Source organism: Equus caballus, chromosome 14 (assembly GCF_041296265.1).
Source record: "Equus caballus isolate H_3958 breed thoroughbred chromosome 14, TB-T2T, whole genome shotgun sequence".
NCBI lineage: Eukaryota > Metazoa > Chordata > Mammalia > Perissodactyla > Equidae > Equus > Equus caballus.
Window position 1 is genome coordinate 11,071,587 of NC_091697.1, and position 72,089 is coordinate 11,143,675.

General features: G+C 38.0%; 1 protein-coding gene and 2 pseudogenes across 1 annotated transcript; all 3 read left to right on the top strand.

The window, feature by feature from the left end:
* The first annotated feature begins 13,777 nt into the window (after nt 1-13,777).
* On the top strand, nt 13,778-39,520 carry LOC138917584 (olfactory receptor 5D13-like; annotated as a pseudogene).
* A 647-nt stretch (nt 39,521-40,167) lies between these two features.
* Nucleotides 40,168-47,139, top strand: LOC138917585 (olfactory receptor 5D14-like; annotated as a pseudogene).
* Nucleotides 47,140-52,474: 5,335 nt separating this feature from the next.
* On the top strand, nt 52,475-53,416 carry LOC138917534 (olfactory receptor 5D18-like). Its single transcript, XM_070234679.1, has one exon. The coding sequence runs from the start codon at nt 52,475-52,477 to the stop codon at nt 53,414-53,416; it is 942 nt and encodes a 313-aa protein (XP_070090780.1).
* Nucleotides 53,417-72,089: the final 18,673 nt, after the last annotated feature.

The window sequence follows — 72,089 nt, forward strand, 5'->3', positions numbered from 1 at the left end:
GATTTTTCCTGAGTACTTTCTGTTCTGAAGGTAAAAATCCTAGCCAACTCCTAATCTGAGCCCACCAAATAAAAATTTCTGTTTATCACAAACAGATTCAGTTTTCATGTATTTGTTTTGCCTGGAATGTGTCCCCTATCTCTTTACTACCCATTTTGTTGTCCTACATCAAAATATTAATTTTCCTTTCAATTCAATTGCCAGTTCCTCTTAAGTCTGTTCCACAATTAAACCATTCAAAATTTATTTATTATTCATCCATGTCCCTTTGACACTATGCTTGCAGCAGTATTGTGGTACCTATTTGCCTTTCAGTATAAATGAAAATGTTGCATGGCCCTGTTTCATAAAATGCTGCTTTTTCAGAATGGATTCAATGGCTTACATATCTTTAAGATTTGGAGCATCTTTACAATTTTCATATGGAAGGTGTTCAATAAATATTCTTTGAATAACAAAATGACCTTGTGCCCCAGTTAAAATTTATTTTATATTGCTGACTTTGCTAAGTTCCACATAATTTTGTAGGTTATAGAGGGAAAACATTAGACTAGAATATTATGGAGAGATCCAAGACAGGGAGAAGGGAACTATAAAGGCTCTATAAGAAAAATGTATAACTATATTACACTTATTTAAATAGTGTGTTAATCTAAATTATTTAGTTTTTCTGTAGATGTCTTGCTGTGCAGAAAGCACTATTTTAAAATACAGAAAAACTGTTCATAAATTATTAACTTGAATATTTTCATAAAAAGCATTGGGAAACAAGACACACATATCTAAGAATGATAAACACAGTCTGGATTTGCTTTTCTCTCTTCTCCATTGTTGGCATTTTGATGTTCCTCAGTGTTTGTGTTAGACTTGCTTTTCTTCACACCACACTTATGCTCTCTGGATGATTCCATTTTCTCCCATGGCATGAAAAGTTATCAATATTGATAAATTTCAAACATGTTTTTCAAAGCCAGTAACCTGCTAGTTGAATTAGCTAATACAGGATACTCTAAAGTTCAGTAGCTGTCCTACATATACCTAAAATTCAACTACATTTCCTGAAGCTCACCAAATCTTTCCTATGCTTCTGTATGTACTGTTCTAATTTGAAAAATGTGATCAGGTCTATACCTTTTCACACATATTACAATCTTTCATGTAGCTTTTTAGTCAACACCCTTCACTTGTAACCATTGTTCTGATTTCTACCACAATAAATTAGTGTTGCCTATTTTCAACCTTCATGTAATGAAATCTACTCTGTGTATTCTTTTAGGTATGGGTCCATTTGCTTCAGTTAATGTATCTTAGATGAAGCTGTTGAAATGCATCCATTTGGCTCCATGTATCAGTATCTCATTTTTAATACTTGTGCATTGTAAGTGTATGGAGATAACCACAGGTCATCTATTCCCATAGTCATGGTCATCCGGGTTGTTTCCAAAATTTGACAGGTTTGAATCCTTCATGGATTTTCCATATCATTAGATGAATTTTCCAAGAAAGAACCTTCCCCTCCTCATCACTGACATTATCCTCTCTTTAGTCCCACTTGTAATTGGTTATTAAACATTTAATTCTATCTCTTAAGATTACCTCCATATTTCTATTTTTACTAACAGTGTATTGCCTAAGAATAATAATTTTCAGCAGAAATATTTCAGTTGACTTTTTATTGTTCAAATTCTCATCCGATCACAATCTAATATAGGCATACTGTGGAGATATTGTGGATTCAATTCCAGACCACTGCAGTAGAGTGAACATTGCAGTAAAGTGAGTCACACAATTTTTTGTTTCCCAGTGCATATAAAATAAGATTCATAATAATTTGTAGTCTTTTAAGTGTGCAATAGCATTATGTCTAAAACAATGTATATACCTTAATTTAAAATGCTTTATTGCTAAAAAATGCTATCATCTGAGACCTAATTTAGTTTAGTCTTTTTGCTGAAGGGGAGTCTTGCCTCGATGTTGATGGCTGCTGACAGATCAAGCTGGTGGTTGCTGAAGGTTGACATGGCTGTAGCAATTAAGACAACAATAAAGTTTGCCATATTGATTGACTCCTCCTTTCATGAATGTTTCCTGTGTAGCAGGTGGTGCTGTTTGGTAGCATTTTACCCACAGTTGACATTCTTTCAAAATTGGAGTCAATCTTCTCAAACTTGGGCACCATTTTATCAACTAAGTTTACGTAATATTCTAAAATCTTGGCTGTCATTTCAACCATCTTCACAGAATGGTCACCAGGAGTAGATTCCATCTCAAGAAATGACTTTCTCTGCTCATCCATAAGAAGTAACTCCTCATCCATTGAGGTTTTATCATGAGATGGTAGGAATTCAGTCACATCTTCAGGCTCCACTTATAATTCTAGCTCCTGCTATTTCCACCACATTTCCAGGGGCTTCCTCCTCTTTAAGCTTGTAAACTCATCCATGAGGGTGGGAATCCGCTTCTTTCAAATACTAACAGTGTTGATATTTGGACCTCTTCCCTTTGAATCAAGAATGTTCTTAATGACTTCTAGAATAGTGAAACATTTCCATCATGTTTTCTATTTACTTTACACAGATCCATCAGAGGAATAAAAATCTATGGCAGCTATAGTTTAATGAAATGTATTTCTTAAGTAATAAGACTTGAAAGTCAAAATTATTCCTTGTTTCATGGGCTGTAGAATGGCCATTGTGTTAGACATGAAAACGGTCTTAATTTTGTTGTTTAGATTAATCACCAAAGCTCTTGAGTGACCAAGTGTATTGTCAATGAGCAGTAGTATTTTGAAAGGAATCTTTTTTTCTGAGCAGTGGATCTCAACAGTGGGCTTAAAATATCCAGCAAACCATGTTGTAAACAGATATGCTGTCATCCAGTCTTTGTAATTCCATTTATAGAGAACAGGAAAAATAGATTTAGTGTAATTTTTAAATCCCTGGAATTTTTGGAATAGTAAATGATCATTGGCTTCAACTTAAAGTCATCAGCTGTATTAGCCTTTAGTAAGTGAGTCAGTGTGTCCTTTGAATCTTTGAAGCCAGGCATTGACTTTTCCTCTATAGCCATGAAAGTTCTAGATGGTTTCTTCTTCCAATAAAAGGCTGTTTCATCTACATTGAAAATCTGCTGTTTAAGGTAGCCACCTTCCTTAATTGTCTTAGCTAGTTTTTCTGGATAACTTGATGCAGACTCTACACCAGCACCATAGCATTTTTATTTTTATATTGTGGAGGTGGCTTCTTTCCTTAAACTTTATGAAACAATGTCTGATAGCTTCAAAGATTTCTTCTGAAGCTTCTTCACCTCTCTCAGCCTTCATAGAATTAATGAGAGTTATGGCCTTCCTTGCTTTCAATTAGGTTTTAGCTTAGGGGAATTTTCTTCTTGGAGGTTATATCCAGATCAGCAAAACTTTTTCCATATTAGCAATAAGACTGTTTCACTTTCTTATCATTTGTGTGTTCACTGGAGTACCACTTGTAATTTTCTTAAAGAACTTGTCCTTTACATTCACAATTTGCCTAATTGGGGCAACAAGCCTAGCTTTCAGCTTATCTTGGCTTTTGACATGCCTTCCTCACTATGCTTAATCATGTCTAGTTTTTTATTTAAAGTGAGAGATGTGCAACTCTCCCTTTCACTTGAACACTTTGAGGCAATTGTATGGTTATTACTTGTCCTAATTTGAACATTGTTATGGCTCAGGAAATAGGAGACCCAAGTAGAAGAACACAGGAACACAGCTGGTCAGTGGAGCAGTCAGAACACACATTTATTAAGCTCACCATCTCATATGGGTGCACTTCATGATGCCCCAAAACAATTATGATATTAGCATCAAAGATCACTGATCACAGATCAACATAATATATATAACAACAATAATGACGTTTGAAGTATTGCAAGAATTGCCAAAAGATGACATAAAAACACAAAGTGAGCTATTTCTGTTGGAAAAATGGAACCTATAAACTTCCTCATTGCTAGGTTACCACAAGCCTTCAATCTATAAAAATTGTTTCTGTTCCATCTCCACTTCCTCCCTTTCCTTTCCCACTTGACCAGAAAGCATGGCATTCCTCAGTCCCTAGCTTTTTAGAACAGCACAAGAACCATGTAGACATGTGTGTCAGCCATGATCAATAGATTACCTTGGAAGTTTTTTTCTTTAATTTGAGGTGTACATCATTATATTGAGACTTCCGTAGAGACTAGATCGGTCGCCCCCACCCCAAAGTCTGGTTGCTGTCCTTCACCAACAAATGGGCTGGTTCACCACTTTTTCCCTTCCCCATGTCCTTCCCCTCTGGTAACCACCAATCTGTTCTCTGGATCTCTGTGTCTGTTTGTTATTATTTTTTTTATCTTCCACATATGAGTAAAATCATATAGCATTTGGCTTTCTCTATCTGATTTATTTCACTTAAGGGCAATCGCAATATTTCATCCTTTTCATGGTTGAGTAATATTCTGTTGTTTATGTGTGTATACCACATCTTCTTTATTCATTCATGGGCACTTAGGTCTTTTCCTAGTCTAGGCTGTTTCAAATATTGCTTCAATGAACATAGGGGTGTATGTATCATTTCAAATTAGTGTTTTCATGTTCTTTGGATAAATACTAAAAAGTAGAATAGCGGGATCATACGGTAGCTCTATTTTTAATTTTTTGAGGAATCTGCATACTGTTTTCCATAGTGGCTGCACCAATTTATATTCCCACCAGCAGGCTACAAGTGTTCCCTTTTTTCCACATCCTCTTCAACACTTATCCTTTGTCTTTTTAATCTTAGCCATTCTGATGGGCATGAGGTGATGTCTCATTGTGGTTTTGATTTGCATTCTTCTAATAATTATTGACATTCAACATTTTTTCATATGCCTGTTGGCCATCTGTATATCTTCTTTGCAAAAATGTCTGTTCAGATCCTCTGTCCATTTTTAATTGAATTCTTTAGTTTTTATCGTTGTATGAGTTCTTGATATATTTTGAATACTAAACTTTTATCAGACATGTGATTTGTAAATATCTTCCCCCAACCTGTAGGTGGTCTTTTCACTTTTTTAATGACTTGATTTGATGTGCAGAAGCCTTTTCCTTTGATGTAGTCCCATTTGTTTATTTTTGGTTGTTTCATTCCCTTGCCTGAGGAGATATTTCCAAAAAGATATTCCTAAGACCAAAGTAAAGGAGTGTATTGCCTTTGCTCTCTTAAAAGAATTTTATGGTTTCATGTCTTACATCCATCTTGAGTTAATTTTTTAACATGGTATAACATAGTGGCTTAATTTCATTCTTTTGCATATGGCTGTCCAGTTTTCCCAACTCCGTTTATTTCAGGGACATTTTTTTCTCCATTGTATGCTCTTCACATTTTTGTTTAAAAATAGCTGCCCATAAGCGTGTATGTTTATTTCTGTGCTCACAAAAATGTTCCACTGATCTCTGTGTATGTTTTTGTCCTGCTACTATGCTGTTTTGGTTACTCTGGCTTTGTTGTATGCTTTTAAACCAGGCAGTGTGTTGCCTCCAGCTTTGTTCTTTTTTCTCAGGACTGCTTTGCTTATTTGGGGTCTTTTGTTGTTCTATATAAATTTTTCTTTCTTTAGTTTCTGTGAAAATGTTCTTGGGACTTAGAAGGGATTTCAATGAATCTATATATTGCAGAATCTGTAGATGTGCAGAATCTGCAGAAAATTTTTCCTTTTCTTTTGGTCTTTTTTGATTTCTTTCAACAGTGTCTTTTAGTTTCAGTGGACAGGTCTTAACACCTTGGTTAAATTTATCCATATGTATTTCATTGTCTTTGTTACGATTGTAAATGGGATTGTACTCTTGATTTCTCTTTCTTCTATTTTGTTGTTAGTGTTTGGAAATAAAACTTATTTTTGTGCATTGACTTTTATGCCCTAGAACTTTATTCAGTCATTGTTTCTAATAATAAATAATACAAAAATATTAAAATATCTATGATAAGAAATAGAAAAGCTATTTCTAGTTGTTTTGATGAATTCTTAGTATTTTCTGTACATAAAATCATATCATCTTCACATAGTGACAGTTTGCTTCTTTTTCTCCGTTTTTGATCTTTTTTATTTCTTTTTCTTGCTGAATTGCTCTGAATAGATCTTCCAGCACTATGTTCAATAAGAGTAGTGAGAGTGGGCATGCTTGTGCAGTTCCTGTTCTTAGAGGATAGCTTCCAGTTTTTCAACATTGAATATGATGTTAGCTATGGGTTTGACATATATGGCCTTTATTATGTTGAGATTTGTGTATTCACTTTACTGAGAGTTTTTATCATAATTAGATGGTGAGTCTTATCAAATGGTTTCTCTGCACCTATGGAGAGGATCATGCGAGTTTTTTCCTTTCTTTTGCTAATACGATATATCGCATTGATTGATTTGACAATATTAAACCATTTCTGTATTCCTGGGATAAATCCCACTTCATCATGGTGTGTGATCCTTTTAATGTATTGTTGAATTTTGTTTCCTAATATTTTGCTGAGGACTTTTACATTAATGTTCAGAGATATTCGAATGTAATTTTCTTTTTTTGTCGTAAGCGTCTGGTTTCACTATTAAGGTAATTCTGACTTCAGAGAATGAATATGGAAGTGTTCCTTTTTCATCGATTTTTTTAGAATACTTTGATAATGATAGATATTAACTTTTCTGTAAGTGTTTTGTGCAATTCACCTGTGAAGCTGTCTGTTTCTGAACTTTCGTTTTTTGGCAGTTTTTTGATTACTCATTAAATTTTATTAGTAGTAATTGGTTTGTTCAAGATTTCTGTTTCTTACTAATTCAGTCTTGGAGAATTGTATGTTCCTAGGAATTTATTTATTTTTTAATGTTGTTCAATTTATTGCATATAATTGTTCATAGTAATCTCATGATCTTTTTTGTTTCTGTTGTATTGGTTGTAACATCTTCCCTTTTATTTCTGATTTTTTCTTGGTGTCCCCTCTCTTTTTTTAGGAGTCTACCTAAATTTTTATGTTTTTTAATCTTTTCAAAGAATCAGTTCATAGTTTCATTGATGTTTTCTATTAAGTTTTTGGGTGTCTATTTCATTTATTTCCACTCTCATTGTTATTATTTCATTCCTTCTACTAAATTTGGGCTTTGCCCTTTTTTCTCTAGTTCCTTTAGATGTAACTTTAGATCATTTGTTTCAGACTTGTCTTTTTTCCTGACGTAGGTAGGTATCACTATAAACTTTCCTCTTAGAACTGCTTTTGCTATGTCTCACCGATTTTGGAAATTTCTGTTTAACTTTTCATTTGTTTCAATGCTTTTTAAAAAATTTCTCTTTGATTTCTCTTTTGATCCATTAGTTGTTTACTAGCATGCTATTTAGCTTCTATATCTTTGTGTTTTTTCAAGTTTTCTCCTTGTAATCAACATACAGTTTCATACCGTTGTGGTCAGAAAAGATACTTGATATAATTTCAATATTCTTATATTTATTGAGACTTGCTTTATAGCCTAATAGGTGATCCATCCTGGAGAACTTTCCATATCCACTTGAAAATAATTATATCCTGCTCTCTTTGGGGGGGGCGGATGTTCTGTATGTATGTGTTAGTTCCATGTAGTCTAATGTGTCATTTAAGGCCTATGTTTTCTTATGGATTTTCTGTGTGAGTGATCTATTATTTGATGTTGATCAGGTGTTAAAGTTCTCTACTCTTAATTTTCCCTGAATCTTTTCCCTCTCTCTCTTCCTCTGAATCTGTCATTGTTTCTCCCTTTAAAATGAAACCTTCTTAAAATCCAAAGGTTAAACCTTAAATATACTATACTCCCCTGAATGAAGCTGAACCTTAAGGCTTTGTCAGAGATACTCCTTAACTACCCCCAAAGTCCTTACAAATTTTCTGAGGAATTTACTATAGTTATTCAAACTTATCAACCTGTTTTCTCTGATTTAAAGGAGATAATTCATATGCCTGTTGGTGAAGGTTAGGCCCAGTATTGGATAAAAACCATTCAATTGGGAAAATCTGGGAAGGTTTCTAGAATTAGAACCAGGAGACCAACCTGCTGACCTGTGGCATGATAAGGCTTGGGCAATCATTAGATGTCTTAATTAGGCAAGTCCTAGGACATGCGCAAAGTGCATTGATTGAAACAAAATTCACCCTGGTGCACAAAAACATGATGAACCTGTTCATGGCTACAATCGACTTCAGATAGTTTTAAAGAAAATTTGATTTTCCGTCAGATTTTGGTTCCACCCAGGTAGCTTTTAACTCTATGTTTATTAATGGGCTGAACTGGGAATTTTCCCTTCTACTGCAAAAACCAGAATGGAATGAGAAACTATGGCCACTCCAGACTGAGTTAATCTGATAAAACAATTTTCTTGCACCCTAAATGAGTAACCTGGAAGATATATCTTTTACATTCTTAATTTTCAACTGTAGCAAATGAAGTAGTCTGAATGAAATTTTAAAAAAAACCTCCTAGTTCCGGCTATTATTACAAACAGCCAGAACATTGGGTAATACATTGTTATAGATTTAACTGCTTCAAGTACCTTCAGCCCTCTCAATTGCCTTTCCTATGTTCTCCAAATCCTCAACGATTAGGCTCTGAGGAACTACAGGGGCTCTTCCCAATCCTACCTCTTAGCTTGAAGAAGCATTTCTCCAGATTGGAGATGAAGCTCTCTCTGCCCTAATTGATACTGGAGCCACACTCTTGGAGCTCAGCCTCAGGTCTCTAAAGCAGTCCCTGCCTTGGAGCAGTAAAACAGCTCAAATAGTGGGGCTACTAATAAATCTCAAAAAGGTCCTGTCTCTGAACATATTCCTTTTGTTTAGGCCCTGTGAGAGACATATACCCTTTTCTCTTTGTTTCCTCTGCCTCTGTGGATTTATTAAGCTGATACTTCTTGGAAAAGTATACTAAAATCCCTTTTTCCCAAAGGAGGAAATAATTCTGGAAGTTGAAAATAGTCATCAAAATAACCAGCCAAGTGAATTAAATGGCACTTTGATATCATCTATTTTCTCTGTCTCTAATTGTACTAGAGCTGATTCTGGAAACATTATTTGTTCCTATTGGATCAACAACAACTTTCCTTATTGGCGAAGTCTTCAACTTATATTGATAAAATTCACAGTGCACTTCCCATCAAGATTCAAATAGATTCTTCAAAATCTATCCCCAGACATTATCAATATCTTATAGGTAAAGGAGACATCAAGGTATAAAGCCCATAATAGAGAATTACAAAGCTCAAGGCTTTATTATCCCTTATACCAGTCCCTGTAATGCTTCTATTATACCTATGAGGAAACTCAAGATTCGGGTGTGGAGGTCTGTCCAGCACCTCCAAGCAATAAACAATATTGTTATCCATTGACGTCCTATTGTTTCTAATCCTCATACACTTACATCTATTCCCAATTGAAGCAAACTCTTTATGGTAATTGAATTATGTAGTGAATTCTTTAGCATTCCAGTTCACGAAGCTAGTCAATATGTTTTTGCTTTCTCTTGAGAAGAAAAACAATTCACCTAGACAGTAATGCTTCAGGGTTATACGGAGAGCCCTTCTTATTTATCACAAATCATAAAGGCTAATGTGGAAGATACAGGGGTTCTACTCTGTTGCAATATGTGGGTGATTTACTCCTTTCTTCTGTTTCCCAAATCTTCTCAGCAGAAGACAGAATGCAATTCTAAAGATTTTAGACTCAAAATTATCTAGGGTCAACAAGAAGAATTGCAGTTTACCCAAACCCAGGTTTGATATTTAGGACATCTGATGCCAGAGCAAGGGCTAAATCTAGATCCCCATAGGTTTCATGGTGTTTAATGTTTCCCCAAACCTAAACCTAAATGCCAACTGCAAGGTTTTCCTGGGCTAGTTAATTATTTCCAAAATTGGATTCCAATTTTTTTTCTATAATTGCCAACTCTCTATGTTTTACTGATGTATAACCACCTCAACTCAATTTTATGAGAAGATTGGACAACATGGCCTTTATGGCTTTAATGGAGAGTTTGATAAACCAACCTGCTCTTGGACATCCCAATTATCAGATTCTCTTTTCCATTTTTGTATATAAAGAGGAAGAGGATAGCCCCCAAAACAGGGGACCGCCATTGAATCATAGAATATTATAGCCAGCAGCTGGACCCTGTGGGGTAGGGATACCCCTGTTATAGACTTACTGCCACTGTCTTTTTGGTTAAGACCAGTGAGAAGATTATTGCAGGATTCGTTTAACCACTTTGGTATATCATGTAGTAAAAAAACTCATAAATTCTCATCACACTCAACAGGTTTCAATCAGCTGCCATGCCTTCTGTAAATTCCTTTTGTTAACTGCTCCTCACACGTTTTTTGTTGTTGTTGTAATAACCTTAACCCTGCTAGTATTCTCACCTCCATTACTGACAAAGTCTCTCAGAACCACTTAGTGCTGATAGATCACCTCCAAAACTCTTCACGGTGATCTTCAGGGAACTACTTTGGGTAATGCTGCCTTCTCATGGTTCAGTCATGGTTCTTATTTAATAGGTGATGATGCAAAACTCATATTGTTGAGGCAGAACCTTGACATATGGCTACTTTGACACAACAGGCTGAGTTGCACACAGTTACACAAGCTTGTACTTGGGCCAAGAGCAAACTACTGATATTTATACTGAGAGTAGACATGATTTTGGAGTAGCCCATGAATTTGGAATGTTGTGGAAGCAATGTGGCTTTCTTAATTCCAGTTAAAATAAAACTTAAATTGTTCCCTATGTTCAGCATTCATTAGATGCTGTACTGTTCCCTGCTGCTTTAGCTAATATGAAGATCAAGCATTGTAAACCTGACTCTCTGAAAACTAAGGGAAATTATCTTGCTGATATTTCTGCAAGAAATGCAGCCCTTAAAGGAACAAGCAGGAATGAAACATCTGTCATGAATCAAAGGCTATTTCCCCTACTGATAACTTAGAAAAACTGTCTAGAGATGCCTAACTATTGGCCTCACAAATGGGAAAATGAGAGTGGAAGTTCAATAATTGTAGGTTTAATACAAAGAGAAAGCCCTGCTTCAGACAAAATAACAAGCCAGTCCTACTAGAGACTCTAAAATTCCCACTCCTAACCACTGTACGTGCATTTGACTATTGGTCTACTGACAAAATGATGGCATTCACTAATTAAGATAGGTGAGGATATATTAACAAAGCTCCAAAAAGTACTGATCTCGCTTGTTCCATTTGTCCAAAATACGACAGGGAAGCCTGTCGGTACTGCTCATGGACTTTTTAAACATGAGTAATCAGTCATTCAAGGTTTGACAACTGGATTTCATACAACTTCTCCCACATCATGGATATCAATATCTTTTATTCATGGTTTGTTCCGGACAAAAACCTTCCCTTTCAGACACGCTACTGCATCTACGGTCACATAAGTCCTTTTGGGAAGGGTTATCTCTACCTGGGGAACACCTCTTAAACTTTATAGTGATCAAGGATTTTACTGGTCAGGCACTTCAAAAAGTCTGCACTATTTGGGTAGTTTTATAATACTGTGCTCTACATCCTCAACATTCTGGTCTAATTGAATGCACTGATGGCTTTATTAAGACCCAATTGGCAACATCTCTAGAGATTCTCCCAATACCCTGATGAAAAGCATTGACGTTGGTCCTCCAAAATCTCAGATCCACCCCCTTTGGAACTCATAAAGTCTCATCCTTTGAGATAGTCACTGGACACCCAATGAACTTGGCTCCTGTCTCTCTTGACCCACATGTAATAAAAGGAGATATACTCCAATATTACAAAGACTTAATAGCTTCTATTAAAAATAAGCATGTTTTTTGGGCTGGCCTTGTCTCACAGTGGTTAAGTTCTCACGTTCCTCCTTCGTGGCCCAGGGTTTGCCAGTTTGGATCCTTAGTGCAGACATGGTACTGCTTGTCAAGGCATGCTGTGGCAGGTGTCCCACATATAAAGTAGAGGAAGATTGACATGGATGTTAGCTCAGGGCCAGGCTTCCTCAGCAGGAAGTGGAGGATTGGCAGCAGACATTAGCTCAGGGCTAATCTTCCTGAAAAAAAAATAATCATGTTTCGGTAGAGCAATCTTCTGACAGTGTGCTCCAGGGAGACAGAGACTTCAAGCATTATGCCATATAAACAGGAGAATCTGCCTATTGGAAAAGACACTTCTGTAAGGAGTATCTTAAACCTCACTGGAAAGGCCTCTCATTGAAAAGATGCTGTTAACCGACACTTGTGCTGCCAAACTCCAGGGAATCGACTCTTGGATTCATGTGACACACTTACAACAGAAACACCAAATGCTAACTGGACCTGCACTGGTGCATCCGGTGACCTGAATGTAAAGATTTCTGAAATTGAATCAGAGGACATCTTATGAGACATCTCTCCCAAGAAGTCCAGACTGAGCCTTTGGAAGTTCATCTGCCAAACCTTTGATGATGACATAATGCTTCAGATGATTTCCAATGCCTATGATCTCGATAACATGGAATTTAGGAATAAATACGTGAAAATTCTCCTTTCTACCACCTTTTTCTTAGTCAAATATGGCCACAATAATTTCCAATCTGTGCACTTTCCCTCCAGAGTGGAACATGACACCCAGGAAAGTTCCTTCCTGGCATCTAGGGAGAAATGGTTGATGAAACTGGAAAAACATGACTCTTGATCAGTGATGCTTTCAGGGAAAAATCTTGATGAAAAGGGGAAATATGAAAATTAATAAACAGAATCTTAATTAAAGTGGAATAGGGAGACTAAAAGGGGGAACTCTCACATTTGACAATGATAGTGGAGCCCAACAGGATGAAGAAAGACTTCCTCTTCTTGACTGGAAAGAAGATCAGTCAATGAGACACTGCCACAAGCCAGACAATGAAAAGCCACTACACAGCAACCTCTCAATTCCTCCAATAGAGACATTAACAAATAGTTAATTGAAAGTTAATTAATTAACTTTAATTAATAAAATAATAAATGCTAATCAAAATGTCAATAAAAGATCCACAAAATTACCCCAAGAGGAAATGTGCCATTAATGGAGGTTTTGAAGGAGTACCCATGCTCTTTTCATGTATAAAATTCTGTAATGAATTCTTAAGCATTAGCGGTAAGGAACAAACCAGTTACATTTTAAGATTTATTTAAACTCATAAATTCTGTGAGTAATTAATTCTGTATTTTGTCTATAAAATGTCAAAAATATAAAAATAATACTAAGATTATTTGGCACTATTGGCAATGCCAGTTGATCCCCTGGCTCCTTAGCATAATCTTAGAACCGTAAACAGAGTACTCTGTGCTTCTGTTCTGCCTCTCTTGCTTCTGTATTTTTACAATTTCATTTCTGCTCTAAATTTATATTTCAGTGCTCTATTACTTATACTAACAAGGGCTTAATTTTAAACAATACCATGACTACTATGTACTTTCCATACCACTAGTTCTCATAATTTAGAAGGCATCACAATCGCCTGGAGGACTGATCAAATCACAAATTGTGGGTCCCCTCTGAGTGTTTCGTTCAGAAGTTGGTGATGTGGATAGAGAATTTGCATCCCTAACAAATTCTCAGGAGGTCCTGCTGCTGCTGGTTTGGGGGCCACACTTTGAGAATCACTGTTCTATATAGCAACTACACAGAGACATATGAAGCCACTTTCCTCTCTCTATTTCGACCTTCCATTCAGTTTTACTTTTCAGGAATAACCTTTAGTTTTTTATTTAACAAGAATCATGATGTTATCTGAAGGAATTCAAAGAATCATACCCACTTTTATTCCCCTGGGTTTTCCAGAATACCCAGAACTCCAGGTTTCACTTTTCCTGGTTTTCTTGTCTATCTACACAATTACTGCAAGGAGGGATTTGGGCTTGAAAATAATCATCAAGATCAACCCCCAAATCTACACAATCATGTACTTTTTCCTCAGTCACTTGTCCTTTGTAGACTTCTTTTATTCCACCATAGTAACACATAAATTGTTAGAGAACTTGATTGCGGAAGATAGAACCATCTCTTTCTCTAGTTGCAGTCTACAGTTTTTTTTTTTTTTTGCTTGTATATTTAGAGTAATAGAAACTTTCAAGTTAGCAGTGATGCCCTATGACCATTCTGTGGCAGTTTGTCATCCTTTGCTCTACACCACTGCTATGTCCCAGAAGCATGTGCTCTGCTGGTGGCTGGGTCTTACTCATGGTGTGTAGTGTGTTCCCTGACAGTCATATATTTTCTTCTAGCATTGAACTCTAGCATACACTATAGAAATAGCATAATTATTTCTGTCTCCTGCTTGGAAACTTACATCAGCCAAATGCTGTGGTTTATCATTGCCCTATTCAATGAGGTGAGCAGCCTGACAATTACTCTGATGTCTTATACAGTCATTTTTATTACTGTTGTGAGGATACCTGTTGGCGTCGCAATCCAATGTACACATCAGGATAGATGCAGAGAGGGCTGATGGCCACTCTGAGTTTCTTGTAACCAGCGTTTCAATATATACATAGCTTACATCTGTTACACATACACAGGTATTCTGGATGAAGCAATTAGCGAATGCAAACAATTCTTAGTGACTTCTCAAGGGGCCCACCCTCGGCCTCTGTTTTGATATTATCATGTTTTTGCTGTGCTCATATATTTTTTTTAAATATTTTATTTTTTTCATTTTTCTCCCCAAAGCCCCCCAGTACATAGTTGTATATTCTTCGTTGTGGATCCTTCTAGTTGTGGCATGTGGGATGCTGCCTCAGCATGGTTTGATGAGCAGTGCCATGTCCGAGCCCAGGATTCGAACCAATGAAACACTGGGCTGCCTGCAGTGGGGCACACAAACTTAACCACCTCACCACAGGGCCAGCCCCCTGTGCTCGTATATTTTTATCTTGGAGCAGGCAAGGCCTCCTAGGCAACAGCCCCTTATGCTCCCGATATTGATATTGTGTCTCCATCCATGCCCCCAGGTGACCACACCTGGCTTAGGTTGCCTCCCCCTGGAGGTCTTACCCATCATTGGCTGACTGGAATTCTCACCTCTGGGTCACAGTTTGTTGGCAAGCCTTTTCCAGTGATTATTAACCCTTCCTGCATCAGGGGCAGCTACAATACCTTCTGAGAGTGGGGGTCATAAAACCTTCTCCTCTTGTGCCTCTCACTGACAGCCATCACCATCTTCCATGGAACCAACATTTCCCTAAGTTGTATCCCTAGGCTTGAAACTTCTTGGCTCACAGTTAAAGTGGCATCTGTGTTTTACACAGTGGTGATTCCCATGCTGAATCCTTTGAGCAACAGCATTAGGGAAAAAGATGTGAAAGACACATTCAGAAAATTAGTTGTCCCAAAATTGCTTTGTCAAAACAATATAATATTGTTAGATTCAATTTTTCTTTCTAAAAAAATGATTTGCTATGCTCAGATTGTTTAACTCTTATAGTGCAGTTGATGATTCCATCTGTTTAATCAATAGGATATTAGTTAATATATTTATGGCAGTATAACATCTTATGATTATGGATTTTTGCATATATTAAATCTTTTGAAATTTCTCTAAGCAACACATGTAAACCAAAATTTTAGAAAATAAAATTCTTGGACCATATTTTGCAATTGTTTTGTGAGGAAAAGTAGCACTGAGCTAACCTCTTCCACCAATCCTGTTTTTTTCTGAGAAATACTGGCAGTGAGATAAGATCCAAGCCCATCTTCCTCTATTTTACATGTGTGACACCTGCCACAGCAAGGCTTGACAAGTGGTGCATAGTTCACACCTGGGATCTAAACCCACAAACCCCAGACCACTGAAGCAGAACGTGCAAACTTAACAGCTGCACCACTGGGCTGGCCCCATATTTTGCAATATTTGTAAATTATTTTTAAATACTTTATCATATAGTGTAATTTCGTATGTGTGTTTTCCAAAGTAAAACTAGTTCTCAGTTCAACAAATACATGCAGATCAAGAACAATTCCTTAGAATAGTAATTAGGCAGCTCATAATCCAGAACTGGATGTAACAAATGCTTAAGCTTACTATATCTTGTACAGCAACCAATCTTCTGCTCTTTATTGTATTGAATGGCAGAACTTGACTTTTATTTATGAAAATTATAGCCAACTGACTAGCAAACAAGATTGAACAAAGTATTGTTCTACTTTCTCTAAAATCATATCCTAGTGTATTCAACAAAAATTGTGTAATAAAGACAGTGGGACAGTAAAAAAGACCTGAAGTGAACTCAAGGATATCTTCTCATTTGAATTTGAACATTCAAATTCATTATAATTCAATGGAGAAAGGATGATTTTCAACAAATAAAGGTAAGATAACTGAATACACAAATGAATAAATAAGCCTTAAGTTTTATTTCACACCATACACATCTATTACCTTGAATTGAATGAAATGGGTCATATATCTAAACATAAAAATTAAAACCTCAGGAGTGATGTTAGCGTCATGGCAGAGTGAACTTGCCCAGGATTCTCTCCCGTACAACATACAATGAAAAAGGACATTCATACTCCAACAGAGGACATCTTAACACAACATAAAAACGTTGGAGAGACCCACACAGCCATACAATAGAGGGTGGAGAGGCTGGAGCCCCCTCGGAAGAGCTGGACCGGGATAAGAGAAAACTTAGCTCCCTCACCCAATAGACTGTGATCCACAATGGCAGGAGGCTCCGAGAAGGAACGAACAGGAGCAGGGACGCTCATTTGTGGGAACATTATGTAGCCCCAAAGGCCTGGCAGCCTACAAAGAAGACCTTTACTGAGGCAAGACCTTTTGCAAGAGGTGACCTCATCAAACAAACACCCCAGGAGAGCAGATAGCAAGAGCAAGAAAGACCAGAGAGCACACAGGAGAAAGCACTCCTCCCCCTACTCACCCTGTGCCTGCTCCACTGCCTGGGATGTCGGTTGAAGGCAGAGGACTCAGAATATGTGGTTCTTGACATCCACCCAGTGGTGACAGGTAGTAACCACAACCAAGTAATGTCAAGATGCATAAGATCCAATCCAGCTCCTCTAGCAATATTAAATACTATATCAAATCACTAGACTAGAGAGAAAATGACAAGTAACCAGAATTCATTCCTGAGGACACAGAAATATGTAATCTAAATGACAATGAATTCAAAATAGCTATCATCAAAAACTCAACAAGGTAAAGGAGAACATACAGAAACAACTCAACAAGCTCAGGAACTACATCACAAAAGAGATGGAAACTATAAAGAAGAACCAATCAGAAATATTATAGGTGAAAGACACAATGGAAGCAATAAAACAAAATACAGATTCCCTTAATGCTCAAGTGGACATCATAGAGGAGTATATCGCCATAATCGAAGATGGCCGTGTTGAAATGCTCCAGACAGAGGTTGAGAGAGAATTAAGACTAAGAAGAAATGAAGAAAGTCTCTGAGAAATACCCAACTCAATTAGGAAATACAACATAAGAATAATAGATATTCAAGAAGGTGAAGAGAAGGAGAAGGGAGCAGAAGCCTGTTCAAAAAAATAATACCAGAGAACTTCCCAAATCTGTGAAAGGAGGCAGAAATCTGTGTGGAAGAGGCTTCCAGATCTACACATATGTCAATGTAAAAAGACCTAGTGCAAGGCATATAGTAGTAAAACTGCCAAAAAATGAATGACAAAGAAAGAATACTAAGGGCAGCAAGGCAGAAGAAAATAACCTACAAAGGAATCCCTATCAGGCTTTCAATGTATTTTCCTGCAGAAACCTTACAAGCTGGGAAAGAATGGAATGGCATATTCAGATATTTGAAAGACAAAAATTTTCAGCCAAGAATAGTCTATCCAGCAAAAATATCCTTCAGATATGATGGAGAAACAAAAACTTTCCCATACAAACACAACCTAAAGGACTCCATAGCCACAAGACTCCCCGCCTCCACAAGAAATCTTCAACAAGGCTTCACTACCTGAAAAAAAAAGGGAGAGAGTGGTTACAAATCACGGAGTAAGGAGATAATAGGTAGACAGAATCAGAATAGGATATCAAATATTCATGTATAGCTTTAAATATAAAGGGAAGGAAAACACCAAAAACAAAGATAATCTTCTCATTTTAACCACAAACTCACAATACAAGGTGGAATAAGATGTGAGAAAAACAACTTAGGTGGGGAGGAGGAAAGAGACTGAATCGGTTTAGACTAAGGAAATAAGAGGCCATCAAAAAATGGACTATGTTATACATGAGAATCTGAATACAAACCTCATGGTACCCACTAAAGAAAAATAGCAGAAGGAGACAAAATAATATATAAGGAGAAAACAAAGAAACATCATTAAAAACTACATAATTCAGTGGTAAAGCAAAATACACAGGACAAGAAACAAAGGAAATAGAGTAGAACCAGAAAATGAGTGAAAAAATTAAAGATTAATCCCATGTGCATTGATAATAACCCTAAACATAAAATGGACTGAATTCCCCAATAAAAAGACACAGAGTAGCAAGATGGATTAAAGAACAAGATCCAAAAATATGCTGCCTCCGTAAAACATGTCTCAGCTCCAGTGACAAACACAGGCTCAGAGTGAAAGATGATGCTCCAAGCTAATGGCAAACAAAAGAAAACAGGTATCACAGTACTATCAGACAAAGTAGAATTCAAGATAAGACTGTCAAAGAGAGATAAAGAGGGGCAATATATAATGATCAAAGGGACACTGCATCAAGAACAAATAGCACTTATAAATATCCATAAACCCAACACAGGAGCACCAAAGTTCATAAAGCAACTATTAAAAAACCTAAGAGAAGATATTAATAATAACACAATAAAAGTAGCAGAACTCAACACTCCACTCGCATCAATGGATAGATCATCCAGACAGAAAATCAAAAAGGGAACAGTGGAATTAAATGAAAAGCTAAACTATTTGGACTTAATAGTCATATATATGATACTCTATCCAATAACAGCAGAATACATATTCTTCACAAGTGTCATGGATCATTCTCAAAGATAGACCATATGTTCAGAAGCTAGGCAAGCCTCAACAATTTTAAGAAAATTGACATAATAACAAGCATCTTTTCAGATAATAATGCTGTAAAGCTAGAAATTAATTACAGGAAAAAAGCTGAGGAAGGGAAAAAGAGGTGGAGACTAAACAACATGCTATTGAACAAGCAATGAATTATTGAAGGAATTAAAGTAGACATCAAAAAATATCTGGAGAGAAATGAAAATAACATACCATACCAACTCATATGGGATACAGCAAAAGCTGTATTAAGACAGAAATTCATCGCAATACAGGCACCCCTTAACAAAGAAGAAATATCCAAAATAAGTAATTTGAAATTATACCTAACTGAATTAGAAAAAGAAGAACAAACAAAGCCCAAAGTCCGCAGAAGGAGAGAAGTAATTAAAATCAGAGCAGAATTCAGTGCCATTGAAACGAAAAAGGCAGTAGAAAGAATCAATGAAACAAAGAGCTTTGTTTAAGATTCTTAATTATCTTTAAGAAGATAAATGAAATTGGCAAACCCCTAGCCATACTTCCAAAGAAAAGAAGACAGAAAGCTCAGATAAACAAAATTAGAAATGAAAGAGGAGAAATAACAATGGACACCACAGAAAAACAATGGAATACAAGAGAATATTAAGAAAAACTATATGCTAACAAAATGGATAATAGAAGAAATGGATAAACTCTTACAACCTCCCAAAGATGAATCAAGAAGAAACAGATAATCTGAATAGACCAATAACAATGAAAGAGATGAAAACTGTAATCAAAAGCATCCCAAAGAATAAAAACCCAGGACCAGATGACTTCCCTGGGAAAGTCTAGCAAACTTTTAGAGAATATTTAATACCTATTCTACCTCAGCTATTCCAAAAGCTTAGGGAAGATGGAACACTTCCTAACACATTCTACAAGGCCAACATCACTCTGATACCAAAGCCTGACAAGGACAGCACAAAAAAATAAAACTACAGGCTAATATTGCTGATGAACATAAATGCAAAAATCCTCAACAAAACTTTGGCAACCTGAATTCATCAATACACCAAAAGAATAATGCATCTTGATCAAGTGGGATGTATATGAGGGGCACAGACATGGTTCAAAATCTGTAAATCAATCATTGTGGTACACCACATCAAAAATCGAGGAATAAAATCCACACGATCATCTCAATAGATGTAGAGAAAGCACTTGACAAGATCCAACAACCATTTTTGATAAAACTCCTAACAAAATAGGGATAGAAGGAAATTACCTCAACACAATAAATGTCATATGTGACAAACGCACAGCCAACATCATACTCAATGGGCAAAACCTGAACACTATCCCTCTGAGAACAGGGACAAGACAAAAAGGCCCACTCTCACCACTCTTATTCAGTATAGCACTGGAGGTTTTGCCCAGAGCAATTAAGCAACAGAAAGGAATAAAAGGAATGCAAATAGTGGGTGAAGACTTGAAACTCTCGCTGTTTGCAGAAGGCATGATCTTATATATAGAAAACCCTAAAGAATCCATTGGAAAACTATTAGAAATAACAACTACAGTAAAATTTCAGGGTAGAAAATCAACTGACAAAAATCAGATGCTCCTATACTATAATAACAAACTTATAGAAGAAAGAGAACTCAATAATACAATTCCATTTACAATTGCAACAAAAGAGTAAAGTGTATACGAATAAATTTAACCAAGGTGGTGAAGGACTTATACAATGAAAACTATAAGACATTACTGAAAGAAATTGATAATGGCATAAAGAGATGGAAAGAGATTCCTTGCACATGGGTTGGACAAATAAACATAGTTAAAATGCCCATACTACCAAAAGCAGTCTACAGATTCAATGTAATCCCAATCAGAATCCCAAAGACACTCTTCATGGAAATAGAACAAAGAATGCTAAAATTCATATGGGGAAAACAAAGACTCCAGCTTGATAAGGCAATCCTGAGAAAAAAGAGCAAAGCTGGAGGCATCACAATCCCTGACTTCAAAGGGTACTACAAAGCCATAGTGATCCAAACGGCATGGTACAGGTACAAAAACAGGCACACAGATCAAGGGAATCAAACTGAAAGCCCAGAAATAAAACCGCACATCTACAGACAGCTAATCTTCAACAAAGGTGCCAGGAACATACAATGGAGAAAAGACAGTCTCTTCAATAAATGGTGTTGGGAAAACTGGAAAGCCAGAATGAAAAGAATGTAGGTAGACCATTATCTCATTCCATATACAGAAATAAACTCAAAATTAATCGAAGACTTGAATATAAGTCCTGAAACCATAAAACTCCTGGAAGATAATATAGGTAATACACTCTATGACATCAAACTTAAAAGGATCTTTTTGAATATCATGACTTCTCAGCCATGGGAAACAAAAGAAAGTAAACAAGTGGGAGTTCATCAGACTAAAGAGCTCCTGCAAGTCAAAAGAAACTTGGATCAAAACAAAAAACAACACACCACTTGGGAGAAAATATTTGCAAGTCATATACCTGCCATGGGGTTAATCTCCATAATATATAAGGAACTCACACAACTGAACAACAAAAAACAGCCAGATCAAAAAGTGGGCAGAGGATATGAATAGACATTTTTCTCCAGAATATACACAAATGGCCCATAAACACATGAAAAGATGTTCAACATCACTAATCATCAGGGAAATGCAAATCAAACTACACTAAGATACCACTTTATGCCTGTTAAAATCGCTATAACCGCTAAGACTAAAAATAACAAATGGTGGAGAGGTTTGGAGAAAATGGAACCCTCATACACTGGGACTGCAGACTGGTGCAGCCACTGTGGAAAACAGTATGGAGATTCCTCCAAAAACTAAAAATAGAACTACCATACAACCCAGCTATCCCACTACTGGGCATCTATCCAAACGACTTGAAATCAGCAACCCAAAGTAACATATGCACCCCTATATTTGTTGCAGCACTATTCACAATTTGCCATGACATGGAAACAACCCAAGTGCCCATGGACTGATGACTGGATAAAGAAGATGTGGTGTATATATATATATATACATACATATACAATGGGATACTACTCAGCTATAAAACAAGACAAAGTCTTCCCATTTGCAACAACATGGCAGGACGTGGAGGGAATTATACTAAGGGAAACAAGCCAGACTGAGAAAGACAAATACCAGATGATTTCACTCATATGTGGAATATAAACAAACACGTGGACAAAGAAAGAGTTCAGTGGTTACTAGGGGAAGGGAGGTGGTGAGTGAGCACAAGGAGTGAAAGGAAACACTAATGTGCTGATCATCAAGAAATAATATACAACTGAAATTTCACATTGATGTCAACTATTATGAAATCAATAAAAAAATAAAACCACAAAATTTTATTATAAAATGCTGGAAAATATTCAGAAATTTGAGGCAGATATTTTGTTAGATAAAACACAGAAGGGATAGATCATCAAAAAAAAATGATAGAAAGAACTTCGACTACTTAAAAAACTTTCTGGTAAAAATTCTCAAATGACGAAAGAAACCAAGAAGAAAATGAAAATGTTAAGCCACAGACTATGACTAAATATTTGCAATACATACATTTGACAAAGATTTTGTATATAGAACATTTAAAGAACTCTTTGTACTCAAAAGAAGAAGACAAAGCATCTAAAGAATTGGTGAAATATTTGAGCAGCTACTTGACAAAGCAAAGCATACACTTCATCTAAAAACACATGAAAATATACTAAACATCATTAGTCATCAGTGAAATTTTTATTAAAACCACTATCAGATACTACTGCACTCCAATTAGATTGCCTGAAATTAATACGACTGAAATACCAAGTATTTGTGAAAATTTGAGGCCAGGGGAATGCTCAGACATTTCAGATGGGAGTAATAGGTTTATGAAGTTACACAAACACTTCTCATATGACAACAATACCTTTCCTAGGTCTTCACCCATGAGAAAGGAAAATCTATATTTTAAATTAGGAGAAAATTATTATCTCTGTTATATGCCATGATACAGGGAGGGGAAAGGTAGGGAGAGTGATGTGTGCTGCTGCTTTTGTCCTTTTATGAACTTTTTTGACTTTGATCTTTTAAAAAGTGACTTTCCTAGAAGAGGTGGATTTTCCATGAAGTGCTGTTTCTACAGAGTTATCAAGGGTAAACAGGAGATGGCAGAAAATATTCGGAAAGATCTTGTCACTTTAAAGTAAAGAAATGTGTGTATGTGTATGTGTGTGTGTGTGTGTGTGTGTATAATAGTACAATATACATATACTTGTTAAAGTGTGTAAATCTTCTGCACTGGCCTTTGATGACCTTCTCATAATATCTATGTTATCAAGCCTTTGATAATTCTACAGATGAGGTATAATTGTCCTCTCATGTGAATTGTCCTTTTGACATTCAAGATGGGAATGTAGTTTGTTCATAAAAGAATGGCTTTCAAATTTCTATTAATTCTGAGAAAAGATAGGCCCTGCATATATGGCAATGTCTGCTCAGGACAAGAAAACAATTACTTTTGGTTTTTCCAGAGAGGGAAATTAGATTAGTGATGTGGCATAAATGTACTGGAAGGATTGTTGGTATAAAAGGGAGAAGAGAGGTCTTCCAGAGATGAATAAAGAAGCTATTAAAATCAGCAGGCTAGAGGGAAAAGTTTCCTTGACTCGGGCACTCTGTGGGCATCCCTGTCCCTGAGTGTGGCTGGGATCTTGACTGAGACCTGGCAGGGCTGATCTCCCTCAGATTTGAAAAGCTGATAATGGTTGAGCTCTACCCTCTGAAGTTTGTGCTTACTTCTTTCTCCTGCTGCCCAATGCAGCTTAACAGCAGACAGTGAGGTGGAGATGGTCAAGTTTTTGTGGAAGGCCTTAATTTTGTAGTCAGAGTTTTTCTCCTGAACACTATGACATTTCTGTAGGGTATTTCAATCTGCTTTTCTGGTTCAGATCCCCAACCCACTACACACCCTGGAACAATAGCAAATGCCCTGTGGGGAAAATTGGTCTTGAGTTTTGGGTTTCTTTAATTTTCAATTTATCAATAAATTCTTGGGTGTCCACAAAGCACTCCTGGATGCTTTCTGTTCTCTGCAAGTGCCAAAGCTAAACGTTAGTCTGTTTCCAGAATCAGAAAATGTGTTCAGTGAGGAAACAGCTGATGACTGCCAGCTCACCAAAGAATGGCTCTTCTCTCCGTGATACTTTAATTATCTAGTCCTAATTATTTCCATTTTTATTTTTAAAAACAGATTTGGAATTCACCTTTTTAAAAACGTTATTTCAGGTGAATTGTTATTTTCAGTGATCCTCTCTAACCTATCTGAATTGGAAGACCATGACTGAGCCTTTGATGAATGATGGAAGATAGAAGACAATGAGGGACATTGGTAAATTGGAAAAGAAAATAACTGTAGAGCTCTGATCTTACTCGTAATAAATCTTTAAAGATATAGGTGGAGGAAAGCCTTCTCATGCCAAAAAAGCTAACGGACTGTCTTCAGTGAATTTACCATATGAGGAACCATAAAGAGACCTTCAGGCAGAAGAAAACCGGATAGTTCTTGGAGAATGACTATAGACTGAAAAAATCAAATAGCCCTTGAGCAGATGAATATGGCTTAAGGCATATAGCATGCAATCATTGATTTGGCAGATGTATTATTTTCCCTTTTAATTTGAAAAAGAAATCAGGGACAACTCACATTCTCATGGGATGGATAAAATTATTTATGTAATGATTTGGTTAAGACCATTTTAACCCTGTAGCCCTCTGTCATTACATGCTTTGAAGAAATATCTATCACCTGAACATCCCACAGACCAGTACACCAGCCCGTTACACTGATAGCACCATACTAGCCACACAGTATAAAAAAGAGGTGGCTCTTATACTAAAAGCATTAGTGAGACACAAAGGGAAGAAGAGATTCATGGCCCTGCCAGGTCAGTGATATGTTCAGTGGTAAAAAAAAAAAAAAAACCCAGAAGCATCCCAGAGTATCCTCTCCAAAATAAAAGACAAATTGTTGTAGCTTGTGGCCCCTACCAGAAAAGAGAAAGCACATCTTTTACAAGACCTCTTTCAAGATTTTAGAGACAACACGTTCCACACCCAGAAACAGTGCTCTGAGTCTTATACAAGGTGTGATGCACAGCCCTTAAGGTAATTTATTATCACTTCCTGATGTATATACCTTTGAGTTATCTTCTTTCATTGTGTGTAGGGGTGACATGTGACTTGCTTCTAACAAGTAGGATGAGGCAAAGGTAATGGGATGCCAGTTTCTTTATTAGGTTATATTATATAGCAAGGTGAACAATTATGCATGTGTAATTATGGTCTAATATTTCTTAATATTGAGTTAATTGAATGAGAGTTTATCCTGCGTGACATTTTTTTAATCATTGGAAGCTCTTAAATGAAAGACTGGGACCTCCCTGAAGTTAGAAAGACTCTTTTCACTGTTGGCTTTGAAGAAGTAAGATGCCACATTGTGAGAGAGCCTACAGAGAGGCCCCTGTAACAAGGAAGTGCCGGTGGCTTCTAGGATCTGAAAGTAGCTGCTGATCAATGGCCAGAAAGAAAATGGGTACGTTAATCTTATATCTGCAAGCAGATGAATTCTGCCAACAACTCGAAGAGCTTGGAAGGGGATTTTTCCCCGCCTGAGCCTCATATGAAACCACAGCTCTGACTGGGACATACATTGCAGCCTCTTGACAACTTTGAGAGTCTAGAAAACCCAGCTAAGTATTGCCTGGACTGCTGCCCTGTAGAGACTCTGTTATTAAAATTTGTATTAGCTTAATCCACTGGGTAGGTCATAATTTGCTGTGCAGCATAGAAAACTCATACACCAGGTGACACAGAAAGTTACTAGTTTTGAGTGACTCTGTAGCAGAAATTATCTCCAGAGCTGGTCCAGAGTGCAGAGGTGTCAGTGGTGGTTGCAGATGCCATGTGGAAATCATGCCACTCCCAGTTCGAGAATATCAATGCAGACCCCTAGGATTCTGGCTCAAGGTCATGTCATCTACAACAAATAATTCTATGCCATGTGATAAATAGCTTCTGTTGTGTTAGGGGCTCCTAGTAGTATGTGGCAAGGGTTAGCCAGGTTGTTAGGTGCCCAGCAAAACATAAGTGGTTCTAATTGGTTTGGGTGTGGTGGAACCAATGTATTGATTGATATCCAATGATTTTAGAGTTAAACTTGCTTCCAAAATACATTTGTCATTTTTAAGAAGGTATGAGAGTATATTATTCAATTGTATCGATACAAGCTTGGAAGAGCAGATTGTCCATATTTGGAAGAAAATGTGCAGTAGTTTTACTGAAGTGAATCAATGTTTGCAATGACAATAATGACTTTTTTATTGTAGTCATGATATCTTATAACACAGTGAGATTTCCATTGGATATTATTGTTTGTCAGACATCATATAAGTAGGCCCCTTCACCCCTTGTGCCCACCCTCCATCCCCCTTCCCCTGGTAAGCACTAATTTATTCTCCTTTTCCATAAGTTTGTTTATATTTGACATGTATGTGAAATCATATTGTCTTTGTGTTTCTCTCTCTGGTTTATTTTGCTTAACCTGATGCCCACAAGGTTCATCCATGTGGTTGCAAATGGGATGATTTTGTCTTTTTCGTGGCTGAGTAGTATTCCATTGTGTGTGTGTGTGTGTGTGTGTGTGTGTGTGTGTGTGTGTGTATATATATATACCACATCTTCTTTATCCAATCTTCAGTCAATGGGCACTTGGGTTTCTTCCATGTCTTGGCTATTCTGAATAATGCTCCAACGAACATAGGGGTGCATAAGTCTCTTTGAATTGTTGACTTCTAGTTCTTTGGGTAAATACCCAGTAGGGAGATAGCTGGGTCATACGGTTTTTCTATTTTTAAGTTTTTGAGAAATATCCATTCTGTTTTCCACAGTAGCTACATCAGTTTTCATTCCCACCAGCAGTGGATGAGGGTTCCCTTTTCACCACAACCTCTCCAACATTTGTTATTTTTTTGTCTTGGTCATTATAGCCATTCTAATGGGTGTAAGATGGTATCTAAGTGTAGTTTTGACTTGCGTTTCCCTGATGATTACTGATGTTGAGCATCTTGTCATGTGCCTATTTGTCACCTGTATGTCTTCTTTGTAAAAATGTCTGCTCATGTCTTCTGCCCACTTTTTGATTGTTTTTTTGTAGTTCATTTATGTGAGCTCTTCATATGTTATGGAGATTAACCCCTTATCAGATATATGACTTGCAAATATTTTCTCCCAGTTGGTGGGTTGTTTTTTCCATTTTGTTCTTGATTTCCTTTGCCTCCCAGAAGCTCTTTAGTAGGATGAAGTCCCACTCGTTTACTTTTTCTTTTGTTTCCCTTGTCTGAATAGACATGGTATTCAAAAAGATCCTTTTAAGTCTGATATCAAAGAGTGTACTGTCTATATTCTTTTCTGGAAGTTTTATGGTTTCAGGTCTTACCATCAAGTCTTTGGTCCATTTTGAGTCTATTTTTGTGCATGGGGAAAAATAATGGTCTACTTTCATTCTTTTGTGTGTGGCTGTCCAGTTTTCCCAGCACCATTTATTAAAGAGGCTTTACTTACTCCAGTGTATGCTCTTACCTCCTTTGTGTAAGACTAGCTGTCCATAGATGTGCGGTTTTATTTCTTGGCTTTAAATTCTGTTCCATTGATCTGTGTGTCTGTTCTTGTACCAGTACCATGCTGTTTTGATTACTATAGCTTTGCAATATATTTTGAAGTCATGGATTGTGATGCCTCCAGCTTTGTTCTTGGTTTTCAGTCTTGCTTTGGCTATTTGAGGTCATTTGTTGCCAAAGATGCATTTTCATATTCTTTTTTCTATTTATGTGAAGAATGTCATTGGGATTCCAATTGGAATTGCATTGAATCTGCAGATTGCTTTAGGTAGTATGGACATTTTAACTACATTGATTCTTCCAATCCATGTACATGGAATATCTTTCTATTTGTCTAAGTCATTATCGATTTCTTTCAGTAATAGTTTATAGTTTTATTTTATCAGTCTTTCACCTCCTTGGTTAAATATATTCCTAGATATTTTATTCTTTTTGTTGTGATTGTACATGGAATTGTAGTCGTGAGTTCTTGTTCTGTTAGTTTGTAATTTGAGTATACAAATGCTACTGACTTTTGTAAGTTGACTTTGTACCTTGCATCTTTGTTGTAGTTGTTGATTATTTAAAATAGTTTTCTGATGGATTCCTTAGGGATTTCTATATACAAAATCATGTCATCTGCAAACAGCGAGAGTTTCACTTCTTCACTGCCTATTTGGACTCCTTTTCTTTTCTTGCCTAATTGCTTTGGTCAAAACCTCCAGTACTATGTTTAATAAGAGTCGTTAGAGTGGGCACCCTTGACTTGTCCCTGTTCTCAAAGATATGGCTTTCAGTTATTCCCCATTGAGCATGATATTCACTGTGGGTTTGCCACATATGGCTTTTATAATGTTGAGGTTACCTTCTATGCCCATTTTGCTGAAAGTTTTTGTCAAGAACGGATGTTGGATCTTCTCAAATGCCTTCCCTGCATCTATGGAGATTATCATGTGGTTTTGGTTCCTCATTTTGTTAACGTGGTGAATCACACTGATGGACTTGCTGAGGTTGAACCATCCTTATGTCCCTGGTATGAATCCCACTTGATCATGAAGTATGATCTTTTAAATGCACTGCTGTATTCTGTTTAACAATAATTTTTCAGGATTTGTATATCTATGTTCATCAGCAATACTGGCCTGTAATTTTCCTTCTTTGCATTGTCCATATCTGGCTTTGGTATCAGAGTGATGCTGGCCTCATAGAATATGTTAGGAAAATTTCCATCTTCCTAAATTTTTTTGGAATAATTTGAGAAGAATAAGTAATAAATCTTACTTGAATGTTAGAATTCTCCTGCGAAGCCCTCTGGTCCTGGACTTTTATTTTGGGGTAGGTTTTGGATAACTGTTTCAATCTCTCTACTTGAGATTGTTCTATTCATATTCTCTATTTCTTCTTCATTCAGTCTTGGTAGATTGTAAGAGTCTAAGAATTTGTCCATTTCTTCTAGATTGTCCTGTTTGTTGGCATAATGTTTTTCATAATATCCTCATATTCTTTCACATTTCTGTGTTACCCATTGTAATTTCTGCTCTTTCATTTCTAATTTATTTATTTGAGCCTTCTCTCTTTTTTTTCTTAGTGAGTCTGGCTAATGGTTTGTCAATTTTGTTTATCTTCTCAAAGAACCAGTTCCTTATTTCATTGATTCTTTTTACAGTCTTTTTTGTTTCAATTTCATTTATTTCTGCTCTAATTTTTATTATTTCCCTCCTTCTACTGAGTGTGGGCTTTTTTTTTTTGTTCTTCTTTTTCTAATTCTGTTCACTATAGCTTGAGATTGTTTCTTTGAGCTTTTTCCTGTTTGTTAACATGGGCCTGTATTGCTATTAATTGCCATCTTAGGACCACATTTGCTGCATCCCATATGAGTTGGTATGGTGCATTTTCGTTCTCACTTGTCTCTGAATATTTTTTGACTTCTCCTTGTATTTCTTCAATAACCCATTTATTGTTCAGTAGCATGTTGTTTAGTTCCTTTCCCTGCTTTTTTCTTGTAGTTGATTTCTAGTTTCACAGCATTATGGTCAGAAAAGACAGTAGATATGATTTCAATCTTCTTAAATTTATTAAGGTTTGCCATATTTCCCAGTATATGGTCTACCCTTGAGAATGGTCCATGAACACTTGAGAAGAATGTATGCTCTGCTGTTTTTGGATGGAGTACTCTCTATATATCTATTAAGTTCATCTGGCCTAGTTTTTCATTTAATTGCACTATATCCTTGTTGACTTTTTGTCTAGATGATCTATCCATTGAAGTATGTGAGGTATTGATGCCCCCTACTATTATTGTGTGTGTGTTGTTGGTAATATCTCCTTTTAGGTTTGTTAATAGTTGCTTTATGTATTTTGGTGCTCCTCTGTTGGGAGCATATATATTTAAAAATGTTATGTCTTCTTGCTGGAGTGTCCCTTTTATCATTATATATTGCCCCTCTTTCTCTTTTTACCTCTTTTATCTTGAAGTCTACTTTGTCTGATATAAGTATGGCAACACCTGCTTTCTTTTGTTGGCCATTAGCTTGGACTATTGTCTTCTATCCCTTCTCTCTGAGCCTATATTTGTCTTTAGAGCTAAGATGTGTTTCCTTGAGGCAGCATATTGCTGAATCTTATTCTTTATTCCATCCTGCCACTCTGTGTCTTTTGATTGGAGAATTCAGTCCATTTACATTTACTGTGATTATTGATCGATGAAGGCTTAACACTGCCATCTTATTGCACATTTTCTGGTTCTCCTGCATATTCTTTTTTTTTTTTTTGGTCCCATGTATATTGGGCTACCAATTTGATTAGGTAGTATTCTATGTGATTTTATTAATTTTCTCCTTTTTTATCATATATGTCTCTGTTGTAATTATTTGTTTAGTGGTTACCATTAGGTTTGTATAAAAAGTCTAGAAGATGAGATAGTCCATTTTCTGATAGCCTCTTATTTCCTTAGACTATCCTGATTCCATTCCTTTCCTCTTCCCCTTCTAATTTATTTTTTCATATCTTATTCCATCTTGTGTTGTGAGTTTGTGGTTAAGGTGATGATATAATTTTTATTTTGATGTTTTCCTTTTCTTTATCCTTGATGTAAGAGTTAAGTGTTTACCAACCTGATCTGATAAAGAGCTTCCAATTTCTGATTGTTACTTCCCTATTCATCTCCTTGCTCTTTGTAGCTCTTTTCCTGTTTCTTGTTTTTCCTTTTTGGTATGAGGGCCTTATTGAGGATTTCTTGTAGTGGGGGTCTTGTAGTGATGAATTCCCTTAGCTATTGTTTATCTGGGAAAGTTTTTATTTCTCCATTATATCTGGAGGAGATTTTTGCTGGATAGAGAATTCTCGGCTAGAAGTTTTTCTCTTTCAGGATTTTGAATATATCATTCCACTCTCTCGTAGCCAGTAAGGTTTCTGCTGAGAAATCTGCTGAAAGCCTGATTGAGGTTCCTTTGTAAGTTATTTTCTTCTTCCTTGCTGCTCAATATTTTTTCTTTCTCATTGACTTTTTCCAGCTTTACTACTATATTCCTTGTAGTAGGTCTTGTTATTTTAACATAGTTGGGAGTTCTGGTAGCCTTTTAAATAAATTTTTATCTCCTTTCCCAGGTTTGGGAAATTTTCCACTATTATTTCTTTGGAGAAGCTTTCTGCTCCATTCTCCTTCTCTTCCCCTTCTTGAATATTTATAATCCTTATGTTGCATTTCCTAATTGAGTCAGATATTTCTCAGAGAGCTTCTTCATTTCGTTTTACTCTTAGTTCTCTCTTCTCCACCTTCTGAAGCACTTCTATTGTATTGTCTTCTAAATTGCTAATTTAGTCTTCCATATTGTCAGTTTTGTTGTTTAGGGAGTCCAAATTTTTTTAATCTCATCCATTGTGTTTTTCATCTCCAACAATTCTGATTGGTTCTCTTTAAAGTTTCAATCTCTTTTGTGAATAAGCTCCTGAATTCATTAATTTGTCTTTCTGTGTTTTCTTGTAACTTGTTTAGTTGTATCATGATAGCTATTTTGAATTCTATGTCATTTAGGTTATGGATTTGTGTATCGTCTAAGTTGGCTTCCGGGTACTTGTCATATTCCTTCTCGTCTGTAGATTTAATATACTGTCTCATATTGATTGATGGTGTGGATTTTTGCCTCTTCATGGTTCTATTATCTAGTTGCTGCTGTAACGTGCCTCCGCTTAATGAGGATCAGTCTCTGTGTATTCTGGGTCAAACACAATGTGGGGGATCCCAAGTTCTGGCAAATTGCTTCTTTTCTCACTGTGAAATGCTCTGGCCAATGGCTGATCTGGAGTGCTGGGCAGGGGGAGCAATGCTCTCCTTCCCCTGTGCTTCTCTCAGCCTCTGCTTCTCACTCTGTGTGGAGCACTGGGTGATAGGAGGACTGGAGTGCCAGGCAGTGTAATGAGCAGTTTCATATATCTGCATGCCTACCTCAAGCAGTGCCTCTCTCTGTGTGTTGTTCTCTGGGCACTCAGAGGGTTCCACCTGCCACTGCTTCTCTTTCTGTGTGGTGCTTCTAGTGATTACGAGGCTGCAGCACAGGTTTGAGCACCAGGCAGGGGCAGACCACCTATCCCAAGCTGATCCGCTTCACTAGCCAGCCCCTCTCTCAATGTGTTGCTCTCCTGATGAACATGGGCCTGGAGTGCAGTGCTGGAGTGCCAGGCAGGAACAGATCACCCCTCCCCAGCTGACCTTCTCCTCTAACCAGCCGTTCCCTCACCATGCTGCTTTCCCAGTGAATGTGGGGCTGGAGCACGGGGCTGGAGTGCCAGGCAGGGACAGAGCACCTGTCCCCAATTGTGCCCTTCTTCTAGCTGTGAGTCTTCACTCTCCTCTGAACTCCTGCTGAGCATCTTCACATTCCTCCAGAGGATCCTGCCTCACCACCACCTTCAGGCATATGGCTGCATGGGTCTCCCACATATTTCCTTTGTTATGAGTGTGTCCTCTGTTGGTGTTTGAATCTCCCTCTCATTGTACTTTAGAAAGGAGGGCCTGATGGAAGAGCTCACTCCACCATGATGCTGACATCAGTCTCTCAATAACGGTTATTTTATGTTCAATGAAAAATGTAGAGTCAAAGTTATGTCACTTATATATCTCAAGACACATGCATTGTGCATAGAAAATATAGAAAAATCATGCAGAAAATGCTAACAACAGTTATCTCTGAATGGTTGCATTTAGATGATTTATCTTTCCCTTGGTTATTTTCTAAGTAGTCACCATGTTTTCTAAGTCAATTTGTATATTTTTCTAAAATTAAATATTTAAAAGAATGTCATAAGGTAGCTTGAGCAATCATTGTGCCCACCGATTTAGAAGAAATAACATTTTTGTAAAATGCCACATAGGAGAGCATTCAATCTAATTCCTGAGCTTGTGATATAAAAACAAATGGTTCATTAAAGATTCTCTAGGGTCTAAAAAGAAGTTATGAAGGCAAAAGAAATCCTGCATTTTGTTCCTATGAGTCATATTCAGCTTCCAAATCTCTCTCTCCCAATAGCTCAAGTTGCTGAGTTTTGATCTCTTCCTCCATCCCTGGGTTATCATCCTGATTTTTTCTTTGAGGACATCTACATTGTGCCTACATAGTACAATCACACCAAAAATTTTTAAGAGAATATTACAAAATCTGAGAATGTCCTCATATTTCAAAATTTTATAGAAATGACATAAGAATAATAAGTATAAAGTAATAGTGAACACATTATATCATGACATTGTGATTTCCTTATAGAAATGTCTGTAGGCATACCCGAAATGTGGAAAATGTTGTGGGAGTGAAAATCAAAACTTTCTTTGTGATAGTGATTTGGATTTAAAGGTTTATATATAGCAAGTGATGCATCAGTATGCCAGAAAAAGAGGATGTTCCAGTTGAAAGAAAAAGGAAATCACATAAGCCAAGGAATAAATGAGCAAATGTTCATTTAATTTGAGAATAGTGGCATGATTCACTAAGGTTGAAAACTAGGGGATAGCTAGCATAAGGCTTTAGGCAGAACTGAACAGAGAAATGATTTGCAATGCCAAAATATGAGTCAAGAGATTTGGATTTTGTGGTCTGATGTTTATTATTAAATAAACTTCCTAGGGTTGCTGCAGTAAATTATCAGAAAGTCAGTGGATTAAAACAGTGGAAATGTCTTCTTTCACAGTTCATGAAATCAGAAGCCTGAGGTCCAGGTGCTGGCAAGGTCATGCTCCCTCTGAAGATTCTAGGTGAGAATGTTTCCTTGCATCCTCCAGATTCCCATGGCTCCTGGAGCTCCCTGGTTGGTAGCAGCAAATGCCAGTCTCTGCCTCCATCTTCACAAAGCCTTCTTCCATGTATGTCTCTGTGTTTCCTTTTCTGTCTCTTATTAGGACACACTCATTGGATTTAGGGATCACCCTAATCCAGTATGATCTTATCTTGATCCTTACCTTTATTACCTCTGAAAAGACCCTATTTACAAAAAACATTCTCAGCTTCTTGGCGGGCATTGATATTTTGGAAAATGCTATTTGACCCACAGCATTTATGCTACTTCACATATGCTTCACAGCTATTGTAATAAACATTGAAGTGAGTAGAAATCAAATAATCAAATAACTGGTTTATTACAATAGATTTAAAAATCTGGTGAATTCAGTAAAGAATTTGAATCATCATTTCTAATAGAAGCATTGAATTATCCTCAATATAATAATCAAATTCCTTTAGAAATACAAATGTTCTACAAAATTATATTGAGTGATTCATCAATTTCCTGACATGCTCCTTCACATCTTTGTTTCCTGAGGCTATATATCAGAGGATTAAGAATGGGAACCAACACTGTATAAAATAAAGTTTGACTGTGAGCCATCAGCTTTTGGTGTTGGGTACACAATAATTGAATGAGAAGGTCCCATGGAAAATGATGATGGTGGCAAGGAGGGAGGCACACGTATTTATGAGAGTCATACAAGTACTCTTTTATTATCCTGAATATTTAAAATATGTGCTTGTTATTTGCTAACTTATTTATAAATTTATTTTCAAATGATTAAAGCTACTTCTGTGGTTATGAACAACTTGTAAATACAAGACACTTTTGCTTTCTCAAAATAACATACAAATATAACAAAGATTACATGACTCAAAACAAGATAATAACATATGTAGCTTTAATCAAAACCAATATTTCCATCACCAGAAGTTTTGAGGGTGATTATGTAGCCATTGGTGTTATTTATTCCAATATTCTGCAGATTTCTCTAGAGAATATGGAAGCCTTGAGCAAAATACTTTCCAGTTACTCTCCAATTCAGACAGTCTATGATTATTTAATATTATAATATGCTAGAAAAGTTATGAGATTAAAAAATAACAATAGAAATTTAAATGATAATGATCAAGGAATTTAGAGGAGTATGTTGACAGCATTGTTATCATTAAGTGAGAAAACAATCCAGTAGGAAAGAAAACACAAGAGGGAGAGAGCAACATGCCATAAATACAACGTCATCATTTTACCAGTTTGTTACAATATTTTTAGAGCAATAAGATGATTATTGCAGTATCATAATGGAATCAATGGAAAGCTTGAAGATATACAGGGCTCTAGTCCCTTTACTGACCACATGTTTTTTTCAAAATTAAAAAATTCTTGTGGTGACTCATAAATGTGAGCTGGTGTGTTATGCAGAGTTTCTTATGTGGTGATCTCAGATCAGTGTTTGAGAGACTGGAAGTAGAAGTGTCACTGACTGATCGCCTCGAGTAACTAAGAGGAGGAAGCACTTAACTGTTTCTCACAACCGTTTCTTCAGTTATAAAAGATGCAATCACCAACTGCCCTGAACCAGTCCAAACCACACTGCAGGAGGGATGCCCGTGCAGATTTCGCGTGAAGTGCCGAGAGATTACCTGTGCTTCATTTTAATGTTAAGATGACCCCAGGGGGAGCTTAGGCCTTGTTAACATAACATGCAATGTGTGTGAAAGCATGTTTTCAAACTGCATCTGTGTGAATATCCAGCTCTACATGTAAGGATGAAAATTCTCTTGTGAATACTCATTCCCCATCCAAAATAAAAGGCGCCGGCTTTCCCTTGTTTGGGCAGACATGCCTTTGGCAATAATTCCACTTATTGTGGGCTCCTTATTTGTTGCAAATAAATTGTACTTTGTGTGACAACTATTTCTGGTTAAGTCTTTGACTTCAACCAACCAAGAAGCAAACCCACTTTGGTTTGGTAAAAAAATTGGTGACCACAAAGGAACTTCTGTCTCTCTGAGATTCATGTCCTCCAGCCACCCAGTTTTCAATAGGGGGAGCAGTGGGCTATGGCAACACACTCAGGCTAGCCCATCCACACTACCAGGTACTGAAGATTGGACCTCATGAGGAGGGCATCCTTATTAGTGCGTGTGCTGCTGGCTTGACATCACTGCCCCATCGGGAGACCCAGTGGTTGAATTGAGAGCTTTGCTTGGAGGATCTCTTGATGGAGGCATGTGGTGCTGACTCCATGACATGTCTATAAGAGTTATTTTTTTAAGTTATCTTACAAAGTCTGGCTAAGCCAGGCTTAAGGACTTAAGGAATTGCACAACCCAGCCATTGGAGAAGCCCAGTGCTTTGGCTCTGGTGAAACAGGAGCAATCTGAACCTTGACTAGCTTCCTGTGAAGGTTCAAGCCCTGGAGTGATGTGGTGTGAGTTCAAGTCAAGTCTCCTCTGGAGTCACTGAGTCTGCACGTTCAAGTCCCCTGTTGAGTTTCTGAGTCTGTCTTGTGTGTGTTTGATGCCTCCCTGGAGTCAGTGAGTCTGTCTTTTGTGGGCTCAAGGCCCCTTTGGAGTTCCACAGTTTGTGTCTTTCTGTCAGGGACACCTGACATTGATCTTGTTACCTACAGTCCCTCTGCAATTATAGTTTTCTGGACTGCTAGATCTTCCTCTTCTCCTTGCCCTCTTTATTGGAGGGCCCTGGAATCCCAGTGTCTACCAGTTTTGTTTTCCCTTTCACTCTCTGCTAAAGGACTTCCACTGATCTCTGGGATCTTGTACTTCAGTCAAGTCATTCCAAGCTGTCTGCCCAGTCTATTTCCTTATTTATCTTGGGTCTGGTTTCAGGCTACTGTGGTGTTGAACCTCCTCTGAGCAAAATCTTGTGGCATCTGCATCATCAGTAATCATTATAAGTTGCCCCTGGACTGTTGGAAACAGACCATAAGAAAAAATCCCAGAATATGGGAGTGCAAGTTCCATCCCAGAGGAGAGCTTTTTGGGCTGTATGTTCCAGAATAGGAAGGCATTTGGTTATCCTCAATTAACCCAAGAGCAGATAATCTTTCTATGTAATATGTACCCTTTTCCACCTCTGATCTGTATAATTGAAAGGCACACACTAAAGGATTGAGCACTGACCCAGAAGAGTTCATAAACCCAACAAAGCAAATCTTCTCCACTCATGATCCAACATGGGAAGGAATTCAAAGCCTATTGACTACATTCCTGACTCCTGAGGAAAAGTCACCTGTTCTGTTCAAAGCTAGAGAACAAGCAGGTAAGGAAGATGACTCAGGGTCAGACATCCACAGGCCTAGTGAACAGGCTGTGTCAAGGATTTACCCTGGGTGGAATCACAATGATCTTGATAATCAAGAAAACTTTTACTTTTGGGGGGTCTGATTTTGAAAGGCATGTAAATGTTAAGGAAGTCAACCATTAACTGGTCTAAATTGAGAGGTCCAACAGGGTCGTGAGGAAAATCCATCCACCTTTTTACAGAAGTTGTGAGACTGCCTTGGGTGATATATAAATTTTGATCCTGAAGCCTAGAGCAGTTGAGTGGTTCTTAATACCTATTTCATATCTCAAAGTGCTCCAGACATCCATAGGAAACTCCAAAATTTGTCCATAGGTCCTGATACTAATTCTGCACAGCTAGCAGAGGCTGCCTGTGGGGTGTTCAACAATCAGGATGTAACTGAGGATGAAAAAGAAGACAAGACAATGAAAAGGCAATCTTCCCCTGTTATCTGTGGCCTTCCAGACAGCTCAAGGTAACCTGATGGAAAGGAAGAAGAAGCCACGGGTGGGTGACCCCAGCCCCCACCAAGGAACCAGAAGACCTTCAGCAAATTTGGGGACTAATCAGCAAAAGTACTGTAAACAGGAAAGGCATTGACAGTGGGACTGTTTGAACCATCCCTAGAGAGGGAAGGGATGAAACAAGACTGAGCTGTGGCAACTTCCCTTGACTACAGATGAGTCATGATGGGGCCATGGGCCTCCCCATTTGGCTCCAGGCAACCAAATCTTCCCAGAGGAGCCCTGGGTGACTTTGGCAGTGGAAAGAGAGCACGTTGAATTCCTGCTCAATATTGGAGCCACATTTTTGGTGTTGAACAATCAAAGGGGAGATCTGTCTAAAAAAAAAGTGTGACATAAAAGGAGTATCAGAAAAAGGAGAGACCAAAAGGTTTCTGGAGCCTGGACCTGTGAAATTGAATCAAAAGTGTTGAAACATTTTTTTCCTGTATCTACCAGAATTCCCTGTTACCCTTTCTAGTGAGGGACATACTATCTAAGTCAGGGGGCTCGAGAAGCTGGGAACAAGATAAAATAGATAACCAAGTCCTTAAATGATGGCGAGTTGAGTTCATGGCCCTATTACAAGATACACCAGCACTTAAGAAGGAAGAGAGTTCCCTAAATGTTTTAAGCCAAGTTAACTTTGAAGTATGGGCACAAGGACAGGTGGTACAAGTAGCCAATTCCATGCCATTAAGGTAAAATTGAAGCAGATACATCACTGGCCCCGTGTAAAACCATACCCATTGAAGCCAGAAGCCAGAAGCCAGAAGCCAGAAGTCAGAAGAGAAATCCTGACTGTAATAGATAGGCTTTTAGGACAGGGAATGATCAGGCCATGTAGATCCCTATAAACACTCCAATATTACCCATTAAAAAGCCAGTAACAGGGGAATATAGAATTGTCCAATACCTTAAGGCTATCAATGAAGCAGTCTGAGACATACAGTCTGTAGTACCTAATCCTTATACTGTGCTAGTTGATCTCCCTGGGGACAGCAGGTTGTATACAGTGCTGGGTTTAAAAGATGTTTTTTCCTGCATCCCACTGGATCTCAAGTCCCAGGAAATATTTGCCTTTGAATGGGAGAATCCAGACTCCTACCAAAAGCATCAGTATTTCTGGACTGACTTACTGCAAGGGTTCAAAAACTCCCCTATTATCTTCAGGGAAATCATGGACTGAGATTTAAGGGAACTAAAATTAGGAATTAGGACACAGTACTGGGTTAAACTATGTGGATGACATCTTAATAGCCAGGCCTATTAAGGAAATCTCTGATAAAAACACTTTAACTATATTAAACTTCTTAACCAGTAAGGGATATAAAGTGTGTAAAGGGAAGGCACAAATATCTAATTCAATTGTAAAGATTTTGGGGTTTATCATTTCAAGGGGACAACATAGACTTTCTCAAGAGAGAAAAATGGCACTATGTCAACTTCACCAATAACTCATAGGGAGCTATGAGGATTCTTGGGGTTGGCTGGCTTCTGCCACATTTGGATCCCTAATTTTGGATTGATTGCTAAGTCTCTCTATGTAAACTATAGGGACAGAATAGACCCCTTTGAGTGGAATAAGCTATGTGACCAAGCTTTCTATAAGCTTAAACACTTGCTAATGGAAGCACGTGCAGGGGCCTTACCAGACCCGAGCAAAACATTTGACCTATATGTTCTTGAAAGAGAATAGCTATAGGACTGGTAGCTCAAATGTTGGAACCCTTAAAAAGAGTGATAACCTATTTTTGAAGCAGCTAGACACTGTGGTGAAAAGATAGCCCCCATGCTTGAGAGTTTTAATTGCCACCTGCCTCTTAATCAAAGAAGAAGAAAAACTATGTGCCAACCCATGATGGTATAGACCCCCCCCATCAAGTCTCTAGCTTATTAGAGACTAAAGGACATCTATGGCTATCCCAGAATATAATGCTATTATATCAAGCTATGCTGCTAGATTACCTTCAGATTTCTTTAAAACCCTATTATACCATAAATCCTGCTACCCTTCTCCTTGATTAGAATGAGCCTATTACCCATGCTTGCCAGAAGTGACTGATCAGGTTTACTCTAGCCACAGAGGTCTCCAGAGAGAACCATCACTTAATGCAGAGGAAGTATGGTTTGTAGATAGGAGCAGCTTCATGAGTAATGGACAAGGAGGCGCAGGTTATGCAGTAGCGTCTCTGCATGCGACCATAGAAGCCAAGGGGCTAACGCCTGTCACCTCAGGTCAAAAGGCAGAAATAATTGCATCAATCAGAGCATTGGGATTTGGAAAAGAAAAAACAATAACAATATACACAGACTCTAAGTATGTTTCCTCTGTAATTCATGCTCATGGAGTCATTTCGAAAGAAAGAGGACTTCATAACAGCAGCAGTAAAAGAAATTAAACATGGGCCAGAGATCCTTAAACTTCTAGAAGTGGGACAAGGCCCCAAGGAAGTAGTTGTGGGCCATTTTAAGGCCATCAAAGTGAGGAATTAGAGGCCATAAAAGGGAATAATTTGGCAGACGTGGCTGCAAAAAGGGCTGCTATATCAGCAGAGTTTCTCCAGTTACCTTTAATTCCTTCTCTATCCTTCTATGAATTTACGCCAGAGTATTCACCGGATGAAGTAAGGGAAGCCACTATACAGGGTTACCAGTGGTCCCCAATAGCCAAGGGCTGGATGATAAACCAATGAGGGAAGATTCAAGTCCCCAAACAACTACTTAAGTGTGCTCATGATTCTACGCATAATGGGCAACAGACCTTGTATACCTCTCTCTGATGAAGGTCATAAGCACCCCAGGTATAAAATAACTTATTGAAAAAAATAACTGGACAATGTGTTTATTGCCAGAGGAATGATTAATGTACAAATCAGACCTCCTGTACCTCCCCTGGTGAAAGCAACTCAAATTTAGGCAACTTAACCGAGGGAAGACTGTCAAGTTGATTTTACTGATATGCCCATGGACCCTGGAGGGTTAAAATACCTCTTGGTGTTTGTGGATACATTTACTGGATGGATTGAAGCCTTCCCTTGCGGGTCAGAAATGGTAAAGGGGGTAAGAAAGGTGTTGTTAAAAGAGATGATTCACCATTTGGAGTTGTCTAGATCAATCCAGAGTGATAATGGGTCAGGCTTTATGTCAGAGATCACCTCTGAAATACTCAGAGTTTTAAAAATCAAATGGAGGCTACAGAGTGCCTGGAGACCACAATCGTCTGGAAAAACTGAGTGGGCCAAACTTTAAAAAAACACCTTGAATAACCTGTGCCAAGAGATGCAGGAAGATTGGCTAAAATTATTGCCAATAGCCTTCATTCAGATAAAGGCAGCCCCAAAAGGCAAACTGAAGTTTAGGCTCTTGGAAATGCCCTATGCCAGGCCTTCTAAAGACTCACATTCACTCACAAACCCAGACCCAGGCTATCAAACACGTAAATAATCTGAAGCAGGTGGCAGAAGCACTCAATAAATATGGAAATTTCCGTCTTTCCTTACCTACAGAGTTCAAGCTCCACTCATATGAGCCTGGATATTGGGTCTATCTTAAAACTTGGAAAAGTAGTTTGCCCCCTGATCAGCTAAATCCTAGTTGGGTAGTGTCTCACTTGGTGTTACTAACCACTCACTTTTACATAAAATTAGGAGTCACTGCTTGTATCCATCACACATGGGTAAAAAAGGCTCCCACAGCTGAACATCAAAAGACATCATTGCATAAGATTGATGACCTTGAGTTTTCCTGTGAACTACTCTCTGATTTGAAGCTCTTGTTTTGTTGACACCACAAAGTTAAGTAAATCCCAAGGACCTATGAATCTCTGAATGACTGTCTATCCATCCCAGTATCTGCCCTGGATCCTAACCCTCCCCATATCATTTCAGCATGGTAGGCTTACAAGGAGGCTGTATGTTCCTGGGCAGTAAGGCTAGGTCCAGCAGAGAAGTATGGGAAACCCTGTAACTAGATTATAAAAGGGATGGTGGAATCTGGACAGTGGGGTAAGTACATTCAGATCCTAAATATATACAGGTTCATAACTGTACCACCTTAGCACCTCCACAAATCAAAAGAGGAAAGAACAAGAGGGAAGCAGGGCTCCTTAGTGCTGGGGTAATCTCCCTGACTGAGTCACTAGTGGCTTCAGCAGGAGGCATCATTTATAATGCAGCCACTATCAAAGAAGTCACTGCCATGTTGGCCATGGTAGCCAATGAATCAAGCCTGGATTTGAAGGTGATAGAACTGCCTTCGATTATCTTTTAGCAGAAGAGAAATGAGTCTGGGCCTTAGCTAATGTGTCTTTCTCTCTCTGTGTTAATAGTAGTGGCGCTATAGAAGAGAGTAAAACTGGGTTATTGGAGAAATCCACATGGCTAACAGAAAGAAGCCAGCCAGACTTCCTTCTTTTATGCCCCTTAATAGCTATTCTTCTTTTCTTTCCCTTTGGACTCTGCATATTTAATTCTCATACAGTTTGTGGCTAAAAACATTGAAGCTATACAATTACAGAGGGTTGTTACGCAAGAATGCAAACAACTTGAGGCTATACCTGGTGAGGAATACTTCTGTCCTCTATCAGTCCGTGTGACAATGCCCATGCTCAGCAGGAAGCAGTCACAGAAGATGGACGTTTGCCTCATGCCTCTTAAGATGGAGGAACAGGATAAAACCAGAGGAGGGATGTTGTCACTGACTAACTGCTCCAAGTAACTCAAAGGAGGAAGTGCTTAATTGTTTCCAAAAATTGTTTCTTCAGTTATGTTAAGAGATACAATCACCTGCTCTGAATGGATCCAAACGTCTCTGCAAGAGTGACACCTGCACAGAGGGGCTGAGAAGTGCCCAAGTGTTACCCTGTTTAATTTTAATGTTAAGATCTCTACCTTAGGAGGCGCTTAAGCCTTATTACCATAACATGTGATGCATGTGGAATGATGTTTTCAAACTGCATCTGTGCAAGTGAATAACCACCTCTACATGTAATGGTGAAACTTCCCTTTTGGATATTCATCCTCCATCTGAAATAAAAGGCCCCTGCTTTCCCTTGCTCAGGGAGCCATGGCTTAGGAAAAAATTTCCTGTGGGCTCCTTATTTGCTGCAGATAAATTTTACTTTGTGTGACTACTTCTGGAGAAAGCTTTGATTTCAACTCACCAAGAAGCAGACCTGCTTTTGCTTGGTAACAGAAGTAGTAAGGCATCTTGGTGCCTCTATTCTGGAATCTATTTAACTCCCACCACGTTTTGTTTGTCAAACAAGTCACAATTCCACTTTAATGTATCTATCACTGTGTTCCTTATGGAAACATAAGCCTTCTAAACCACTAGAGCTCATAGTTTCACCTTCATAAAGCAGAGTTTTAGCTGGTAGATCACTAAGGATAATTGTAGAATAGCCACTCTTATTTCCACTTTGGACCCATAAATTACAGGAGAAACAGCAATGTATACTGGTTTCAGACCTACAGCATCTAACACATTGTGGAGGCAATCATTCCATCACTCTAAAATAATACCAACAGAGACTGTCCTATAACTGAGTTTTAAATAGGCTATTCCAATATTCCAGGCACACTTTTTGAATTTCTGAATACTAGATCTTTCACCACTGTTTTTCAGGAACCCCCCAAGGCAGTACTGTAGTGTTGCAAATGTCCACGTTGTGTGGTGCCAGCATATCACACAGAATCATCTGAGAATAAGGCCCTGGTGCTTTCTTCCACATTCAGGTTGTTCATAGGGAATACCTCACGACAAGTTCACGCTTTCACAGAGAAAGCCATGCAATCAAAGTATGGACCATGGACAACTGGATCACTTGCTCATGCAATTTACCTGTGTCTTCAGGAACAGGAGTACTGTTGACTGCAGTGCATGCCTCCCATTCTGGATTGGTGAGCTACACAATATGAAGTGTGTGATGGGAAGTGTAGGTTGCATAGTAACTTGGTAGCTTATTGTCACTCAGTCTCTGTTAGGGTCCATTAAAAAGTTAGAATCTGTTTCTCAAAAGGTGAATAGTTATCTGCAGAAGAAGTTATTGCTTTGCTTTAAAATTCAAAGGTCTGATCTGTAATTCACCACAGGGGCTTATCCAAAGTTCTGAAGAATCTTTATCTGCAAATACACTTCAAGGATGATCATATATGCTGTGTCATATGGCCCAAATAACACAGCAGCTGGCGTGACAGACTGGAATTCTTGGAATTTTCTCTTGTTTTGGGATCCACTAAAAATGGACAACTTTTGGGGTAACTTTGTAAATAGGTTGGAGTAACTTGCCTAAATGTGGTATACGCTGCCCACAAAATCAAAAAAGCCCCACTGAATTTTATGGTTGATGAGGCAGGATTGGAGAAACACTGCCTTGCCTCAGTTTTATTTTAATTCCAAATGGATTTTAATTAGGAGCAAATAAGTCCTGGTAGTCAATTTCAAGATGCAATTTTTTTGTGTAATTTCAAGGAAATTTGAGTCATTAAAAATGGTGTAGGAGACTTTGCATTGGCCTTAATTACTTGTTTTGATGCTTCTGAGGAGTAAGTTGGTAGTGACTTTGGGAGTTTGAGTCTCTAGGAGTACTGAGTTAGATGTAGAAGCCTTGGGGCTCCAGTTGCACTCAGTCTACAGAGAAGCAGGAGAGTGGTGGCCTGTATCTGTGGAGCAGGTGAGTTTAATCGAGTTTACTACAAAGCAGGTAAAATATTCTTTTCCTGATATGGTAACTCTCATGATCTTTTTTTTGTGTGTGTGTTGAGTCACTGTAAATGCTATCCAATTCTGAGTCCAATAATATTAAAGAAAGGAGTTAGTCATGGAAATATTTGGCTTCAAATCCATTGACAAACATTTCACAAGGAAAAGAATAAACTTCCACTTGAAAATGGATATTGTATTATCTTTATATGCACCTTAAATTAGTGTATAAACATTCACAAGAATTGTTACAGGCTCTTAACATCAGCCCTGATATCAGTTCCCCCACATTGAAGCCAGCATATATAGGGTTAAAACTAAAACCCACCACCCCCTTTCCTGCTTCTCTAGCTCCACTCACATGTAAATACCTGTTTCTTTAAACTTGGACTCCTTGAGCTTTACAACTAAATGGGAGTTACAAATTGTTAAAAGCCCAGGTGGCCTGGTGTTGGAGGCACACTAAAGTTCAGCTTATCATGTGTCCTTGAAGTTTGCCAGGAAAGCCCCTGTCTCAAGAATATCAAGGGGTGGAGGCTTCCCAGACCTCAACTCCTGGACTCCAGACTCCCAGCACTTGAACCTGCTTCAAACAGGAAGAGGAGACCAGAGACAACAGCAAAGGATGCCCACCTGCCATCCTCCTATCTCACCGCACCCCCCCCCAACTGCCTTGCTGCAAGCAGTCTCTCAAGGCCAAAGACAGGCTGGTGGAAAAGCACCCAGCTGCACAGGCTACATGTTCCCCCACCCCTACACAAAACCCCAAATAAAAATACCTACCCATTCCTCATAGGGGAGCTAGCAATTTTTGAGGCATGAGTCCTTTCTTAGCTCCCTGTGCCTGGCATAGTAAAAACCTTTCCTCTCCACTCAAGACTCTGTTCTCGTTATTTGGGTTGGCATCGGGTTCAGAGACCAAACTTTTGGTTACAGGATGAGAATTAATTATTTCTGACAGAATTCTTACCTTGTAAATCTTGATCCCTTTAAGAGATGTCCGTATGATGTCTGGGCTGTAATAGAAGTTAACCCACAGACCATAAACTCTAATAAAGTGCACACTACACTCTGGGGTACAGAGGAGCCGCTGGATTCCTCAGCCCTTCAGCAGCCAAGCTATTCAATGAAAGAAGTAAACTTTAGTGAACAAAAGGTGCTAAAATGGGATTGATATATTTTTTCTTGATTTTTCTAATATATTCTACTTTATCCTTAGAGTTTAAATATATCCTCTTGAAAATTTTAGTTGATTTGTGTATATGGGCAAAAAATAGTAACAATATATATTGTTCTCTTGGGCAAGTGTTTCACATTTTTTCACTGACTTTTACACTAGTTTAAGCATTTATGTGCAAGCATTCTCTATAAGTTATGTGAATGTTACACTACTAGCTAATGTGTGGATGTGCACACTATAATATGGTAAGTGTTTTTTATGAAAACACAAATTGCAATGGAAATGGAAAGACATTTCAGAGACTCAGCTTGGTTTGGTATATCCATAGCAGTTATCTGCATGGGGTATATTCTAGATGGAGGAAACTAAGACAAATAACTCAACTCATGTTATTTCGTCTACCACAGAAAGTCATAATGTCTTTGTCACTCCCATCCATGAATCTTCTCTTTAACAGAACAGCTCTCTTCCCCCACCCCCTCCCTTCAAAGGCATTGTGGTGATGTTTGCAAGAACTCTGAGTGTGGAGACAAACTTTCTCCTCTTGGGTTTCACAATTGCCCAGAACTTCAGATTCCTCTCTTCCTCGTGTTTCTGATCATGTACATTATCACTGCAGTAGGAAATTTTGGGATGATAGTACTCATCCAGATAAACCCAAACTTTCACACTCCCATGTATTTTTTCCTTAGTAACCTCTCTCTGGTAGATTTTTGTTACTCTTCCATCATTACTACCAAGCTGCTTGAGAACTTGGTCATGTCCAATAAAAGCATCTTCTACTCCAGCTGCATGTTGTAGTTTTTCCTGTCCTATGCTGTGGTGGTGACTGAGTCCGTCTTTCTGGCAGTGGTGGCCTGTGGCCACTTTGTGACCATCTATAATCCTCTGCTTTATACAGTGGCCATGTCACAGAGGTTCTGTGTCCTCCTGGTGGCTGGGTCATATTGCTGGGGTATGTTTTGCACCTTGGTACTCCTTTGCTATGCTCTCCAATTAAATTTTTCTGAATGTAGCATAAGCAACCACTTTTTCTGTGAGTATACTGCTCTCATCGCCGTCTTGAGCTCCAATATACACATTACTCAACTATTGCTCTTTGGCTTTTCCACCTTCAATGAAGTGAGTACACCACTGATCATCCTTGCTTCCTATGATTTTATTTTTATAAACTAAACATCCATTCTTCCAAGGGGTATCACAAAGCCTTCTCCCCCATGCCTCCCACCAGACCACCATCACCATCTTCCATGGGACCATCCTTTCCCTATATTTTGTCCAACTCCGAAAACTCTTGTCAAATTGTCAATGAGGCCTCTGTGTTATATACACTTCTCAATCCCATGCTGAATCTCCTGATCTACAGCCTGAGGAATAAAGATGTGAAAGATGCCTTCTGGAAATTAATAGACAGAAACATCCCCTTTCACTGAACCAAACTCAAAAGATGTTCCCAATCCCAAGAAAAACAGGAACAGAGACTTCTAAAGCCTATTCCATAGGTTGCATGAGGCCTTTATAGGAGGCTGTGATGTGAAGGTGTCATGAAGAGGTAAACTCAAATCCCTTGCAGCTGGTTGTGTCCTGTCCCTGAAGCCTCGTGTCTTTGTTGGGAGATGCAGATACATATGCCGTGTGATTAAAGGGATGGTTCTTTTCTTCATTCCTTGGTTGCTGTGAATTATATGAAAGCACAGTCTTGGGCTTTCACTCAGCTTATATTGAAAAACACACTGGGTGAGGACAGTTACACCTATTGTGTAGATGATGACACAGAGGTTCAAGGAACTAGCCTAGAAATGACTGAAATGATGATTTAAGACAGGAACTCAACTCTAGTGACTCTAAATCTAGAGCCCTTTCACTATAGCTCCTCTGAGGCTGTTAGTCCGAGAGGTCACAGGAATTAGCTGTAACCTTTGGAAAGGACAATCTCTGGAGTAATTTCAATATTCATAGATTATGCTTGAATATTATTACTCAGAAGGTTGCATCCCAATATTACCAGGTCTGGAAATCTCTACCAGAGTATTCTAGTCTGGTTCATATGTATCAGGACCAGGGTGAATGTAATATACATTTTATCTGGGAATATTGAGCAATCATATTTCAAGATTTCTCTTCCAATGTTTATATGGATGACTAAACAAGCACAGACGACCAATAACAAACACCCTAAAAATTAAAACAAGTTATAGTGGGAAGGGCAACCTTATAAAATTTAAAATAAATTTAAATTTCTTATTATTAAAACAGCGGCTTTTGGGACAAGTAGATAGTCATATGAGAAAGAAGACAAAATTAGTTCTCTTCCCTATGTCACACACCAAAAGAGAGTTCTAAAAGCAAGTTTAAAAGTTAGATTATACGAATATATAAAGCTTCCTGGAAAAAAAAACATGAAAAATTAAAAGACAAATGAAAAGCTGAGAAAAAGTCAATGCTAATGTCACATATAGTAGCAGAGAAAATGAAAATCCTATAGAAAAATACACATAAAATGCAATTAAATAGTCTATATAAAGGAATACAAATAGCCCTTAAACTTATGCAGAGTTGTTCATCTCGACTCAAAATAACAAAGATACAAATGAAAACTGCCCTGAGGTATTATTTCTCATCTGTGAAAATGACAGAAATACAAAAGTCTAATGATATATCCAGAAAGTGAATCTGCAGGGATACAGATATTTTTATACAATGGAGGTAGGAAAGCAACATGTTGCATGTGATTTGAACTACTAGCAAAATTACATGTGCATTTATCTCTTTCAAACAATTACAGTTCTAAGAATCTATCCCAAAGATATAGTAGCAAAAAATATATAAATCACTTATTCCCAAGCATTATTTGCAATAACAGTAGACTGGATTAAATCCAACGTGAAGGTTATTGATTAAATTACGAGTCACAATAGAGAAGTACACAGCTGTGAAAATGGAAAGAGAAAGGTTTGTATATTTTTCTACAGTGTGCTCTCCAGAGAATTTTCTTAAGTGACTAAAGACAAGATGCAGAAAGGTTTTCATAGTATGATAAGTTGTGTAATAGAAGAGGGAAAGGTAAAGCAAAAACTAATAAAGATGGAAGAGATGAAAGAAAACTTTAGGAGTGTGTATTATAGTTCTGATTTTGGAAAATGTAGTACTTTACATAGTTTAAAAAATATATTCGTATGTCAAAAAGTAAAACAAAATCTCTAAAATTTGAAAACAAAAACAAATGAATGGTATGTGCTGAAACAGCACCTCACTATGGTCTTGTCCAACCTCCCTATTTAAAATGGAACCTTCAATTGTATATTTTTTGCATTTATATTTACTGGAAAATAATTACATACTTATTTTTTTTTTGTATCCTCCATTAAATATAAATGTGCTGACAAAGAGACATTCTTAATCTTTCTCCCCAATATGCAAGGTTGTAACTAGCTCAGGGTAAACCTGTAATAAATATTGAATGAATGAATGAATAAGCGAGTAATTATGTATCCTCACTATACACTTGACCTTCTTTCCCTGGTTTCTGACTCAAGAGAGGACATTCAGCAGAGTAGGCATTTGTTTTGGTTTGTTTTATTATATTTTGATTGCTGAGTTTGAATAATCACTTCTAAAACATCCTTATCATTCTTTTTGATCTCTTTCCTCTCTGCATTCAAGTTCCTCATGGTTGTGGTAAGTTTGACTCTATTCCCAGTTCCTTGGAAGGTCATATTTTTCACTCAGTAAAGATTCATGGCACACCTACTTTATGCTGTTTACTGATCTCGGATCTTGGAATATATCAGTGAACAGAGCAATGAAAAACCTCTGCTTTCCTGGAACTTTTATTATAGCAAGGGAAACAAATAATGTATAATAAATGCAATAAATACAGACTAAAAATATATTTGAACCATGTTAAGTGCTTTAAACAGTAACTTGAGTAGTTGTGTAGCCCCTGTAGAGTATTAACATATTCATGGAAGTTTTCAGCAAAAAGGTACATTTGAACAAAAATTCAAGGGGAATAATTCCAGGGTAGAGAAAATACTAGTAGAAAAGACCATAAGGAAGGAGTGTGTGAGAATTTTTGAGAAACAAAGCAAAGAACAAAGTAAGGAGGTCAGACTAGCTGGACAAAGTAGAGGGGAGAAAGAGTAAAAGATAGGACATAGATTTAAAAGGGGACTAGATTGTTTTCTCAGGTTAATATTTAACTTTGTGAATCTTTCTGCTTTAAGTCTCAATGAATTGTGATGACCCAAAAGATGGATCTTCACACTTCTCCAATATGGTGAAAGTAGATAGTATGGAGGCAGACGGTTATTCCTGGCATATAGTAGTCACTCAATTAATATTTGATAGTGATGACTCTTATAAATGCATGATTTTGATAATTGTGAGAAAGTATGCAAGTGATAAGGGGGCTGAGGAAAGTGGTCTTAAAATATGAACTTTCATAAGAAATGTCCCACATACTGCTCCAGGTTTTCTAGTACACAAGAATTACATCAGAGAAAGGTGATTAATTTTAATTGTTTATTCCATGACCTCAAGAGAATGAGGCGATAACTGGTCTATAGGGTTCACGTCCCAAAGGTAGTGACTGTAGCTATAAGAACACGTGCATCACTCCCAATCCAGAGAGGCCCTCCCTTTGCCATCAGCAGGTTTGTTTTAAGATTCTAGACACAGATTGGTTTCAGTTTGAAAGTGGGGTATGTAGAAAACAACATGAAGGGGGAAGTGACCCTTTAGATCTAGACAGGTCTTGAAAAATATCTAATCCTTTCAAAAGTTACATATCTGAACATGCAAGGAAGAAGACAGGCACTTATTCTACAAAGCTCTGTGTTCCAGGACCTGGCTCAGCCGAGCTCCTCAGCAGCCCTGTGAACAACAGGTGCTGGGGAAGAGGAAGAGAAGAGCTCTAAGAATTTGGAGGAATGTGTGTTGTTCTGCTTCTATAAATTTTTGGAAGAGGAGTCAATGTAGAATGGACAAATAGATAAATCAAAAAACAAGCAGAGATTGAATAGACTCTCTAGTGAAAATAATTAAAAGGTACCAGCTTTAATTAAGATTATAAAACAGGAAACACGTGTCCTCTGAGAGCAAAAGTTACAACAAAATGAGGGAAAACTTGTAGGGAAGATTTCAGCTGCTGTCTTTCCATGGCTCAAAGATATTGAAATTTTTACCAGCAATTGAATAATAGCATTTGGTATATAAGGGCCTAGACATTAAACATAATATTAATTTAAAATTAATTCTTAAATGCCTTAGATAAATTAGAAATTGTATTGAAAAAACTGTGATAATTAGAATGTCTGGCTTTGCACTGGATTATCTTTTGAGCTTGCCTTTAACACTCAAATTTAGTAGTATAGGAACAGATAAGGTCCTCATGTCTCACTTTTGTGTATGGTCTGACACTCTTATTGATGAACCATCTGAAACACTTTTCTTGGGCTGTAGGACCAGAGATGGCCCCATCAGAAATCACAGAGAAAGAGTCTTCCAGTATGGTAGGATCTTAGAAGTGTGGACAAACAATTAGAAAAATATAATTTTTTGTATGACTATTTTCTTGCAAAATGTCTTCAGAGTGTGGTACTACCTCCAAATTACAGTCCTGCTCCCTCACAGGTAATATAGGAAAGAATGAATATCCTATGTATCTTGACGGGAGAGAGGAGAGAAAAAAGAGAGACAGAGACCTAGGAAATGCAAGTTTCTAGGTCAGAGTCTTCACTGTAATTACTTATTCCTGGGAGAGATAATTTCCCTAAATCTCATTCTTGTTTCATATTGATGCTGCTTTCTAGTATAACTATGTGGCGTGTGTGCTGTCATTGGGCTATTTCCCATAGATTTAGAGTCTCTAGTTTGTCAGCTAAAAGCATGATGATTAATAAAGTAAATAAGCTAGTATCTACACTACAGATGTAGGGTAGAAAAATGGATACAGGACTTGGAGTCTGGGGATCTAAGCTCTAGTCATAGACGTGTAGATTGGTCATTATTTGCATGTCACTGAGAAAGCCAATGTTCTTCAGCTTCTGCTTTGTCACCTCTAGAGTAAAGAAGTAGACTAGATTACCTTTGTCATCTGTTCCAATTTTATTACTCCTCAAGAAGTGAAGAAAGATTGACAACTAGAAGTCCATGAGCTGAGGAGTGTACTTTCTAAAAGAAATAAGATTAATTTTGATAACAGATTTATTGGGTCAGAGAGAAAAGCAAAGATTAAAGTGCTATATGGAATTAACAATAAAGGCACAAATGCATGGTGTTAGGAGTGTTCATTCTTGATGTCACAATGTGAACATATGATGCAAAAATTAATCTATTTAGAAATTTCTCATTTTATTAATGTTTGCAGGGCTGGCATAATCAGTTATCACATTATGTTAGGCTTACTTTTTTATGAACTTATAATGTTCAAGGAGAACTGAAAGTGTTATGGGGAGGATTTTATTTAAAATAACCATGAATCTCTTGATTTCATGCTTATTTGTAAATCTTAAAATTACAATTGAGAACTTAAAAATGAATTCAATATTCATATTATATTTACTTAAAATTTAAAAATGGTTATCACATTTTAGAAGTTTAGACATTTAGCATATCTTGCATAAAAAATACGTAGAGAAATTCTGAAAGAGATACTTTGCTTCATCTTCCAGTTTTGGTGATGGATAGTGAACCAAGTTTCTTATATCTTCACTCTCCTTTATATTTTGTTTTCAGGGCTGATTCAGATTTTGACAAACAGAGACCATGATACTATTGAAGAGAAACAAAAGTGGGGCCACATTCACTCTCTTGGGCTTCTCAGATTACCCAGAACTGCAAATCCCCCTCTTCTTGATTTTTCTGGCCATCTACAGTGTCACTGTTGTAGGGAATATTGGGATGATTGCAATAATCAAAATTAACCCCAAACTGCACACCCCCATGTACTTTTTCCTCAGCCACCTCTCATTTGTGGATTTCTGCTATTCCTCCATCATTGCTCCCAAGACCCAGGTGAACCTAGTTGTAGAAGACAGAACCATTTCATTCATAGGATGTTTAGCACAATTCTTTTTCTTTTGTATCTTTGTCATAACTGAATCCTTTTTATTAGCTGTGATGGTGTATGATCGCTTTGTGGCCATTTGCAACCCTCTGCTCTACACAGTTGCCATGCCCCAGAAACTCTGCGTCATGCTAGTTGTCGGATCATATGCATGGGGAGTAACATGTTCCCTGATACTCACATGTTTTGCTATAAAATTATCATTTCAGGGTTTCAACACAATCAATCACTTCTTCTGTGAGTTCTCCTCATTGCTGTCCCTCTCTTGCTCTGACACTTATCTCAACCAGTTGCTGCTTTTCGTTTTTGCCACATTTAATGAGGTCAGCACATTACTCATCATTCTCATGTCTTATGTACTTATCATTGTCATCATCCTCAAGATGCACTCAGCCAGTGGGAGCTGCAAAGCCTTTTCCACCTGTGCCTCCCACCTGACCGCCATCACCATCTTCCACAGCACCAACCTCTTCCTCTATTGTGTGCCCCACTCCCAAAACTCCAGGCACACAGTCAAAGTGGCCTCTGTGTTTTACACAGTGGTGATCCCCATGTTGAATCCTCTGATCTACAGTCTGAGAAATAAGGATGTCAAGGATACATTAGGCAAAATAATGGACACTAAAATCTTTTCTTATTGAGCATATTATTTTAGTGGAGTTTGTCCCTGGCACATAAATGAACTCTGTCCATAAAGGTTGATTTTAAAGATACAATTAAAATTAATGAAGAGTTAAGGTTGTGCAATGGAAAAGACATGGATTTTGGTTCAAAGAGATTAAATTTCACTCTTTCTCTCACTGGGAAAAAAAGTCATCTCTCATCTTTAATTTTTCATCTACAAAATTGAGATAACATAAACTAGCTCCTAATCATATTGTTCAAATTAAAAGACTATATAACTAACATATGTAATAACTTATATAACCTCAACAATCATTAATTTTATCCTCTTTCTTATGACATATTTGGAGTAGACTAGGCTTTCACAAACACATGAATTTCTCCTAAAAATGTACAAATAGCAGTTCAAATAAGACATAGTCTTCATCCTTCAAGGAATGCAAAATCTAGTGTTGAAAGTAGGTTTGTGAACAAATTGACCATTGAATAAGGTAGAAATACTAATTATCATAGAGTGTTTAAGAGAAAAAATGTCCAAATCCATTTGGGCACTTCAGGGAAGTCCTTCATAAAATAGGTATTGTTTGAACTTGTCCTTGGATAACAGGATGGACAGAATGTTAGGGGCACATTTCAACAAAGAGTTGTATGCAGGAGACAAAAGCATGACAAATTCATGGAGGTCAGAATGTAATACCGAGTCAATGATCCAACAACCTTCTTATTGAGCTAATACCCTATAATGTGCATGTGTGTGTTGTATAAACAGGTTACTTGACATGAATGGAAAGTTGATAAGACATGGTTTATCTTCTGAATGCATTTCAAAGCAACTCCAGAGTGGCAGTATGAAAAGCGGACTCCAACAAAAGCTGAGAAATGGTAGACTGGATATCAGAAAATCTTATATGCAAAGAGTAAGCATGATATGTGCCTACGCAACCTGTACTTCATGCTATCATTCTGCCTGTGAAGACATCAAAAGTATGATAAATTCTTTATGATTTTTTTTTTTCTGAATGGGAGCATAATCTCTGAGTGCTTCTCAACACAACTCTCACCTAAAAAAATTGTCTGGAGTTGTATTAAGCATTGAAAACTAATTACCTATACAAGTTTATTAAAAATAAAATAAAATCTAGACAGTCATTAGCATTAAGACCTATTTAATCTGGCAAATTAAATATAGTAGATCTTTCCAACAGTAACTCATTTTTCCTTGAATAACTGGTACACCCTTCTCCTTCTGTTTACTCAATATGGCTATATAAATTCTAAACACATCATCAACATAATGGAAGAAATACATTTATAGGTGTTTGGTAGTGGCAAAAAACGGGTAACAATTTTATGTGGGCTCAATAAAGTTATTTGAAATGTTCATATTATTTTGAACTCATAATCATTATTAAAATGTTTCATTTATGTGCATTATTTGATAAGGAACCAAATAACCATTGCATAAAAATAGATAAAATATATAAGAAACAGTGTTTTAGATACAGGATGTCTGATGAGGGAATGCTTTTCTCTTTTACTGAGATCTGTGTCTCTGGGTATTTACAAATTGATCTTTTAGTACACATCTGGCAGTTATACAATTTATAATTTTCTTTGAAATTAGGAAATTATTTTTATTAATCTTAAACTGAATCAGTGATGGGTAATGCCTCTTTATAGAGAATTTTATTTTATTTCTGTCCTTCTTTGTCCAAAAATGATCACATTTTTGGCAGAAGTGACATAACTCACTTAGCTTTTACTTTGAGGAAACCAAGGCCCAGAAGGCTTAAGTGACCTGGCCAACATTGTAAAGCAGTTGTTGACAGAATTAAAGCAATCGTTCTAGATTCCAGACACATCAGAAGCACATTTTCCACTAAACGCTGGCAGACAACCATATCTTTTTCATTTTTAAGTTGTGACATTTCAGATTCTTTATTCTAGTTTCTGCTGCTTCTATGTAGAACATGACTTATATGAGTAGTCTTCACATTTTTTTGTAATGTGCCTCTCAATTAGTTTTGAAAAGGTATATACCCCTAAAATTTAATTTTACATATAAATATACCATCATAAGCTTAAATAGCAGCAAAAAGTGTAATTTCTGTTTCATAGCATATTCATTTAAAATACATAAATAGCAACATCTCAGTCAGATTTGTGTGTTCCCTTCTCCTGAACTCATATTCAATTCTACTCTCCCCTTTAACAGTATAATTTAATTACAGATTCCTACTTTTTATTTCTTGTGATCATAATGATTTTCACAATTTCAAAAGTTTTTATTTATGGATTAAGTTAAACTTTTAATGATACAATAATAATTACACCACTAGTTACAAATATATTTGCCTTGCAAATTTGGATAAAATATAATTATTAAAAATCTAACAATGATTTTGGGAATACTTCATTTTATGAAAAATATTATGAATATGTGTTTGAACTTTTATTCCAATTAATTAATGTATCTGTGGAAAGACATCACTTAGTGTTAGAAAGCAATAGGTTTAAGCATCATTCTTATTTCTGCTTTTTAATAGGTGAAAATACTGAGACTACTTGGTCATATTAAAGGTAAATGGGAATAGAAACTCTGTCAGGGATTGTACTGTAATAATATTGTCACTCAACTCTTTCAACTCCATCCAAGTTATATGTCAATTTCTCACAATTATCTTTTGTCAAAATTTTTTAAAATAATGAATTAAATGAAATTAGATTGCTTTCCAATTTTGTTGAAGGCCAAAATTTTGAAATTATATCTTTCAAAAGGATCCGTTGCCCAGTGTGGCAGATTGCAAACATCGTCCAAATTCTCCAGTCCTCGCCATATCTATGCCCTTTGGAACTTTTCTGATCAAATGATGAAACCAATTTCTCCACTTCTAGAGTGTAGGTTGCTTCTGTGACCAACTTTGGCTAACAGAAGGTAGTTGAAGTGATATTGTGTCAATTTCAAACCTCTGAAAATACCTGTGGCCTTTTCACAATCTTTTGGAATTTTCGCAGTCTCTTAGAAAAGCTGTTATGTGAGCAAGCACAGACTACCATATTGGATAATGAGAAATATAATCCACACCCCATCGCATGAGAGGGCATCTAGCTAATGACCAGACTTGTGTGTGAAGCCTCTTAGGTCATCTAACCTGCCAAGCTGATAAGGCATAGCTAGCCAAGTCAAGCTAAGCCATGTCAGGATCAGAGAATCAGAAGTAACTTACTGACTCATGCCATAGAGATCAGTGCAATAAGGAGTTGTTGTTTCTGACAAATATGTTTTGGGGTGGTTTGTTATGCAATCATTAGAACCATTCACTTCCTAATTTCTGAGAAGGTAACCAAAAAGACCTTCCAAGTCTTATCATATAACAATTAAGCATACCTGTTATTCTTCCATTTAGAGGCACCTTGATTAAAACAATGCAAGTAAAAAGTTTAGGAAATTTAATGTATTATTGATTTCATTGAATCTCGCCAATGCAATATTTTACTAAAATGGTACTATTGTATGTGTTTTAAATACATTTCATCAAAAACTTAAAGCTTCATGTATAGATCAATTTATGTATAATGACCATGAAATCAATTTCAATAACATGTTTATATTTAAATCAATTTTTCAAAACACCTGCCATGTCTTTAAGTCAAAGACACATAGAAAGGCACAGCAGCTTTCCTGTAAGTGGGAGGCTCAGATGATATAAAACATCACTACCAAGGATGCTCTTTATAGATGCTCTTTTAGTTTTTCTGTCATGAGACTCTCTCCTTCAGGAGGATGCATTTTGTGACAGTAGTTTCAGGGAGTGATAAGAACAGATGTTAAAAAGATAAGATATTAAAGAGTAGATGTTAAAAAACAGATGTTAAAAAGTGTTATCATTAATCTACTGTGTGTATGATTTCAAAACATCATTGAATTGGCTAAAACACACGTCTAATGCCATTATTTTCCAGTAAAATAAATATGCATTATACGCCAGAGAGAAACAAGAAGTCCTAACATGGGTTTGAAGTGTCTTGATTAAAGAAAACTTCAGGTTTCATGGAAAACAATATTTCAAATTGTTCTTATGTTTTAGGTATTGGAAGTTTGCTTTTGTTTTCCTAATCTGAGTAATTCACATAGTAATAAGTAAATGGTTAGAGGAATCTTTGCTTTTGAAAAATTAGAGAAAAGGAACTGTGAGAGTGCTAGGGGGAAAGGAGACCCATTAACACTCCTTAAACTCAGGAAATTATCAGATGGATCAATTTTAGTAAAACACATTCAGGTTCTTGACAATTTGGAAACTGATGAAACTGATTACCTGTAACTAATTACATCTGTGGAATTCTTGCAACGTTTGGTATACCCAAGGACACAAACCAAAGAGAGTGGTTTGAACACTATTGGTTTAGGGAGACATCCTATAGTCATAAAATGAGCAGACCTGGGAGAGATCCTTGAGGCCATTTCGCTTAATGGCCTCTGGCTTTAAGTAGAGATTATGACAACTCACGATCCTTCAGGAGCTCTGCTCTTTCTCACACAGTTGTATGGGTGCAACAAACCAAAAGCAGCATATGGTCTCATTCTATCAGTGATTCTGTGTATGACTTTGGGCAAGTTACATCTGTGTTTGCCTCTGGCACCTCGTTTGTGAAGGTGCATAACTGTACTGATCTCATTTGTTTTTATAAAGACGAAATGCACTAATAGTTGTATTCTGAACAGTACTTAGCACATAGGAAGTGGTCAGTAAATGTGAGCAATTATTATTACTCTCAGTAAAGGATCTTCATTATTTCCACTTGTTTCTGGTATTGGTGGAGCTCTGGTGTGACTTCAGACTCTTTGCCTTCCAGGAAGGAGCTTCTGAGTACAAGACAAGCAAAATTTAAAAGACTTATTTGTATATTTCACTATGCTAACGCCAACCCTGGCTCATGGCACAGTGATTGGATACAGCATTCAATGCTCTGCAATTGTTCATGAATCCTGGAAGGGATCATGTTGACTTTTAATAATATGTCCCCAGGTGAGATAGTTTTTCTCCCTGTTTGTATCTCACAGAAGCTATTAATTGTTTGAGTCCCATGGTGGTATTGTTTTCTGATATCTTGTTGATCTCCCACAGAGATCAATGATTATTTTGGGAAGATTAAGTAACATGGGCCCCAGGGATACTCACACACAAGAACATAAAGCCTACATCATTTCCCATCATGGCATCTTCAGAAACAGGGAGAGCAATGTCTAACACAAAGGTTGGTTGGTTGGACTACACTCTGTTTTCTTGGTAACACATAAATGATATTTTCTGGGATCCAGAGCCTTGTTCTTTTTTTGCTGATGGTAGTAATTTATTACAGCCTTGTGTAAGAGAACAATGAACTGTAAAAGAGGACAGCAGTGTTAGACATATTAACAATCTGTATTTAAAAGCCTTCTCTTAATTAGAAAGTGTTGTAAGGAATGCCATGTTTTGAGCACTCCTTTATGAAAATACTTTCCCTTTGTGTACTCAGAAACAATTTCAATGGGAAAGGGGGACAAGTTTATCTGCAGAACCAAATATCTTGTAACAACTGTTAGTGTAGGAGGGAATAGAGTGTAAACAAATTGGGAAGAATACTTGGTTTCTCTCTTCTTCCCTCTTCTTCCTCTCTTACACTAACTCCATCCATGGAACCTGGTAAATACTGCATGGAGATTCTCCTGACAGTCACTCCTGTGATAAGTATGGCAATAATGAGCCCTCGCGACTGCTCACAGGGGAATACAGACATGTTAATCACACCTGAAGCAGAAAGAGGAGGAATTATTTTGGCTATATGCAAAATGCTTTGAAATATTTCTCTATAGCAGGTTGTCAAACCTTAGTACTATTGACATTTTGGGCCAGATAACAGTTTGCTCTTTGCATGTGGTGTTGGTATATATGTGTGTTCGGGGGAAGACTGCTATATGCATCAAAGAGAGTTTAGCAGCATTCCTAGTCTCTATTTACTTGATGTCAGTAACATCCCTCCCTTTTGTGACAACCAAAAATGTCTCCAAATATTACCAAATGTCCCATGGGGATCAAAATAACTCCTGGCTAAGAACTATTGCTCTTTAAGTAGCCAACAAGGTAATTTTTCCTGTTTAGATTTGAAAACAGTAAAAGGTTTTCAGAATTGTGTATTAGTTTGAACTCAGAAAAAGACAAATAACTCACTTTTACAAGCTATTGAAGAGAGAAAACCATATCATAAGAATAATTATTTGTTTCAAACTAGGATTTCTTAATGCACATATCCTTCACCTCTTTGAAATCATTTGAGGAATGAGTAAATACCTGGCTTTGTTGGGATTTAGCCCAGATTCTCTTCCTCTATCAATAACAAACCAGTGCCTCTATAGTCATATGCATATCTAGCAAGGGTCAGGAGGGAAAGAATAAACAAGAGTGTACTCATCCTCTGTTGGCATTTTCTATAGGTCAAAGAATTTGAATATATAAGTATTTTATTTTTTTTATTTTTTTTATTAATGTTATGATAGATTACAACCTTGTGAGATTTCAGTTGTACATTTTTGTTAGTCATGTTGTGGGTACACCACTTCCCCCTCCGTACCCTCCCCCCACCCCCCCTTTTCCCTGGTAACCACCAATCAGATCTCCTTCTCAATATACTAAATTCCACCTATGAGTGGAGTCATATAGAGTTTGTCTTTCTCTGACTGACTTATTTCGCTTAACATAATGCCCTCGAGGTCCATCCACGTTGTTGTGAATGGGCCAATTTCGTCTTTTTTTATGGCTGAGTAGTATTCCATTGTGTATATATACCACATCTTCTTTATCCAATCATCAGTTTCTGGGCATGTAGGCTGGTTCCACGTCTTGGCTATTGTAAATTATGCTGCGATGAACATAGGGGTGCAACGGACTCGTGAGATATGTGATATCAGGTTCTTAGGATAGATACCCAATAATGGGATGGCTGGGTCATAGGGTATTTCTATTTTTAACTTTTTGAGAAATCTCCATACTGTTTTCCATAGTGGCTGTACCAGTTTGCATTCCCACCAACAGTGTATGAGGGTTCCTCTTTCTCCACAACCTCTCCAACATTTGTCGTTCTTGGTTTTGGATGTTTTTGCCAATCTAACGGGGGTAAGGTGATATCTTAGTGTAGTTTTGATTTGCATTTCGCTGATGATTAGCGATGATGAACATCTTTTCATGTGTCTATTGGCCATATTCATATCTTCTTTTGAGAAATGTCTGTTCATGTCCTCTGCCCATTTTTTGATCGGGTTGTTTCTTTTTTTGTTGTTAAGCAGTGTGAGTTCTTTGTATATTATGGAGATTAACCCTTTGTCGGATAAGTGGCTTGTAAATATTTTTTCCCAATTAGTGAGCTGTTTTTTTGTTTCAATCCTGTTTTCCCTTGCCTTGAAGAAGCTCTTTAGTCTGATGAAGTCCCATTTGTTTATTCTTTCTATTGTTTCCCTCAACTGAGGAGTTATAGTGTCCAAAAAGATTCTTTTGAAACTGATGTCAAAGAGTGTACTGCCTATATTCTCTTCCAAAAGACTTATTGTCTCAGGCCTAATCTTTAGGTCTTTGATCCATTTTGAGTTTATTTTGGTGTGTGGTGAAAAAGAATGGTCAATTTTCAATCTTTTGCATGTGGCTGTCCAGTTTTCCCAGCACCATTTGTTGAAGAGACTTTCTTTTCTCCATTGTAGGCCCTCTGCTCCTTTGTTGAAGATTAGCTGTCCATAGATGTGTGGTTTTATCTCTGGGCTTTCAATTCTGTTCCATTGATCTGTGGACCTGTTTTTGTACCAGTACCATGCTGTTTTGATCACTGTAGCTTTGTAGTATGTTTTGAAATCGGGGATTGTGATTCCGCCAGCTTTGTTTTTCTTGCTCAGGATTGCTTTAGCAATTCGCGGTCTTTTGTTCCCCCATATGAATTTTAGGATTGTTTGTTCAATTTCTGTGAAGAATGTTCTTGGGATTCTGATTGGGATAGCATTGAATCTGTATATTGCTTTAGGTAGTATGGACATTTTAACTATGTTTATTCTTCCAATCCATGTGCAAGGAATGTTTTTCCATCTCTTTATGTCATTGCCTATTTCTTTCAAGAAAGTCTTGTAGTTTTCATTGTATAGATCCTTCACTTCCTTGGCTATGTTTATCCCAAGGTATTTTATTCTTTTCGTTGCGATTGTGAATGGGATAGAGTTCTTGAGTTCTTTTTCTGTTAGTTTATTGTTAGTGTATAGAAATGCTACTGATTTATGCACGTTAATTTTATACCCTGCTACTTTGCTGTAGTTGCTGATTATTTCTAATAGTTTTTCTGTGGATTCTTTGGGGTTTTCTATGTATAAGATCATGTCGTCTGCAAACAACGAGAGTTTTACTTCTTCGTTACCTATTTGGATTCCTTTTATTTCTTTTTCCTGCTGAATTGCTCTGGCCAGCACCTCCAGTACTAGGTTGAATAGGAGTGGTGAAAGTGGGCACCCTTGTCTTGTTCCTGTCCTCAGAGGGATGGCTTTCAGTTTTTGTCCATTGAGTATGATGTTGGCTGTGGGTCTATCATATATGGCCTTTATTATGTTGAGGTACTTTCCTTCTATACCCATTTTCCTGAGGGTTTTTATCATAAATGGGTGTTGGATCTTGTCGAATGCTTTCTCTGCATCTATTGAGATGATCATGTGGTTTTTGTTTTTCATTTTGTTGATGTAGTGTATCATGTTGATTGACTTGCGGATGTTGAACCATCCCTGTGTCCCTGGTATAAATCCCACTTGATCATGGTGTATAACCTTTTTGATGTATTGCTGTAATCGGTTTGCCAAAATTTTGTTGAGGATTTTTGCATCTATGTTCATCAGTGCTATCGGCCTGTAGTTCTCCTTCTTTGTGTTGTCCTTGTCAGGTTTGGGGATCAGAGTGATGTTGGCTTCTTAGAATGTGTTACGGAGTTCTCCATCTTTCTCAATTTTCTGGAACAGTTTGAGGAGAATAGGTATTAAGTCTTCTTTGAATGTTTGGTAGATTTCTCCAGAGAAGCCGTCTGTTCCTGGACTCTTGTTTTTGGGGAGGTTTTTGATTACCGTTTCTATTTCCTTATTTGTGATTGGCCTATTCAGATTCTCCATTTCTTCCTGATTCAGTTTGGGGAGATTGTAGGAGTCTAGGAATTTGTCCATTTCTTCCAGGTTGTTCAATTTGTTGGCATATAGTTTTTCATAGTATTCTCTTATGATCTCTTGTATTTCATTGGTATCTGTTGTGATTTCTCCTCTGTCATTCCTGATTTTATTAATTTGCGATTTCTCTCTTCTTTTCTTGGTGAGTCTGGCTAGGGGTTTGTCAATTTTGTTAATTCTTTCGAAGAACCAACTCTTTGTTTCATTGATCCTTTCTATTGTCTTTTTTGTTTCAATATCGTTTATTTCTGCTCTTATTTTTATTATTTCCCTCCTTCTACTGACTCTGGGCTTTGTTTGTTCTTCTTTTTCTAGTTCTGTTAGGTGTCGTTTGAGGTTGCTTATGTGAGCTTTTTCTTGTTTAGTGAGGTGAGCCTGTATTGCGATGAATTTCCCTCTTAGGACTGCTTTTGTTGCCTCCCAAATGATTGGGTATGTCGTGTTCTCATTTTCATTTGTCTCCAGATAATATTTGATTTCTTCTTTAATTTCTTCAATGATCCATTGTTTGTTGAGAAGCGTGTTGTTTAGTCTCCACATTTTTGCACCTTTCTCTGCTTTTTTCTTGTAGTTGATTTCTAGTTTAATAGCGTTATGATCAGAAAAGATGCTTGATATTATTTCAACTCTCTTGTATTTATTGATGTTTGCTTTGTTTCCCAAAATATGGTCAATCCTTGAGAATGTTCCATGTGCACTTGAGAAGAATGTGTAACCTGCAGTTTTTGGATGAAGTGTTCTATATATATCTATTAAGTCCATCTGGTCTAATTTTTCATTTAATTCTATTATTTCCTTGTTGATTTTCTGTCTGGATGTTCTGTCCATTGGTGTTAATGGTGTGTTGAGGTCCCCTACTATTATTGTATTGTTGTTGATGTCTTCACTTAGTTCTATTAAGAGTTTCTTTACAAATTTTGGTGCTCCTGTGTTGGGTGCGTATATATTTATAAGTGTTATGTCTTCTTGGTGGAGAGTCCCTTTTATCATTATATACTGTCCCTCTTTATCTTTCTTTATCAGTTTTGCTTTGAAATCTACCTTGTCTGATATTAGTATACCGACACCTGCTTTCTTTTGTTCATTATTAGCTTGGAGTATTGTTCTCCATCCCTTCACTCTGAGTCTGTGTTTGTCTTTGGGGCTGAGGTGTGTTTCTTGGAGGCAGCATATTGTTGGATCTGGTTCTTTGATCCATCCTGCCACTCTGTGTCTTTTGATTGGGGAGTTCAATCCATTTACATTTAGAGTGATTATTGAGACGTGGGGGCCTACCACTACCATTTTGTGTCTTGTTTTCCGGTTTTCTTCAGTTTCCTTTGTTTCTCGTCCCATGGTTTAATCTGTTCTGATGTAGAGCTGCTACTCTCTGTTGTTGTCCTTCTACTTATCTCCTCTGCTCTTGGTTTTGTAGCCCCTTTCCTTTTTTGGATTTTTCAGGAATGAGGGTTTTCCTGAGGATTTCCTGAAGAGGAGGTTTTGTGGCAATGAACTCCCTTAATTTTTGTTTATCTGGGAAAGTTTTTATTTCTCCATCGTATTTGAAGGATATTTTCGCTGGGTAGAGAATTCTTGGCTGTAGATTTTTGTCCTTCAGATTTTTGAATATATCATTCCACTCTCTTCTAGCCTGTAAAGTTTCTGCTGAGAAATCTGCTGATAGCCTGATGGGGGTTCCTTTGTAGGTTAGTTTCTTTTGCCTGGCTCTCCTTAATATTTTCTCCTTGTCATTGACTTTTGCTAGCTTCACTACTATATGCCGTGGAGTTGGTCTTCTTGCATTGATAAAGTTTGGAGATCTATTGTCTTCTGTCACCTGAAGATCCATCTCCCTCACCAGATTTGGGAAGTTCTCAGCCATTATTTCTTTGAATAGGCTTTCTGCCCCTTTCTCCTTCTCTTCTCCCTCTGGTATACCTATAATCCTTACGTTGCATCTCCTAATTGTGTCTGATAATTCTCGGAGAGTTTCTTCATTTCTTTTAAGTCTTGCTTCTCTCTCCTCCGCTGCCTGCAACAATTCTATATTTCCATCTTCCAAATTGCTAATTCTTTCCTCCATATTATCGGCCCTACTGTTCAGAGCATCTAGATTTTTCTTAATCTCCTCTATTGTGTTCTTCATTTCCAATATTTCTGTTTGGTTCTTCTTTATCGTATCAAACTCTTTTGTGACATAGCTCCTGAACTCGTTGAGTTGTCGGTCAGAAATCTCTCTTAACTCATTGAGAATCTTAATGATGGCTGTTTTGAAGTCATCATAATTTAGGTTATATATCTCATTTTCTTTGGGATTGTTTTCTGTGTATTTGTTACTTTCTTTCTGTTCTGGAGATTTAATGTATTTTTTCATATTGCTTGATGTTGATTTGTGCCTCCGCATGGAGATAGAGTTTAGTTGCTCCTTTCACTTGTTTCAGCTGCTGCGGTGGGGGGAGCAGCTGTTTATACTTCACCAACCAGGAACCCTGTTCGTACTTGCTAACTGGGCCTGGGCCCCTCTTCGTAGCCACAGTGGCCCTTTGGATTCCCTCCTCTGCCGTGGGGGCCATCACAAGGGGGCTTCAGGCTGCAGGTGCCTACTGTTGCAGCCCACCTAGATGTGCTCTCTCCTTGGGGTCTGCAATGGTGTTATGGGCTTTTCCAGCGGCCAGGGGTGGGATCACTTATATTTGTCACTCCGTTGCTGTTGGCACCCACCGAATCTCACTTGTCCTCTATGGGTCGCAGGAGAGCTATTGGCATCTTCTACAGTCTGTGGTTAGTACACCTAGCTATGCTGCTTTTGCCCTGGGGTCTTCCAGCTTTGTGGCTGGTGGCTGGGTGCCTTCTACTGGTGCTGTGCAGAGGCTTTCCCTAAGGCTGCTGTGAGCCTGTAGGGTTTCCCCCTAGGCTACTAAGCTGGGTCTCTGGAACTCTCTCCATCCCCAGTCCTCTCCGAGATCTCCGGCAATCCCTAGTCTCATGGGGCGGGCAATGGCAGCTGGGGGTCGCCCCGCCCTCTGGGCTTCTCTCCAGGCCTCTCCCGGGAACCCTGAATGCTGGGCGTGGCCCCTCTGCTAATGGCAGACAGAGTGTTTTGTCTGCTGCCTGGCGGAACTCTGGCGCTTCCCCTCCGTGTCGCAGAACCGGCCTTTGAAAGTTCCCCCAGCCCCGGTCCTCTACAAGATCTCCGGCAATCCCTAGACCCACGGGGGCGGGCAATGGCAGCTGGGGGTCGCCCTGCCCTCTGGGCTTCTCTCCGGGCCTCTCCCGGGAGCCCTGAATGCTGGGCGTGGCCCCTCTGCTAATGGCAGACAGAGAGTTTTGTCTGCTGCCCGGGCGGAGCTCCGGCACTTCCCCTCCGGGTCGCAGAGCCGGCCTTTGAAAGTTCCCCCAGCCCCGGTCCTCTGCGAGATCTCCGGCAATCCCTAGTCCCACGGGGTGGGCAATGGCAGCTGGGGGTCGCCCCGCCCTCTGGGCTTCTCTCCGGGCCTCTCCCGGGAGCCCTGAATGCTGGGCGTGGCCCCTCTGCTAATGGCTGACAGAGAGTTTTGTCTGCTGCCTGGCGGAACTCCGGCGCTTCCCCTCCGGGTCGCAGAACTGGCCTTTGAAAGTTCCCCCCGCCCAGGTCCTCTCCGAGCTCTCGGGCAGAGCTCTCTGGCAATCCCTAGCCCCACGGGGTGGGCAACGGCAGCTGGGGGTCGCCCAACCCTCTGGGATTCTCTCCGGGCCTCTCCTGGAGCCGTGAATGCTCAGCGTGGCCCCTCTGCTACTGGCAGACAGAGAGTTTTGTCTGCTGCCCGGGCGGAGCTCCGGCGCTTCCCCTCTGGGTCACAGAACTGGCCTTTGAAAGTTCCCCCAGCCCCAGTCCTCTCCAAGATCTCCGGCAATCCCTAGTCCCACGGGGTGGGCAACGGCAGCTGGGAGACCTCCGTACCCTCCGTGACTCTCTCTGGGACCCTCCGGGCGCCCCGAGCACCAGCCTGGGTCTCCCCGCCAATGGCGGGGAGAGACTCTCCCCGCGGGCTCAGGTGTGCAACTCCAAAGTTTCCCTCTGCGTTTAGGAGTAATTGTGGGGGTTTTAGGTAGGGTTCTGGTCACCTGTTTCCACCGTCGCTCCTCTGTTGTGTTCTCGCTCCTGCCCTAGATGTGTGTGGATCCTCTGGGGGCGTCCGTTGGAAGAAAGCCGCTTGCGGGTACTAGGCTGCCCGTCGGGGTCGGAGAGTTTTCACCTATTTCCACATCCTCCCGGAGGAAAGTCCGTCTGCCTTCCGATGTATAGTCGCGTCGGTGTCTCAGACATCCTGAGATGCTGTCTGGATATCCTTTGTCAAGTGATGTGTCCAAATAATTGTAGACTCGAAGGGCGAGAGACAAAGAGGACTACTCACGGCGCCATCTTCTGTCTCTGAAGTAAATGGGTTTTAATATGAAAAAGTAAAGTGGTACAGAAATTAAAATTTGGTATTCTCTCAAAGGATAATTGTCTTGAACTTTTGGTCTGCTCTTGATAAAGAGGTTATAAAAGGTGTTCCTTTGAGTAAGTCTACCTAAAAGACAAATCCGTTTTATTAGTATAATGACTGAGGTCACTCTTAAGACTTTTGATCGTTTCTGCTGTCACTTTAAATGGATACCTGAGCATTGTCTGACAGTGAGCGTTGTTTGAACAAGTGTTTTCAAATCTTTTGATATTTTTGACAAGCTTCTCCCTCAAGAATATGCAAGTCCTGAATGAATGAAGGCTGTCTTTTAACCTGGTAGAAGGGGGAGGATTTCTCTGGGGATTTTCAGACGGCCCCTGGGACTTCGGAGAGACATTTGCTCTCCCTTCCTGCTATTTCCATCAATCGCTGTGCCCACAGAGCAGTCTCGTGACTCAAGTATTTTATTTTTAAAAAACTCACACAGTCCTTTCTTACTCTACAGCATTACACGTTTGTGAAAATACAAGCAAGTTTCTAAATTGCTTTTTCTAAAAAAAATGATTGAAATAAAATATTTATGTTTCATTGATGTTGTGAGGGTTAAATATACAATACAAATTATGTAAACATATACAATATTCTGTCTGTGCAATCTGGATTGCTATTTTTTCTAACATGCCATTTTGCCATAGTAATTCTGCATGTCATTAAAATTTCTTCAAAAATATCATTAATTACATGATTTTACTCATACATGGAACATAAACAAGCAAACACATAGATATCGAGACCAGATTGGTGGTTACCAGAGTGGGTGTGGGAGAGGTGAAAGGGGTAAAATATCATGTATGTACAGTGATGGATGGTATCTAGACTTCTGGTGGTCTACACAGAAGTCAAAATATAATGTATACCTAAAATGTATATAATGTTGAAAAACAATGTGAAAAAACCTATAATTTTAATGGCTGTATAGTTTTCCATAATATATATGTACCATAACTTTGACCATTTTCCTCTTGTGTAACACTTTATTTCTAAGTTTTACTATCATAAACAATGCTTCAATGCAGCAGGAAGCATTTGCATTAATAATTCATATTCACGTCTTCAATTAGTTTTTTATGTAGATGTAAAGTATTGACTTCATTTGTCTAATAGGTGATTGTAAGGCTTCAGAGTCATAGTTCCAGGAAGTTTGAACCCAAGTACCAATTCCATGAAGAATAGCTGTCACTGAATTGCATAATTAACAAAATCACAGCTAATTTTATAGACAAAAATGCTAATACAGATTACAAAAGCCACTTTCTCCATCTATACTATACTGATAAATAATGAACACTGTGGGTTAACAGTATGAATAAGCATACTTTTCATTGTTTCAGTGGAAAACAGAGAAGAGTGCTATATATTTTGACAAATTATTTCCTGGCATCTAAATATTTCCAGTATTAAAGAAATGGCCAGAAAAAAGGAATTTGAATTTCATAAAACAATATGGCTAATTAAATAATATTTGATGTCTTTCTAAATGATTCAGTTCCACACTCTAAATTATATATGACTAGTTTAAGGGATCATATAGGCTATGTGGTTCTGAATGCTTTTACATGATCTGCAAATTAAATTGTGAACTCTATGCATTTGTATGTTACAGTTTCTGAAATTTCCCTAAAGTTTATGAAAACAATGACCTAATTTTTGCTGAAAAAAATTAACCATTTTAATTATTCCCATGTCTTCTTTAGAAGACAGACAAAACTTAATTTGAGATCATAAAATGGAGAATAACAATTAATGTTTTTCTGCAACCCCAGTAAAGTAAGGACATGGGCAAGGAGAAGTGTACTGATGTGACAGAAGCCATTCTCTTTGGATTAGCAGATGCCCCAGATTTGAGGGTTTTCCTCTGCTTGTTGTTTCTTGCCTACTATGGAATCATGATTTTGGGCAATCTGGGCATGATTGCACTGATTTGAGTCAGCTCTAAAGTTCACAGCACCGTGTACTTTTTCCTCAGCCACTTGTCCTTTTGGATCTTTGTTACTCTGTGATCTTCATGCCAAAGATGCTAGGTAATATATTAAATGAAGACACAGCCATATTCATCCTGGGATGTTCTGTGCAAGTCTACTTGTTTTGCAGGTGTGGCAACTGAAGTTTTCCTGCTGGCTGTGATGACCTCTGACTATTTTGTGGCTCACTGGTGTACATGGTCACCAGGCCCTGGAATCTCTGTGTGGAGCTGGTGTCTTGTTGATACCTCTGTGGGACTGTTTTTTCTCCATCAGACTTATGTTTAGCTCTCGAAATCTCATCCTATATGCCAAATGTGATTAACTGAAGTGATGCCAGCATTGTGACAGAGAGAATCAATCCTTTTGTCTCTCCCTTCTAAGCTACACCTAAACAGACATCCATTAACCAACAGAGGATTCCATGTACAACACAGCAGGATGCCTGAGAGACCCATGCAGTTATACATCTGGAAGTGGATATACTGGACCCCTGCAAAGCAGTAGAACTAAGGGAGTGGACCACCTCCCTCACTGGTGGCAGTCATCCAGGACATGGATCCTCACACAGTGGTGGGCATGACTGTGAGAAGATGTGGAGACAGCCTGGCCCATGTGAAAATGCTTTCAGAGTGTTAACCTGGGTTCTGGAAGTGTCCATCATGCCAGAGTGGCCCTACCCTTGCAAATACTCCCCATCAAGCAGCAGCAGGTCAGCCCCTGCAATGGTTCACCACCTAGCCCACTCAAAGAACCCCACCTCTGTGAGTATGATGTACTGGATGCAGAGGTCCACCCACATGTGTGAAACCCACCCACGTGCCAAGCACAATGGCCCCATACACATAAGAGTGACCCACCAAGTGGATAAGGCCTGCCTGCACAAGTACAGAGCATCCAACTGGCACAAGTACGAGCAAATGGGTTGTAAAGAGAAAACATAGACGTTGTCTCTCCCCAAGCATTGGCAGATGGAATCTGAAACCATATACTACCACACATGTGCTGGCAGAGGATCAATTCATGAAAAAACATGAAGAATTACAGCAGCATTGCAGAACTGAAGGAAAACAACATGTCTGAAAACCAATCCTGAAGTCACAGAAGATTGGAATCTAAATTACAGAGAATTCAAAATAGTCGTTATGAAACTCAGTGAGTTACAAGCAAACACAGAAAGATAGTTCAATGAGCTCAGGAATAAAATTAATAAACGGAAGGAATACCTCACCAAAGAGATTGAAGCCCTTAAAGACATTACGCAGAAATTCTGGATATGAAGAACACAATTAATGAGATTAAAAAAATAATGTAGAAACCATAAAGGAAGACAAGACCTTATGGAACAGATAATAAGTGACCTAGAACATAGAAATCTAGAAAGGCTTCAGATGGAGGAGGAAAGAAACCTAAGACTTAACAAGAAGAGGAAATTCATTGAGAAATGTCTGACTCAATTCAGAACACTAACATAGAATTATAGGTATCCCAGAGGAAGAAGAGAGGGAGAAAGCAGCCAAGAGCTTGTTCAAAGAAATAATAGCTGAGAACTTCCCAAACCTGGGGAAGAAAGTGGATGTACAAGTACATGAAGCCAGTAGAAGTCCTAACTACCTCAATGCAAAAAGACCTTCCCCAAGTCAGATACTAAAATTGTCAAAAGTCAATGACAAATAAAAAATACTAAGGGCAGCAAGGCAGAAGAAAATAACCTACAAGGAAACCCCTCTCAGGATTTCACCTATTTCATAGTGGAAACCTTAGAGGCTAGGAAAGAATAGAATGATATATTCAAAATAATGAAAAGAAAAAACATGACAACCAAGAATATTCTATCCAGTAAAATCACCCTTACAATGAAATGGGGAAATAAAAGCATGCACAGATGAACAATGGCTGAAGGAATTCATCATCACGAGACTTGCTTATAAGAAATGACAAAGGGAGACCTCCTACCTGAAAGAAAAAGACAAAGATGTACAAAGCTTTGAGTAAGGAGATAAATAGACAGAATCAGAAAATTGCAGCTCACTATCAGAATAGGTTAGCAAACAATTATAACACACAAGATAAAAGGAAAGAGAGTACCAAAAATAACCATAAAAACTTAATTTATGAAAATAGTTACAACACAGAAAAGCAATAATTCCTGACAAAAATAACGCAGAAAAGAAAGGGGGAAAGGGAAGGAAAGTGCTTAAACTAATGGAGAAAAGAGGTTATCAGAAAATGGACTATTTCACCTATGAGATATTTCATATAAAACACATGGAAATCATGAAACAAGAAAAAACAGAGTGGAAGAACAAATCGTAAATAAAGAGAAACCACAAAAGAAAACCGCCAAAATGAAATGACAGCTAGAAATACAAGGGACAAGAAACAATGGAAATATTGAATACTTGAAAACAAGAGATAAAATGGCAGTATTAAGTTCTCATTTATCAAAAATCAGTCTAAAGGTAAATGGATCGAATTCACGAATCAAAAGACATAATGTCATTGGATGGATTAAAAAAAAAAAAACTTGTGATTAGCCCAGTGCACAGCAGTTAAGTTCGTGCATTCCACTTCTTGGTGGCCCAGGGTTTGCCGGTTCAGATCCCAGGTGCAGACATGGCACCACTTTTCAAAAGCCATGCTGTGGTAGGCATTCAACGTATAAAGTAGAGGAAGATGGGCATCAATGTTAGCTCAGGGCCAGTCTTCCTCAGCAAGAGAGGTATTGTCAGTAGTTAGCTCAGGGTTAATCTTCCTCAAAAAAAATTAAAAAAAAAAACAAAAATATGAGCCTGTGTTTGCTAGCTTTAAAGATAAACACAGGCTCAGAATTAAGGGGACAGATGGATGCAAAACAAAGCATGTGTAGCTAAACTTGTATCAGACAAAGCAGACTTCAAGATAAGAAAAAGCTAATAGGTGACAAAGAGGGGCAGTGCAAAGTGATAAGAGGAACATTCCACCAAGGGGACATAACGCATTAATATATATGCACCTAATACAGGAGCACCAAAGTATATAAAGCAACTGTTAACAGAACTAAAGGGGG

Coding starts and splice junctions, on each gene's coding strand:
- LOC138917534 (XM_070234679.1), top strand. CDS start 52,475: ATGATACTATTGAAGAGAAACAAAAGTGGGGCCACATTCACTCTCTTG.